The sequence below is a fragment of the Gouania willdenowi genome, chromosome 15, assembly GCF_900634775.1.
Source record: "Gouania willdenowi chromosome 15, fGouWil2.1, whole genome shotgun sequence".
Classification (NCBI taxonomy): Eukaryota; Metazoa; Chordata; class Actinopteri; order Blenniiformes; family Gobiesocidae; genus Gouania; species Gouania willdenowi.
This window is the reverse complement of record NC_041058.1, coordinates 35,693,575-35,765,663: the sequence shown is the minus strand read 5'-3', so window position 1 is coordinate 35,765,663 and position 72,089 is coordinate 35,693,575. Positions and strand designations below refer to the sequence as shown.

The window sequence follows — 72,089 nt, the reverse complement described above, 5'->3', positions numbered from 1 at the left end:
GAGAAGACTCTTGCAGCCGACAAACCTTATCGCACACGCTGCTCTGCGACTTCTCCTCCAACCTCCTCACTTTGAAACTCACTCCATCTGGACTCATCATTGCCAGATTATATGAACCCTTTGCTGTTGTGCATATACCTTTTTATGCATTGGTTGATCTGAGCATTCTAGATCAACAAATAATTGCTTTGGGACCATCGGTATAATGTAAAAAGAATCTGGGTTATACATTCAAGTATCTCAACAGGAACTAGGAGTTAATATCGGAACAAGGGAAAAAGTACCTGGGTTATTCATCAGAACAATGCAAAAAAGGTTCTGGGTTAGACATTCAAGCAACCCTTCCAGTAAGTGGTCACCTCAGGGTCAAAAAGGGATGAAGAATCCATGTTCAAAACCAGCAGAGTCACTATGGCAATCACAAAGTTAGACCCTTAACCCTTAAGTAACTTGATCAAAAGACACCTGCAAGGAGATATTAATTAAATTGCAGTGATAATTTCACTGTAAAATGGAGAATTAATCTGAACTGAAATAGAGTATTTTTACCTTAGACAGCAGATTGTAGCATCAGCTGGCACAAAATAATATTTCAACACTAGCTAGAACAGATTGTAACATCATCCAGCACAATAGAAATATTTAACCTTAGCTGGAATAGATCGCAACATTAGCCGGAAAATAGAATATTTAACCCGAGCTTGATCAGATCACAACATTAACCGGCACAATAGAATATTTAACCCAAGTTGAAACAGATTGTAACATTAGCCGACACTAGGCTTGGGCGGTATCCAAAGTTAGATACCGTTATTCCGCCTCCCTATTTTTCCGCGGTATACTGTATTACCGTGACTACTTAAAAATTATAACGTAAGGTTCAGACAGCAACACCAGTCTTTTGACCACAGGTCCTTAAAGAACCCTAAAAAGTCTTAAATATATATTTTAAATAAAAGACCTTAAAAAGTATTAAATTGTCTAGAATTCAGATCAGATAAATGTGCTTTAGTCACATCACCACGATCATTTCTGGTGAGCACAGAGTGAACGCTCTTCTCATCCCATTCCATCTCACCGTCTGTGGCTCATACACAGCACAACTAAAGGGGTTTTCTCTGGCAAATCACACCATTTACTAGTTCCCCCACAAACAGTACACGTACACACAGCAATGCTGCATCCTTGCGTTAACGGCTGCCTGTCGGAGGTTCAGCGCAGATGTCTGACTGTCCTCTGTTAAACTCCATCAGTTCTGAGCATTGTGAACGGTCAAGGAGGATTTAATGCGCATTTGATACATTGGCGTCACTTTATAGCACACTCATCATAGAGCAGCTTCTTCGTGTCCTGCCACCCGACGTCCGTACCTGGGTTCGAGAGCATGAACCAGAGGATGGCCTAACCGCCGCCAGGTTGGCATTGCAGCACCAGAACGCTCGGCGAGGAGGACCTCCACGCTTCACCAGTTCCGCGCCAAGACCTCCGTACCAGTCTGCACCTCCTAAAGACACCAGAGAGACCAGCCACGACACCCGAGGTACCCCAAGCACTGCTCCGACTCAGCCAGCGACCGGAAAGCCCTTCGTTTGTTATTTACTGTCGGCAGCAGGGACATAAAGCCTCTGTGTGTCCAGTGTGCGGAGACAAGCTCACCGGGGCGTGCTATGCACCTCGTGAGGAGGGCGAACTGTTCAGTACTCAGTGTATAAAGGAGCATACTTTTAAGACTGTGACTGTGAATGGCCAGTAGGTGACCGCACTGTTGGACAGTGGCAGCTTTACCTCGCTGGTGAAGAAAAGTTGTGTGCCTGTAAACTGTGTTGATTGTGTCTGTTGCTGTGGTCGAAAACTTACCGGTTGATTTAGTTCTTGGTACGGACTTACCTGTTCTCTTGGACCTGTTGCAGAACACTGAATGTAAAATTGTATGTGATGATGTGATTGAGATGTCCAGCAAAGTTTCCTGTCCTATAGTTACTAGGGCCCAGGCCAAGGCTGGTGTAGAACCCCTGCCTGACCTAGATAATGAGTTGTGTGAGGGGCGAACAAAGGGACCTAAAAAGTCTAAATGCCAAAAAAGATTCGAGAAGAACTTGTGGACTGGAAATCCTGAACAGGGGGCGGTAGGTACAAAAATATGGGAAGTGCCAGAGAACATAGGTGCATTGCAGAGAGAGGATGAAACTTTGAAGGGCTTACTGGCTAAAGTGGGAGACCGTACCAAGGGGGCTGTGTGGGGAAGGAAATGATTGTGATAGAAGATGTTTTATTTTCTATTTATGATGACTGTAAACGTCTGGTTTGACCTGCCACATGTTGACCAGTAGTTTTGCATCTCGCACATTCGCTTCCGTGGGCTGGCCACCTTGGTCATCATAAAACTTAGCATTAGCTTATGGTTTTACTGGCCTTCAATGTACAGTGACGTGCAGAAGTATTGCAAAACGTGTCCTGTATGTCAAAAACTATGCGTTCCGCGCAAAAATTACTGCGCTCTCCTTCAGCCATTGCCTGTGATCTCTGTTCCTTTTCGCAGAATTGCAATGGACATTGTTGGCCCACTGGTAAGGAGTAGCAGTGGCTACCAATACATCTTGGTACTCTCCGACTCCGCCACCAGGTTTCCAGAAGCTTTCCCACTTTGCATCATCACTGCGCCCACTGTGTTGAGAGCTCTGGTCCAGCTGTTCTCAAGGGTCGGCATTCCAGACGAGATCCTCACTGACCAAGGGACTAACTTCACATCGCGTCTGATGCAGTTGTTCCACCGCCACCTTGGAATCTCCGGCTTGAAAACAACGCCGCACCATCTGCAAACGGATGGTCTTGTGGAGCGCTTCAACCACACCCTCAAGCCCATGTTACAGCGGTTCGTTGATGACACTGGGAAGGACTGGGATCGTTGGCTGCCCTTTGTACTGTTTGCATACAGAGAAGTACCGCAAGCATCAACAGGGTTCTCACCTTTCGAGCTGCTTTACGGGTGGGATGTTCAGGGCCCGTTGGATTTGCTGAGCGAGACCTGGGAGGCTCCCTCCAGCACAGACAATCCAAAGGGGATTATACAGTTCGTCCTGGAAATGCTTAAGCGGTTGGCGTCATATCTGGACCAGGCGGAATTAAATCTTCATGAGGCTCAAAAGACTCAGAAGGCCTGGTATGATCGGCAGGCTCGCCACCGTGAATTCAAAGCAGGTGAGAGAGTCCTGTTGTTACTGCCATCATCTTCCCACAAACTTCTGGCGAAGTGGCAGGGGCCATATACTGTCGTTCGGAAAATGGGTCCGGTAACGTATGAAGTTCTTCACCCAGAGAAGAAGAAACAGAAACAGACCTACCATGTGAACTTGCTGAAGCTGTGGAAGGAACGGTCCACGCTAGGATCTGTTCTCATGGTCCAGCAAGGGAGCTGGGACAAGGAGGAGGAAGAGGAAGAGGATGTGGACACTACTCTGGAGTCTCTGATCCACACTGCTCCTGCGTCACTTGTTCACCTTACCCCTGAGCAAGCAGCCAGTGTTCTCCATGTCTTCCAAGAAGTTCCCTCCTTGTTTGCACCCAAACCTGGGAAGACTACCCTGGGGGAGTACGTGATTCTTCTGATGGACTCAAAACTAATCTGCCAGAGACCGTACCGAGTACCCCAGCAGCTGGTGACGAAGTTGCACGAGGAGGTGAAGGAGATGCTGCATCTGGGCGTGATTGAGCCGTCTATTTCTAAATGGTGCAGTCCAGTTGTCATTGTCTTCAAAAAAGATGGTTCCCTGCAGATTTGCATTGACTTTCGCAAGCCAAACTCCATAAGTGAGTTCGATGCCTACCCCATGCCGAGGATCAATGACCTCCTGGAACGTATCGGCGTGGCACAGTACATCACCACGCTAGACCTCGGCAAGGGATATTGGCAGGTGCCGCTGCAAGAGGCATCCTGTCCGTACACTGCCTTCCGGACCCCAGCAGGACATTTCCAATTCACAGTCATGTCCTTTGGGTTACATGGGGCTCCGGCAACATTCCAGCGTTTGATGGACAAAGTTTTGGTTGGCTGTGAGGAATGCAGTGCAGCCTACCTCGATGACGTCGTTGTCTTCAGCGCAACATGGGAAGAGCATCTGTAGCACCTGTGTAGCACCTACTGGGAAAGATTGCCCAAGCTGGCCTAAAGCTGAACCCGTCCAAGTGTGAGTGGGCCAGAGAAGAGACCAAATACCTGGGATACCAGATGGGACGGGGTGAGGTTCGGCCCCAGGTGGATAAAGTTGAGGCCATCATGAAGTGTCCATGGCCAAGCACCAAAAAGGAGGTCCGGTCGTTCCTTGGCCTCTCTGGCTGGTATTGGCAGTTTGTACTCCAGTACGCCACGATTGCTGCTCCGCTCACCGCCCTCACTATGAAGAACCAGTGAAATCCTGTGAACTGGACAGAGGATTGTGAGCAGGCCTTCAGTACTCTGAGGAGAATCCTGTGTTCCTCTCCAGTTCTGAAGAGCCCGGATTTCAATGAACGATTTCTGGTGCAAGTGGATGCTTCTGATGTGGGCCTGGGAGCAGTGTTGGCTCAGGGAGAACCTGGTGAGGAACGCCCCATTCTGTACCTCAGTCGCAAGCTGCAGCCAAGAGAAACGAGGTATTCAGTTGTTGAAAAAGAAGGGCTCGCTCTGAAATGGGCCTAGGATAGCCTTCGCTACTACCTCCTTGGCCGAGAGTTTGATTTAGAGACTGATCATAGGGCTCTCACGTGGATCGAGTCAATGAAGGACAAGAACAGTCGCCTTACGAGATGGTACCTCGCCCTTCAACCATTCAAGTTTGTAATCCGACACAGAGCAGGAAAGTCAAATGTCGTTGCGGACTATCTTTCAAGGTTGCCCCACAGTGTCAACCTCCCAGAGGGGAAGGATGATGTGACGGTGCGAGCCCGTCCCTAAACGTACAGTACTGGCAAAGCATGGTAAGAGGCAGGCAGCAGTAACACATATGTGCTCCTGGACATAGAATCATGTTTAAGCATTAAATAAATTATATTTAATCCTCATCTCCAACTGTATATAGATGCATTGTATTTTGAATTATTTTTTAATGATGTATTGAAACTCGGGATGTCCCGATCAGGTTTTTTTGCCCCCGAGTTTGAATCGTTTGATTTTGAGAATTAGCCAATACCGAGTCCCAATCCGATACTTCTATAAACATTAAAAAGATAAAGAAGAGCAAAAAAAAAACAGATCCAGGATGTCCCTTATTTATTTTATTCACCTTATTTTAACTTTAACCTAAACAGAACACTTCTGTGACGTAACTTGATCAAGCAATAAATAAATACAAATAACTTTAGATTTTAGTCCAAGATTAAATAATATTGTAAATTAAAATTGTCCTTGAGGTACTGGAAGCTTAAGACTGTACTCTGATCTAGGAGTGTACAATATGCAGTAAGACTATAATTACACCAATTTCTAAACCTGAAGTCAAATTTACTGGGTGTAAAGGCTGGATCATATGCAAACCATCTAAAAATTTCAGCTCTAGTTCTTAGTTGGTATCTGTGACATAAACGTACAGTACCGGCAAAGCATGGTAAGAGGCAGGCAGCAGTCTCTCTCTCGAACCACAATCACACATACACACACATCATAGTTACTTACCTGTTCATCCGCTTCATTTTCCACTCGGTTTCTCCATCCATCCATCCATCCATCCATCACAGTAGTCTTGGGTGCACTCAAGGCCACCATGTAAATCATCCATAGCCATAGTTTCGTAGTTCATAAAGTTTAAACAACTGACAATCTCCCATTTCACCATCCATCTATTAAAACCGAGCTTCGCGCACACTTCCGGGTTTATCCATCACATGCAGGACATCGGCGTCTGACGTCATTGGTGACGTCAGCGCAAATAGTATTTTTCCGTGACAAAACTAATTTAATTAATCTTTCTGAGTGTGTCATGTTGGCAGATACAACGGGGATGGATTATTAATAAATGTGCCGATTTTTACATATATGTTATGGTGGGAATGAATGGGTTTTTAGGTAGAAAACCCTGATTATGTTTTTAATGGACAAGGGGGAGGAGCCAAGGGCTATAGAAGGGAGCCAGTCTCTGCTCTCCCTGTCAGTGTATGTCCTGTCAATGAAGGTAAGCCAGAAGGCCTCTGTTATATTGTTGCATTTGCAGTTGTATATATTGTAAATATTTATTCTCTTTTTCTGTTTATTTGTCTAGCGCTCCTCTTCATCCTGGAGTTCTTTTTTTGTTGTTGTTGCTCACTTTATGGAATAAAAGCACTAAAAACGTATATCCTGGCTATGCCATCATTTATTTAATCAGAACCACATTACAGTATCTCTTAATTACTTCGTTCCATATTAGATTAAATAATATGAAATATAAATGTCTAATATAAAAATAACTAGTGCCTCATCTTAAAATACCCAACAGGCATGTTAACAAATAATAAAATAAAAGTACCACAGTGATGTAAAGTAAGGCCAGTAATGAGCTTTTAGGAACTGCACTCTTCATGTTTAATTTAGTTTCACAGAGTAAAATGTATGTTTTGCTAGATGAAAGGTATGACAACTTAATTTTGTTTGTATTGCAGGTACAGTAAATTATTCGTTATTCTTTCAGTACAAACCAGCACTAACGCAGCACAAACGATTGGGACCATTTTCACAGAGTTTTTGGTGGGGTGGGGGGGCAGCTTCACCTAGGTAAGATGGTCTATTCTCACACACAAACACTGGCATGAACACGCACACAAGCACGCCCTCAAACATCAGTGCACAGTGCGCACATACACTAGCATCAGGCTATTTAGCAAAGAGGCTAACGATACATTTGGTCTCTTCCAAATAGAACAAATGTAGGGAAATTCCTGCTGTGGCATTTTTATGACACCAGAGTATACGGTTTTACTACCCAGGCCTAGCCGACACAATAGAAATATTTAATCCTAGCTGGAACAAATCGCAACATTAGCCAACACAATAACACATTTTTAACGTTAGCTGGAACAGATTACAACATTTGCCGACACAATAGAAATATTTAACATAGCTGAAATAGATCATAACATTAGCCGACACAATAACACGTTTTTAACGTTAGCTGGAACAGATCGCAACATTAGCCGACACAATAACACATTTTTAACGTTAGCTGGAACAGATTACAACATTTGCCGACACAATAGAAATATTTAACATAGCTGAAATAGATCATAACATTAGCCGACACAATAACACGTTTTTAACGTTAGCTGGAACAGATCGCAACATTAGCCGACACAATAACACATTTTTAACGTTAGCTGGAACAAATCGCAACATTAGCCGACACAATAACACATTTTTAACGTTAGCTGGAACAGATCGCAACATTAGCCGACACAATAACACATTTTTAACGTTAGCTGGAACAGATCGCAACATTAGCCGACACGATAGCACATTTTTAACCCTAGCTGTAACAGATCGCAACATTAGCCGACACAATAACACATTTTTAACGTTAGCTGGAACAAATCGCAACATTAGCCGACACAATAACACATTTTTAACGTTAGCTGGAACAGATCGCAACATTAGCCGACACGACAACACATTTTTAACCCTAGCTGTGACAGATCGCAACATTAGCCGACACAAAAACACATTTATATCGTTAGCTGGAACAAATCGCAACATTAGCCGACACGATAACACATTTTTAACCCTAGCTGTAACAGATCGCAACATTAGCCTACACAATAGAAATATTTAACCCTAGCTGTAACAGATCGCAACATTAGCCGACACAATAACACATTTTTAACGTTAGCTGGAACAGATCGCAACATTAGCCGACACGATAGCACATTTTTAACCCTAGCTGTAACAGATCGCAACATTAGCCGACACAATAACACATTTTTAACGTTAGCTGGAACAGATCGCAACATTAGCCGACACAATAACACATTTATATCATTAGCTGGAACAAATCGCAACATTAGCCGACACGATAACACATTTTTAACCCTAGCTGTAACAGATCGCAACATTAGCCTACACAATAGAAATATTTAACCCTAACTGTAACAGATCGCAACATTAGCCGACACAATAACACATTTTTAACGCTAGCTGGAACAGGTCGCAACATTAGCCGACACAATAATACATTTTTAACGTTAGCTGGAACAAATTGCAACATTAGCTGACACAATAACACATTTTTAACGTTAGCTGGAACGGATCGCAACATTAGCCGACACAATGGAAATATTTAACGTTAGCTGGAACAGATCGTTACATTAGCCGACACAATAACACATTTATAACGAGTGTTGTGCTAGTTACTGAAAAAAAGTAACTAGTTACCATTACTAGTTACTTCATTCACAAAGTAACTCAGTTACTATTTTGATTACTTACAACAAAAAGTAATACATTACTGGAAAAAGTAACTTTTGAGTTACTTAGAATTAAAGAATGTATTATTTATTTTGGGTCATTTGTGTCCGTACAGCTTCATATTAGTGCTGTAATAATGTAATAATCCACAGCTGATCAACTGCTATAAAACAACCATAAATGATGTGCATATAAAGCACAAAACAGCTGCTCCAAAATTAAAACAGTAATTTTCAGCCTTAGCACAGTAATGTAAAGTAAGCTGTGTGTATTCCAGGTGTACATTCTGCTGTTGAAAACGCTTATAAAAATAAATGTGGAAAAACTAATTCACAGCATTTTTCTCAGGTACACAATGCTAAACATATCAGGCTAACGAGCTGCTGTTAGCAGTGACTCAGCAGTAGCGACAGGCTTCTTATTTACAACAATATACCGTACAATAGCTTGGCTGATCTGTCTCTGGATAACAGTCACAGTCCATTAAAATCCAGCCGCAGCGTTAGCTTAGCTTCACTGATGCATCTTTTGGAGACGTGCGTATTTCTACTCTGAGAAGCTCGTCCTGCTTTCGTACTGACTCGCCATGATTGGCGCACGTGATGTAAACGGAAACACGCTGACAATGCTTCTTCTTCTACTGTTTTACTGTGTTTGGCATGGCATCCCGCAAAAATATGTAGCGCCACTGTAAACAGGAAGTACACTGCAGCTAGCAAAGTAATGGACAAACGCACCATATTGTCACGGTAACAGCGTTAGTTCTTTAGAAAAATATTGCATTACAGTACAAGTTACTGTCAAAAGTGACGTTAACACTGTTTATAACATTAGCTGGAACAGATCGCAACATTAGCCGACACAATAGAAATATTTAACATAGCTGAAATAAACTTCAGCTATCAAAGTTTTGCAGACGTTAAAATATCTCCCACACAATAATGGCGATACTGTACATGTACAATAGTGTGTTAGAGCCACATTAAAATAAAAAAGACATCTGAGCACCACAAATTTAAAGTAATATTTCGAGATTAAAGTCGTACTAATTTTATGAGAATAAAGTTGTAATTTTATCAGATTAAAGTCGTAATATTTCGAGATTAAAATTGTAATATTTTGAGTATAAAGTCGTAATTTTATGGGAATAAAGTCGTAATTTTATCAGAATAAAGTCGTTATTTTTTTAAGAATAAAATTGTAATATTTTGAGAATAGTCATAATTTTGTGAGAATAAAGTCGTAATTTTATGAGAAAAAAGTTATAATTTTATCAGATTAAACTCACAATATTTTGAGATTAAAATCATAATGTTTTGAAAAAAGTCATAATTTTAACAGATTAAAGTCATTATTTCGAGATTAAAATCGTAATATTTTGAGAATAGTCAAGATTTTATTAGAATAAAGTCATAATTTTATCAGTCGTTATTTTGAGTTTAAAATCATAATATTTCAAGATTAAAATCATAATATTTCAAGATTAAAATCATAATATTTCAAGATTAAAATCATAATATTTCAAGATTAAAATCATAATATTTTTGGTCAATTGGTAATGTTGCAGCGCTCAAAATTCCCAGTTGAAATGAACCCAACCAATGTTGATATCCCTGAAGGCAACCACTTCCTCCACTTCCTCCTCCACAATAAAAGAGGCTATTTGTTCCACATCTGTCTAATTCTTTGGTCTGAACAATCCCAAAATATTACGACTTTAATCGTGCAGTGCCCAGATTTATTTTAATTTTAATGTGGCCCTAATACGCCGTCACAGTTTTTATGTTTAAAACAGTGACTATTCAGAATATTCTTCTTTATTTTATTTCACCAAAGCAAGGCAACAACATGTAGCACGTTTAAGAGTGATTCTGTTACTGCATTAAAACATGAAACAGCACAAAATCAAATAATAAAAAATAGAATAATAACAAAAAGCAATTTAAATCCATTTTAAAATTCTGAAAACAGATCATTTATAATCAAAAGGATTATACATCAGCATTCATGTGTTCCACAACGTCTGCAGTAATCTGAAAACAAAGTAAATATTGTCTATCATTTCCTAATGTTTTTAGGCAATAAAATAATCTTTGTTGTGTGCCGTCGTCAGACAAATGATTATCTATTCTAAGACACGTGTCAAACTCAAGGCCCGTGGGCCAAATCCGGCCCTTTAGAGTTTCTAATTTTGCCCGCAGTAGAAATAAAAAATGACAGAGAAAACATTGAGTTACCAATGGATTCAGTTCAGCACATCTATATACACAAATTAAATGAAACTCCACAGTATTAGCCAGGGCTCATAGTTTTTCCATGCTTACTGTATATTACATGATGGCAGTCATTCATAATTTTTTTAAAGAGCTCTCATTTCTTTCAAACACCTGCAATTTTCATCTTTTTTTCTCTTTAAACATGTAGACTCCTGCACAAACATTAAGTTAATGCTCTTTGTGCAATTACACCAAAACAATCAACAAATTTATTTCACCTACTCTCTTTAAATTAGATTTATATACACAATAAAATAATAAAAATATAAATAGACCCTTTGTTTATCCAAGAGCTCAGACACATTATGTGTTCATACCACAGTTTTGTTCTTTACAATCATCTTTTATTTAAACATTATATATGTCCGGCATTCCTTAATTTCTGTTTCTCATGTTCCTTTTAATCATTCCACAAAATGTCTCCAAATTAAATCAAAATTGGTCATAAAATCAAATATGAGAAATCAAATAAAAAAAATAATAAAAAAGTGAAAATTGTTAAAATCTGTTCTGGGCTATTGTTATCTTTTGGCATCGGTGAGGCCTTCTAATTTGTAACGTTTTTGTTAAGAATGGGGTAGATTTTTTTTCTTCATCCTACTCCTGTTCTTCTTTTCATGGAATGTATTATTGTTGTGTTTGCTGGATTGTTGTACCAATTTATGTTGCATTACCATGAAAAAAGAATAAATAAAATGAAATGAAATGAAAATGAAATATACATCTAATATCTGTTGTCGGTATCTGTCATACATATGTATTTATATGAAGCTCAAACTAGGACTCAATAATGTTTTTCATGTATAATCTATGGCACACTGAGATCAATCTAGTAACTAAAATACGTTGAACACTCCAGCTCTAAGAAGTCTTTTTTTTTTTTGTTTTGTTTTTGTTTTTTTTACCAACTTTACCGAATGTGAGCTCTGACATCAAGTGGCCAAGTCACCTTTTTTTGGAAAATGTAGCATTAAATCCACTTGGTCACCAGTTATAATGATCACCAGTTGAGCTGATACACCAACAGGGGATTTGATCTTTATCTTTGTATTTTAGAGCCGTTCAACGCACTCATATGTTGATTGATTGATTGATTAATTGATTGATTGATTTGAGTTCAACCCAAAACACACTTAGGACCACCCTGTCATTTCTATCATATTTTTTTGCTGCATTTCTTGCTGACAGTTTCTGCAGCTGTAAATAAATAAATAAATAAATAAATAAATAAATAAATAAAAAAGCAGAGCACTTGTATTTATTTCATCGTAGTCAACAGATTCCAGGAACAACATCTGAAATCTAAATATATTCATTTAAATTATTACACAAAGATGGAGGACTTCTGTAAACAATGAGTTACTCATAAGTTCCTCTTTCTTTATAAAGCTGGACATGAACATTAGTCATTGTCTGTTACAGGGCTCACCGACACGGTGCCCTCATGACAGATGTAGTTATTATATTTAGTAAAGTTAAATACTGCTGATAGAGTTTTAGTATTAAATTAACCATCTTTATTTTCACTAAAACATTGTGAGAAATGTTTTTAAGTGTTGCATATGGTTAGTAGTCTGTTAATTATATATATGATAAATAAGATATATTTTTTTTAAATTCAAGGTGGGCTTTCTAGAACATTTAATGAAAATGAAATTGTGGTGGGTTTCTCTTTATCTAAATGTTGATGAAACATTCTCCGTGGACACCTTCTTGATATAAGTATAATATTTTATTAATACAAAGTGAAGATGAGTGTCCAAATTAGACCCTCCATGGTAAGGTCTGAGAGCAGCAAAGCCAAACGCTACTCTGACGAAAAACAGGAAAAAGAACACATGTTCTGACGAGAAACCTGAGACCAACATGGTGTCTGATGTTTACTGTGAACCTAAAGGTGGTAAAAATCCCATTTGTTAAAGTACTGGAGCTGAATTCGGACACTTTTATGACATACAGTTGCGACCAAGGAACTTTCCTGGTTCCCGGGTCAATATAATACTCTCTAGCAACTGTGCTTCTGTGGTGGCTGGGTTTAATTGTTCAAGCATGCAAAACGTCAACACTCAAATTTAGGTAAGAAAAGTATATTGCATTAAATGAATAACATATGAAACAGTCAATACATCTCAAAACCATTGCATAAAGTAGGAGATAAAAGTGTTCCATGTTGAAATTTAACATTTCCTACCTTTTTAAATTACTGCTAGCCTTCCTTTTTATCTTACGCTCTAATTAAAGTAAAACCATGAAAATGTAGGATTTAATAAGTGTTTTTCTAACTGGTAGCTCTTCAGACTATACAGTACCTATGAAGTAGCTCACAGTTTCAGAAAGGTTGGAGACCCCTGGTCTATTAGCACAAGCTCATTAGCTTGTTTGTATAGCAACATCTCAGTGAGTATTGTAAAGAAGTCTAAGATGGACTGAAGGAGACAAAATACTGGTGGATTTAATTAAAACAAGTTGGGATGAACTACGGCCAGACCCACACAGCTTCTCTGCTCCAAACAGCACGTACCACGTTACCACAGTACCACAGTCAAATGAGTAAAAAAAAAAGACTAGCATTGGACATGCAACACTGATGTCGGATTTTATCTAGTTATTTTATCTGGTTATTTTATTTGGTCATTTTATTTGGTTATTTTATCAGGTTATTTTATCTGGTTATTTTATCTGGTCATTTTATCTGGTTATTTTATCTGGTTATTTTATCTGGTTATTTTATCTGGTCATTTTATCTGGTTATTTTATCTGGTTATTTTATCTGGTTATTTTATCTGGTTATTTTATTTGGTTATTTTATCTGGTCATTTTATCTGGTTATTTTAGCTGGTTATTTTAGCTGGTTATTTTATTTGGTTATTTTATTTGGTTATTTTATCTGGTCATTTTATTTGGTTATTTTATCTGGTCATTTTATCTGGTTATTTTATCTGGTCATTTTATCTGGTTATTTTAGCTGGTTATTTTATATGGTTATTTTATCTGGTTATTTTATCTGGTCATTTTATCTGGTCATTTTATCTGGTTATTTTAGCTCGTTATTTTATCTGGTTATTTTAGCTGTTTATCAACATTAATAAAGAGGTAAAATCTCGTTCAGTACAGTAAGGATTGGTTTGAGAACGTACTTCAAATCACAACAATATCAAAGCTCAAGATTGAAGTTTATATAACTTTATTAGGATTCACAGAGCACGGTACAGAACGAGTGCTAAAGCGCTCTTTTATTTATACCAGTTTTCAGTCATTTAGAACTATTAGTGAGTCAGCATGCAATTCTAATTCTAATCCATTTAACACGATCAACATTTATGAGAAAGAACCCAGTCACTCAAACCAATGATTCGGTACCACCAACTGTCGCAATATTCGACTCACAAATAAATGACAAAAACTCCCGGCGGCCCCCTGGTGCCTTATGCGGCTTGGGGTGTGGTCGTCCTCCCTGGGCGGGCTGCTCCTGGTGCTGCATCCGTTCCGGGTCCTTCCGGCCTGGGGTCGGGCCCCTGCTGGCTCTGGGCTCGCCGGCGGGTGTCCGCTGGCTGCCTGTTCGGCGCGGCTCTGGTCGTCTGCTGGGCGTGGGCTTCGGTTCCTCCGCTGGGGCCTCGGGCAGGGAGTTCTCTGGGCCCTCCCCTCGGGGGGTTGGGCGCGGGGGTGGGGTGGGGGGGTGGGGGGGCCGATGGGGTGGGGGGTCTGGGGGTTGGGGGTGGGATCGGTGGCGTGGTGCGCTGGGTCCTTGGCTCCTTGGGGCTTTCTCGGGTGTGTATGAGGGGGGCGATGGCTGCCTCTCGGCTTGGGATCTTGGGGGCGTTCGGGGGGCTGCTTGGCCGTGGGGTGGTCGCCGGGGGCCCTTAGGCTGCCTGCTCTTGCTGCTGGCCTGACTGCTTCTTCGGGCCCGGGGGCGGCTCATGGGTTTTGCAGTGGCGGTTCTTGGAAATACATTTGTCATGGATGCACTGGCCTTGGGCTGTGGGATAACACTCATACTGGGCTCAACCATAGACACGTTGTTCCCAAATACCTGTTTTATGGAATTTCCACTCACTTCTTCCTCTGTTCACAGCCACCACCATTATTCCTAAGCTGCACACTGGTCACCAAACACAACAATAAGCACAATATACACAACCACAATTTCACATCGCATCACTTAAAACCTAACAACTATTCCCCACCCATTCTATATCCTATCTTGTATCCCTCTTCCCTGTTAACTTCCCCACCCCCCTCCAACCCCTCACCTTGGTGTAACACTGCCCTCTCTTTTTTACATCCTCCCTTTAATAAAGTATTTCTTACCCTTCCCTAGGGAGGGCTGGTGATGGTCACAATTATGCAATGAAATAAATAAATTTATTTAATTGCAATAATAAAATATGCATTGCTGTTAAAAGATTGCACTTCTTGTAGTGTTAACCTTCGACAGCATGTGCAGACAAGGTAAAAAAAATAAAAAATAAAAAAAAAATGACAAAAACAACTTTAATGGAAATTGCCAAAAAAAGGGGGGTCCCTAATCAAATTGTGCGAGGCATAATCGTAATCTACATTGAATTACCTTTTAAACAATATATCACACAACTATGTTCCCATAAATATTTGGAAATTACTGTAAATGGGGGGGGGGGGGGGAGGCATATTTAAAAAAGGGCTCCGAGTGTCTAATCATATTCATTCATAGAGTATTCATACCAAACTGCATTCCGATCTAACATGAACTAACGGAGGAGTGATCATTTGAAAAATGGGGCCCCCTGGCGCCCCCGTGAGTAATGAACCCCATTCATATATTGGTACGTGCCAATGATTCGGTACCACCAACCGTTGTAATATTTGACTCGCAAATAAATGAACAATCAACGTTCTTTTTTTTTTCTTTTTTTTTTTGGGGCCCCAAATCAAAAATCTGTCTCCAAGCAATAATGCGTACACATCCATAGAATATAGCTACTAAATTTCAGCTTGATTCGTTCACAAATAACAGAGGAGTAGTGATTTTAACTAGTGTACACAACAAGAAGAAGAACAAAAAGTGAGGGCGTTTAGAGTCCAGTAGCCCCGCCCTAAAAATACCATCATGAAGATCCTCCTGGATGATCAAACCTCCATGAGGTTCAGAGAGGGTTTAGAACAAGAAGGAGCCACTGGGAGAAACTTAGAATGTAGGAAGTTAAGGTAAAGTTTCCATCATAAGTTTTACATTAGATTGTTATATTGTGCAATGAAGGTGACTGACCAGTCATGTTTTAACTCTTTGCTATAAAGAGAGAAATTAATATTAAAACCTTATGGGCAATATTGTATTTATATTTAGTAAATTGTGTAGGAGGAGGTCGGTCCAAGTGTTGTCTTTTCTGTAAATGTACTGGTGAGACACAGCTAACCTGTAACCATGGTGATTTAGCCTCTATAGCTAACCTGTAACCATGGTGATTTAGCCTCTACAGCTAACCTGTCACCATGGTGATTTTTCCTCTACAGCTAACCTGTAACCGTGGTGATTTTGCCTGTACAGCTAACCTGTAACCATGGTGATTTAGCTTCAACATCTAACCTGTAACCATGGTGATATAGCTTCAACATCTAACCTGTAACCATGGTGATTTAGCCTATACAGCTAACCTGTCACCATGGTGATTTAGCCTCAATAGCTAACCTGTAATCATGGTGATTTAGCCTCTACGGCTAACCTGTAACCATGGTGATTTAGCTTCAACAGCTAACCTGTAATCATGTTGATTTAGCCTCTATAGCTATCCTGTAATCATGGTGATTTAGCCTCTATAGCTAACCTGTAACCATGGTGATTTAGCTTCAACATCTAACATGTAATCATGGTGATTTAGCCTCAACAGCTAACCTGTAACCATGGTGATTTAGCTTCAACATCTAACCTGTAATCATGTTGATTTAGCCTCTACAGCTATCCTGTAATCATGGTGATTTAGCCTCTACGGCTAACCAGTAACCATGGTGATTTAGCTTCAACAGCTAACCTGTAATCATGTTGATTTAGCCTCTATAGCTAACCTGTAACCATGGTGATTTAGCCTTTACAGCTAACCTGTAACCATGGTGATTTAGCCTCTACAGCTAACCTGTCACCATGGTGATTTAGCCTCTATAGCTAACCTGTAACCATGGTGATTTAGCCTCTACAGCTAACCTGCAACCATGGTGATTTAGCCTCTACGGCTAACCAGTAACCATGGTGATTTAGCTTCAACAGCTAACCTGTAATCATGTTGATTTAGCCTCTATAGCTAACCTGTAACCATGGTGATTTAGCCTTTACAGCTAACCTGTAACCATGGTGATTTAGCCTCTACAGCTAACCTGTCACCATGGTGATTTAGCCTCTATAGCTAACCTGTCACCATGGTGATTTAGCCTCTATAGCTAACCTGTAACCATGGTGATTTAGCTTCAACATCTAACCTGTAATCATGTTGATTTAGCCTCTACAGCTAACCTGTAATCATGTTGATTTAGCCTCTACAGCTAACCTGTAATCATGGTGATTTAGCCTCTACGGCTAACCTGTAACCATGGTGATTTAGCTTCAACAGCTAACCTGTAATCATGTTGATTTAGCCTCTATAGCTAACCTGTAACCATGGTGATTTAGCCTTTACAGCTAACCTGTAACCATGGTGATTTAGCCTCTACAGCTAACCTGTCACCATGGTGATTTAGCCTCTATAGCTAACCTGTAACCATGGTGATTTAGCCTCTACAGCTCACCTGTAACCATGGTGATTTAGCTTCAACATCTAACCTGTAATCATGTTGATTTAGCCTTTACAGCTAACCTGTAATCATGGTGATTTAGCCTCTATGGCTAACCTGTAACCATGGTGATTTAGCTTCAACAGCTAACCTGTAATCATGTTGATTTAGCCTCTATAGCTAACCTGTAACCATGGTGATTTAGCTTCAACATCTAACATGTAATCATGGTGATTTAGCTTCAACAGCTCACCTGTAATCATGGTGATTTAGCCTCTACAGCTAACCTGTAACTATGGTGATTTAGCTTCAACATCTAACCTGTAATCATGTTGATTTAGCCTCTACAGCTAACCTGTAATCATGGTGATTTAGCCTCTACGGCTAACCTGTAACCATGGTGATTTAGCTTCAACAGCTAACCTGTAATCATGTTGATTTAGCCTCTATAGCTAACCTGTAACCATGGTGATTTAGCCTCAACAGCTAACCTGTAACCATGGTGATTTAGCTTCAACAGCTAACCAGAAACCATGGTGATTTAGCTTCAACAGCTAACCTGTAATCATGTTGATTTAGCCTCTATAGCTAACCTGTAACCATGGTGATTTAGCTTCAACAGCTAACCTGTAACCATGGTGATTTAGCTTCAACAGCTAACCTGTAATCATGGCAAGATGGCGCCGCGGATGGCTGCTGTGGTGTGTTGGTACGCACTTTTTTGTCTTGTTTTTGTCGTAAAATCCGCAACTGGCTTCTCTTATTCAAGAGAAGAGCTCTTGAACGTCAGGGCAATAATCCCCAAAGATTTATTTCCCACTTTCATCGCTTCCTCTGTGGATTTACTGGACATTTTACTCAAAGGTTTGCTCACCTTTGCTCACGCAGTGAAGCGCCGGAGGAGAGGAAAAAGAGCTGGTGCGCTTGTGCGCCTCCGCCAGCGGGGCCGACGCACACCGTTACCGGGGATATTCCTTTCTAACGTGCGCTCACTGTGCAACAAAGTGGACGAACTCCAGCTGCTGTTGGGTAGAAACAGAGACTTCTCCTCATCTTCTGTTCTGTGCTTCACGGAAACGTGGCTGTGTGGAGCGGTACCGGACTCTGCGCTGCAGTTGGCCGGCTTCCAACTTCACAGAGCGGACCGAGACGCGGAGCTCACCGGGAAGAAGAAAGGTGGAGGAATCTGCTTTTATGTGAACAGTAACTGGTGTAACTACGTGACAGTGATCCTCCAGCACTGCTCTCCTCACCTGGAATCCTTTATTATCAACAGCAAACCCTTCTATTCTCCCCGTGAGTTCACTTCATTCATCCTGGTTGGTGTGTACATCCCACCGTCAGCTGATGTGTGTGAGGCACAGCGCACACTCGCCGACCAGATCCTGTGCATGGAGCGGACCTACCCGGACTCTTTTATCATTGTGCTTGGTGACTTTAATAAAGGTAACCTCTCATACCAGCTCGCCAAATATAGACAATTAATTAAATGTCCGACCAGAGAGGAGAAGACACTGGATCACTGTTACACCACACTAAGCTTATCACGCCGTTTCCCGTGCTGCACTGGGCCTATCGGACCATGTGATGGTCCACCTGATTCCTTCATACAGACAGAGGCTGAAGCTCTGTAAACCTGTGGTGAAGGAATCTAAACAGTGGACCAGTGAAGCAGTGGAGAAACTCCAGGAGTGTTTGGACTGGACTGACTGGGATGTTTTCAGGTCTGCGAACAGTTCCCTGGATGAGTTTACAGACGCTGTGACGTCCTACATCAGCTTCTGTGAGGACAGCTGCATTTCATCAAAGACCAGGGTGAGTTATAACAATGACAAACCCCCGTAAGGCTTGTGGACCGGACTCTCCTTCCACCTTAAAGCACTGTGCTGATCAGCTGTCTCCAGTGTTCACAGACATTTTTAACACCACTGGAGACATGCACCGTACCAGCCTGTTTTAAGGCCTCCACCATCGTTCCTGTCCCTAAAAAGCTGAGGATCACAGGACTTAATGACTACAGACCCATCGCTCTGACATCTGTGGTCATGAAGTCCTTTGAACGCCTCATGCTCTCCCACATCAAGGACATCACCGACCCCTACCTGGACCCCCTGCAGTTTGCCTATAGATCCAACAGGTCTGTAGACGATGCTGTAAACCTGGCTCTCCACTTCATCCTCCAGCACCTGGACTCCCCAGGCTCCTACGCCAGGATCCTGTTTGTGGACTTCAGCTCTGCTTTCAACACTATAATCCCAGCTCTCCTTCAGGACAAGCTTTCCCAGCTGAACGTGCCAGACTCCACCTGCAAGTGGATCACAGACTTCCTGTCTGACAGGAAGCAGCACGTGAAGCTGGGAAAAACCATCTCTGCTCCAGGACCATCAGCACTGGATCTCCTCAGGGCTGTGTTCTTTCTCCTCTGCTCTTCTCCCTGTACACCAACAGCTGCACCTCCTCTCACCAGTCGGTCAAACTCCTGAAGTTTGCAGACGACACGACCATCATCGTCTCATCTCTGATGGAGACGAGTCTGACTACAGGTGGAGACAGACCGGCTGGTGTCCTGGTGCAGCCAGAACAACCTGGAGCTCAATGCTTTAAAGACAGTGGAGATGATAGCAGACTTCAGGAAGAACCCAGCCCCCCTCACCCCCCTCACCCTGGGAGACTTTACAGTGACCTCTGTGGAGTACTTCTGCTTCCTGGGGACCATCATCACTCAGGACCTCAACTTATCAAAAAAGCTCAGCAGAGGATGTACTTTCTGCGGCAGCTGAAGAAGTTCAGTCTGCCAACAAAGATGATGGTGAACTTCTACAACTCCATCATCCAGTCCATCCTCTGCTCCTCCATCACCATCTGGTACGCTGCAGCTACTGCCAAGGACAAGGCCAGACTACAGCGTATCATCCACTCTGCAGAGAAGGTCATCGGCTGCAATCTGCCCTCCCTCCAGGACCTGTACGCCTCCAGGATTTTGAGGCGTGCAGGAAAGATTGTGGCCCTTCCCACCCCGGTCATAAACTGTTTCAATCTCTCCCTTCTGGAAGGAGGTTTAGGTCCATCAGGACCAGAACCTCCAGACACAAAAACAGCTTCTTTCACCATCCACATGAACACACCCCAAGTCACCCACTGAACCCCCCCCACCCGATCACCACCTCCATGATGACATTATCTGCTGCACTGTATATATATATATATATATATATATATATATATATTTAGATTTATCCTATTTATCCTTTATTCTCTATCTATCCTTTATTTATCCCTCATCCTTTATATTTATCATTATTATTATTATTATTATTGTTGCTGGGTTGTTCTTTGTTTTTTATTTTTGTTGTTGTTTGTTTTGTGCACCAACTACCAAGACAAATTCCTTGTACTGTCCTTAAAACTGTACATGGCCATTAAAAACATTTCTGATTCTGATGTTGATTTAGCCTCTATAGCTAACCTGTAACCATGGTGATTTAGCCTCAACAGCTGTGCGTGCGCTTTGTTTACCTGCTGAATCTCACCAATATGGTGACTTCTGGGTTAATGACGCACTGTCAAAACCCTCTATAAGTGGCAGATAGCAGTCCCAACAGGATTTCAAATTTCTTTGATTTTGTGACCAATTTCTATTTAATTTGGGGAAATTTTGGAAAATAATTTGAGGAAAATTTAAGGATTTTGGAAAAATTGAGTGTACTTGCAACAATTTGAAATTCAAAATGACTGTCATCATATGATAAAGCCAATGAAAAACTGTGAGCCCTTGAAAAAAATGTGCAGCTTCATTGAATTTGTGTATTTGGATAAACTAAGATATCGACAACTGAATTTGTCGGTGATTTACACAACGAGTCCTGTTTTAGCTGTTTTGTTTTGTTTCTACTTTCTTCTGCTGGCCGAATTTAGAGCTTTAAAGGGCCAGATTTGACCCCTGGGCCTTAAGTTTGACAAATGTAATCTAGAGACTCCAGTCAACATAACCACTGCACCACCGTGCAAGTATTTAGGAAACAGGTGTGATAGATCAGCTTTGAATCAATAATCAAACAACACAGAGACTCACAACATTCTGTTCAGATTAAATCATTCATTTAAAAATATACATTTTGTATGTAAATTTGGAAAGAAACATACAAAAATGTGGCACAATATGTGTATATGTACTTCTACTATTTTCAACAGTACCATGTGTTTAATTTTAAGAGCTGAATAAACAGCCAAAATATGTTATCTCTGAAAGTCATAATTATGAAAAAGAAAGTCATAATTTTGAGAAGGAAAGTCATAATTTTGAGAAAGAAAGTCATAATATGAGAAAAATGTTTTTATATAAAGTTGCACAGAAATATGACAGAATCATTTTACAACAGAGACATATTTATGTACTTCTACTATTATCTACACTATGTACCATGTGTTGAATTCTATGAACTGAATAAACAGCCTAAAATGTGTGTTTGAATTAACTGTTATTCAAAGTGTAATAGAGAATGGAAACAGTCAGTGTCAGTAGTCAGTTTGTATCTCATAATTATGACTTTGCTAACTCTAATGATGACTTTAGTGGTGGAAACAGGCTGCAATAGGTTCTACATATTCAGTGAGTCAGTGTTCAATAAATGTTATTTATCTATTCAAATATTTAATTGTAACACATTTTGATTGAACTAAATAAAGCTGATAATAAAATAAAATACATTTCGACTGATGCGCGCTCCCGTTTTTCGCGTTCTTGTTCGCTCCTGACCTGACATCCGCTTCCGGTGTGTCACGTGACTAGCTGTGCTGTCATTCTATGTTATTGAGCAGCTGTTAGCACGCAGTGAGCAACGTTAGCCCAAAGCTTTCTGTCCTCTTTACTGCACAATGGCAACTCTGGTGGCCAACAGGGCGATGGATGTGAACGGACTGGCGGCCGCAGCGAGGACCCACACCCAGGCTGTGACCAGGAATTACATCTCACAGCCCCGCCTCAGTACGTACTTCAACATCCATACTCACTGTTTCATGGCTATAGGGATGGTCCGAGTGCACAGAGGTTGTGTTTGTCTTTAAATAGCTTGTAATGACATGAAACGTGTGCCAATACACTTGGTTTTAAGCTAGCGGACAGAGGACACGTCCTATCTGCTCAGAAGATAAAACAACCATCTGCATCTGTGATGGAGGTGTTTATAATGTGCAGATTATTATAGTCTGTGTGTGTTTATCAGCTGTTCGGGCCTAATGCCTTAAATTTTCTACGCTGCTAAGCTAACATGCTAACTCGTTTCGGGAACAATCCGCTCTGTGTTGGTAGGAATATCAGCTCTTTTAAAATGAAACATGTTGATATAAAGATGTAAAGGCTGTGTGTGGTCGGTATATCCGTGAGCTTGTGTTTGTATTACAAAATACACACACTGTGCGAGCTTTAACAGGGTGTTAGCCTAGCTAGCCCCGCAGTCAGCTGACCGAACAGTCATGTGACTTTACTCTAAACGTCTGTCACACGGTAACAAAGTGGAAGCTCAGGTTTTTCTGGACTGGTTCAGCACCTGTGTTTATGTCACATATTTACGTTTTTATAGATTTGATAAAATTTAGAGTGATTAACTACCGGGAGCTGTGACAGATGGACACGGTCACATGACGTGGGGATGATCACATGATTGAAACCTGTGTTGAAACTTGCTCCCGTCGTTTTTAATACAGTCTAAATATAAATACCAACTATTATTAGTGTCCTATTAATCACCTTTAAAAATTCTTGTCTGATAGATCAGGCTCTGGTACAGAAACAGTAAATTTAATTACAGGGGGCGGGGCCACAAACGTGATTCTGATCTGAGGGTCACATGGTCAACATTCATGTCAGGATTTAGAACAGCGTTTTTCAACCTTGGGGTCTTCTGGAAGTTGAATGGGTTTGCCTGAAATGTGATTATAATAATAACACTGACATTTTTAAGTTATTATTCTTTTTCAAATTAAAACAACTCTCAATAATAAACAATGTGGTTGAAACGGACTCTGCTATTGGCTCCTTGGTAAAAGGGACTCATTGATGTTGATGTTTTCTAAATCGGAATTAGTTATTCCAAATTAAGTTATTCAGAATTAAAGTAAGAGTTCTGCCTTGTGTTTACATTGAAAACAGGTTTATTCTGCTTTATTTAATTCATTAGTGAAAATCTGATGCTTCAGGCATTGATGAAGCCTGTTCCGTTTGTCCATGTCCGTGTGTCCATGTGAATGTCCATGATTATTCTTTTGTCCATCCACTCTTTTCAATATATCATGTCTTCTAAGGCTCTTATTAAATAGCCTGGCGGCCATCTTGGATTATGTCATCACCAGCAAGTAAAGCATGCTCACTAGAATTATCTTAAAGCGAAATGAAGTGTTTACAAGAAGGAAGAATTATTTCATTCGGAATTAAAATCAGAATAAACCAACCACTTAATTAAGAATTAAATTTAATTCGGAATTAAATTAGCATTACGAATTAAGTGTTTACATGGTTAGTTTAAAGAGAATTGAACTTTTTCTCTGAATTAAAAAGGACTTAAAGCTTTAATGACCATGTAAACATGGCCATTATAGCCATTGAACTAAATGCATTGTTAAAAAAAAAAAGGGAAAGTGTTCCAGAAAACGTGAACCTTTTTCAGTAATTGTCGCCGTGTTTTTGACAATGTGCATGGAGCCATAAAACATGAAGATCTTCTATTTTTTGGTGGTTTTCTGAAAGCCAACTCTGGACTAAAAGCCTCTGTAAACTAGAGTGACAGGACTTAATGGAGCTGAGAAATGATTTACTCTGTGATCAACATCTTACCATCAGCCTCTGAAAATCACCAGGGTTTTTATTTGTATCAGTGTAAGATGCCATTTCTTTTTCCAACATATTAACACTGTCGTTTCTTTCTGATGATGATGATGATGCAGCAATTTAAGGCAATTATTCCGCGCAGTAATTGTTGGGAGCACTACAGGTGTCTTATTTAAAGTAGCAGAGTAGAATATAAGGCCCCGATAGGACAGATATGAAGAATTTAAAGCAAACATAGGAGGCAACTGGCTTCCCCGGGGGCCACATGCGGCCCTCAATCTAATTTTATGCGGCCCCCAAAGTAAATGTACAAAATAACAGAACAAAGAGAGCAAGAATACATTAAAAAATACAAATACTTACAACAGAAAGACACAAATAATACTCCAAAAATGTAAATAAACATCACAAATACACAATCATTTACAGGACAAATACACAAAAGGACTACAGTTTTCTATTTTGGTGATATAAAAAATTACAAACCAGCTATCCAGAAGTGTTGGCGGCGGGCGGAATCTACTAATACTTTCTTTCTGGCCGCCTTATACTTTTAAACATGTTCATAAATGATTCCTTACCCCTTTAGCACCAACAAATATCTGTAATACTACGTGAATATCTGTAAAAGTCATGTTTTTCTATTAGCTCTGTCTGCTAGCATAGCATCTCTTCTTCACTGCAAGATATCTGCATGCCAACCGACCACTGGGTTACCAGCGCCTTCTGCTGGTCCAAACAAATATCTGACCTAATTACAGTGAAATGACTGTTTGTTTTTTTAAGTCCAATTGTTAAGGCACAAAATACATTTTCAGTTGCACTCTTAAAAATAACTATTATGCAGTTTTGCATTGTTTACTATAGAACCACAATTTAAATTAATAGGCTTCTTCTTCATTTGTATTATTCCTTTATTTATTTCATTCAAGATTTATTTTTAGTTAAATTGCATTGTTTTGAATAGTTTATCAAGGGATTCTTTTGACAATGAAAAATAAAAGGAAAACAGTATAGTTTTTTATAGTTTTTTCCCCCCAAAAAATAAAGGAATATTTTTCAGTCATCATTTTTCTATAGTCCCATTTTGTGAAATAAATTGTGAGAGAATCGTATTGTGAACCCAATATCGTGAATCGAATCGTATCGGGAGTTGAGTGAATCGTTACGTCCCTAATAAATATATATATATATATATATATACATACATACATACAGTTGGGCAAAAAAGTATTTAGTCAGCCACCAATTGTGCAAGTTCTCCCACTTAAAATGATGACAGAGGTCTGTAATTTATATTTATATCATAGGTACACTTCAACTGTGAGAGACAGAATGTGAAAAAAAAATCCAGGAATTCACATTGTAGGATTTTTAAAGAATTTATTTGTAAATTATGGTGGAAAATAAGTATTTGGTCAATAACAAAAATTCAACTCAATACTTTGTAATATAACCTTTGTTGGCAATAACAGAGGTCAAACGATTACTATAGGTCTTTACCAGGTTTGCACACACAGTAGCTGGTATTTTGGCCCATTTCTCCATGCAGATCTTCTCGAGAGCAGTGATGTTTTGGGGCTGTCGCCGAGCAACACGGACTTTCAACTCCCTCCACAGATTTTCTATGGGGTTGAGGTCTGGAGACTGGCTAGGCCACTCCAGGACTTTCAAATGCTTCTTACGGAGCCACTCCTTCATTGCCCGGGCGGTGTGTTTGGGATCATTGTCATGCTGGAAGACCCAGCCACGTTTCATCTTCAAAGCTCTCACTGATGGGAGGAGGTTTTGGCTCAAAATCTCACGATACATGGCCCCATTCATTCTTTCCTTAACACGGATCAGTCGTCCTGTTCCCTTAGCAGAAAAACAGCCCCAAAGCATGATGTTTCCACCCCCATGCTTCACAGTAGGTATGGTGTTCTTGGGATGCAACTCAGTATTCTTCTTCCTCCAAACACGACGAGTTGAGTTTATACCAAAAAGTTCTATTTTGGTTTCATCTGACCACATGACATTCTCCCAATCCTCTGCTGTATCATCCACGTGCTCTCTGGCAAACTTCAGATGGGCCTGAACATGCACTGGCTTAAGCAGGGGGACACGTCTGGCACTGCAGGATTTGATTCCCTGTCGGCGTAGTGTGTTACTGATGGTAACCTTTGTTACTTTGGTCCCAGCTCTCTGCAGGTCATTCACCAGGTCCCCCCGTGTGGTTCTGGGATTTTTGCTCACCGTTCTCATGATCATTTTGACCCCACGGGATGAGATCTTGCGTGGAGCCCCAGATCGAGGGAGATTATCAGTGGTCTTGTATGTCTTCCATTTTGTGATAATTGCTCCCACAGTTGATTTTTTCACACCAAGCTGCTTGCCTATTGTAGATTCACTCTTCCCAGTCTGGTGCAGGTCTACAATTCTTTTCCTGGTGTCCTTCGACAGCTCTTTGGTCTTGGCCATAGTGGAGTTTGGAGTCTGACTGTTTGAGGTTGTGGACAGGTGTGTTTTATACTGATAACCAGTTCAAACAGGTTCCATTAATACAGGTAATGAGTGGAGGACAGAAGAGCTTCTTAAAGAAGAAGTTACAGGTCTGTGAGAGCCAGAGATCTTGTTTGAAGTGACCAAATACTTATTTTCCACCATAATTTACAAATAAATTCTTTAAAATTCCTACATTGTGAATTCCTGGATTTTTTTTTCACATTCTGTCTCTCACAGTTGAAGTGTACCTATGATGAAAATTACAGACCTCTGTCATCATTTTAAGTGGGAGAACTTGCACAATTGGTGGCTGACTAAATACTTTTTTGCCCCACTGTATATTTGTTTTAGCTTATTTGGTTTTAGCTTATTTGGTTTTAAATACTTGTTTTACGAGTTGCTGCTTTCGTTACTTCTCAGAACAGCATAAAAAGCCCAGTTAGGTGGAGTGTGTCCTAACTAGGGCTAAGGGTAAACAATTATTTTTAAAATTATTATTCTGGTGATTATTTTATTGAATATTCGACTATTCAAATGACTAATTACCTCTTACGGCTCCTCTGCTGGCGGACACCGCGGGTACCCGGCTCCGCTGGCGGACACCGAGGGTACCCGGCTCCGCTGGCGGACACCGCGGGTACCAGGCTCCGCTGGCGGACACAGCGGGTACCAGGCTCCGCTGACGGACACCGCGGGTACCAGGCTCCGCTGGCGGACACCGCGGGTACCAGGCTCCGCTGGCGGACACCGCGGGTACCAGGCTCCGCTGGCGGACACCGCGGGTACCAGGCTCCGCTGGCGGACACCGCGGGTACCAGGCTCCGCTGGCGGACACCGCGGGTACCAGGCCCCGCTGCCTCACAGGCCATTGGGTGTAGCCGCCGGAGCAATCCAAAGCTACGTAGTAGGTCCAGAGTTGTCACATCTACCGGACTACAACGGTTTGATTTACTTAAATCTAAGATTGCCTGGCGGTGGTATACTATTTTAGAGTAATTACGCTGCAGGTTCAGAGAAATTATTAGAACTGACTGAGTTATCTGCTGTTTAATATCCTTTGCTAACACTAGCCTCTGCAGCCGTCCGAATATGTCAATATACCGAGGCTGGCAAACTTACCGAGTTCATTTTATTTACAGTCCGGTTTATTGATTATCGGCCCAGGCCTAGCGATAGTAACGTTCCTTACTTCTGTTCTCTGGCGTCACGAGTAACAATGAGATGCCTCCGCTTCAAATGCTCCCACATGGAAGTTGTGCTGGTGTGATACGCCAGCTCCATCATGCAAAGACTGCAATTAACGATACCTTGACGCTTATGGCTGCGTTTAAAGTATTTCCACACCTTTGATGTAAGGGGGCGGGTTGTGTTTTGGTGACATGTAAAGCTTGGGAGGGCAGGCTTCTGAGCCAGAGAGGTGGTTTGAGAATGAGTTTTGTACTCCATGCAGGTTTGTTTTGGCCACTCACGTGCGTAGGCGTGGCGACTTCCGGATTTGACATCGACAATTTTTTAGAATCAAGTAGTCAACGCGTCGCTACAGGCCTAGTCCTAACTCTAAACAAGTCACACTACAGAACTCACTCACACGTGCTGTCCCTTACAGGTGAAAAAGCCAAAAGTGGCACATATTGATGAGCTGTTGTTTATAAATGTGTCTGTGTGGCATTTTGCATCAGCAAATTTAATCGTGAATTGTCTTTCTGGTCAGATTTTAGTTGAATTAAAATAATCGAGATTTATTATAAGAATAAATATTGAGATATGAGTTTTGGTCCATATCGCCCAGTCCTGATGCTCATTTAAGTTAAATGGACCAGAAATATTTTATTCCCATGATTTTATGTTTTGGTATTGATCATTCAACATAAGGCAGGGAATACACTTCTGATTATGGGATTTATTCAGTTCTACATATTTATTAACTCACTCAGTGCCATTAAGGAGATAACTCGTCAAAATACCCCCAGCCCGTGAGCCAGATAGCAAAATAATAGATCACATGTAGGAGGTAGCAATGCACCTTTGGATGAGAGATCAACCATGCTCAGCAGAGCTAAGAGGGAGAGAGGAAAGGAGTTTATGAGACAGAAAATGGCGCTACGTACGATAGTTGACGTTCCCAGCAGCGCACACTCGACCAGAGCACGTGTGGAACTCATGGATAGTGTGGCGATGGTGAGATAAAACCATAAAAAAACGGGGAACGCAGTGACACTCTGGAAGAGGAAGTTACGTGTGTACAGACTGACGGGAGAGAAACTTGGAGGAATGCCAAAGTAAAAAATTCATTCAACTCTGACCCTATAGATAAATAATACTTTTGCCATCAAAAGCCCGGTTTGTGTTATTTTTTTTTTGTTATTTTATATAAGGAAACCATGTTCAGATGTTAGTTGTCACTAAAGCAAAAAAAAAAAATAGGTTGAAAGTCACTGACAGGGTTTTTTAGAAAAAGGCTTTTTTCTCAGCTTTTTGCTCTGAAACAAAAATTTTGTGTAAAACTTGCTCTATTCAACAGCTGATTTATTTTTATGAGATTAGAGGCTTCAATCTTTCAGAATCTGGTGTCAGATTTCAGATAGTCATAGTAGAAAATTTTCTGTGGGTCTTTAAAATCAGTCAAAATGCTCAAAAACGGCTGAAACTGAGGCGGTAGAAAATCTGAGAATGGCTGGAACTGAATGAGTTAATACAGCACTTATTTATCATGGTTGCAATGAATATCCTATGCTATTAATATCATTATATAATTAATATCTGAGTATCTCTTTCCCTTTTTAAGATGCCCTTGGATGGTATTTAAATTTATACTTTGATTTTGTAAATGCAGGAAACAGTCAGGATTATCATGTGACAGGAATCTATTTGAAAGATTAAAAAACACATCTACCAGCTTTGCATTAACAACACTAGTATGTTCAACAAACTGTTTCAACTATTCACAATTCCCTTTTCAGAATTTACACACGCCTACGTTATGTTACACTCCTCTGTTTTGTTTTTTGTTTGCTCCCCTTTCCCTGTTTAGATACTTTACTGGTTATTAAACCTCCTGAAATTTTACTAAACATGATAAATATGGGTAATAATACTTTTAGAGAGTTTAGGAAAACGGGATGGTTAGGCTGAAATCTTTTAAGTTGACGTGGCGAGGACGACGTTAACCACAATGCTAACCCCCAGCTGCCTGTTTAACAGGAAAAATCCCACCTGAATGTGTGATATGATCCCAAAACATTATTTATGAATCCCTTAATTTCCTCCAACCAGAAAATCATCCTCACAGTTTGAATGAAATCCTTCAGAGCGTGTGATTGTAGATGTTTCTGCTGTGACGTGTCACCAGATAAACTGATCACCAGTTCAGCTAATACACCATCAGCTGAACTTGTCTTTATACCAGAGCCGTGTCACATTTGAATGCAGAACCAACACATTAAAAACACACAGATGAGGCTCTGCATAAATTTACAGTCACATGATGACGTGATTTCTAGAGTGTAACACATAATGAAAGAACAGGATTCTGGGAAAATTAGACTTATTTGTCTGTCACACCTTCTAGACGTTCAGTCACCTGCTTTTTGGTAAATAATAGTGTTTAAATGTGTAATATTGTCCCAAAACTTGCATGCGAGGTGATTCCATGTTAAATAGTTGGGTTGCGTTTTCTATTTCAGAACATGAATTCAGTTGTTTTGGGTTCGTTTCTTGCGAGGATGTCATATCGGAGGCCCTTCTAAATGTAATGCTAAAGCTTAGATCTTTTATATTTGCTTGAAAGTGTTTTGTTGTAAAAAGCAGAAGTGACTAAAGTACTAGTCTTCAGTACTCAAGTAAAACTTTAGACAGTTGAATAAAAAATGACTCTGGTAAAAGTATTGAAGTTGCTCCCTTACTTGAGTAAAAGTTAAAAAAAAGTATATGCTACTAAGTGTACTTAAATAAAAAGTAAAACAAATGTCCCTTCAATAATAAGACTAAGATAATAATAATAAGATGGGTTTTTAAACCAGCAAATTCCATATTATATTTTTTAAGAACTTGTAGAAAACTGGTAGATGGAAAAAAATTTAATCTGTTAACCTTGAACTCCTGGAGAATTTAGCACTCAATATAGATAAAATGTGTAAATAAAAATAAAAGGTGCAAATGCTCAATTTACCCCAGAGCAGCTTTGAGTTTAACATTTTTAAAAACTTGAAAATATTAACCATAAAACTAAGAAAACTACCAACATTTTGAGTCTTTTTACGCTGTGGCGTCATATTCAGTAAGGAGTAAAAGTAAGAAGTCAAAAAAATCAATACTCAAGTAAAGTACAGATACCAGAAAAAACTACTTAAGTACAGTAACAAAGTATTTGTTCTTGGTTACTTGTCACCTCTGCTAAAAAGGTTTGGGGATCACTGGTCTGTGAGATGGAAATGTGTTCTCGACCCTTTGGATTGACAGAGCTCTGAGCAGTAAAATGCTACTCTAGATTCAGAGCAAAGAAACAAAGATTCCTCATCAGACCAAGTCTTTTCTTTCTACATCTTTTGTCTCTGACATGTCAGAAGTGACAGAAGCTAGTAGGCCATTCAATGACTGCTCTTTGTTTTAGGGATGCATTCTGTCATTTAGTGCAGGGACAAGACAAAAGGCAGAGCCCTCTAATTCTGTGATGAGATTTGTTTTATTATTCCTCATATTCATGCATTCTGCCTCATAGTGATGATCAGTGTGGCAGGGTACAGTGCACTGTCCAACTCATTCTAACGTACATTTATTTATACATCAGATAAACACTCCCCATTCTCTCTATCAAAGAACATTTGAACATAAGCAGAGATCTCTTTGTTTCACTGTGTGAACAAAAGCCTTCAGCACTCTTTCTTTTTCATTTCTACTTCCACATCACTGAGACATTTTAGAGAAGTCTAACATTAATAGAGCTTCACATTTTCCGTTTCAAAATTTCCCAGTTCTCCTTCCAGGGTTTACCCATTACTGCATCACATTACACGTTTCATCATCTTTCCCAGTTTAAATGACTTCCACATACCCGTTACAAAAAATGTTTTTCTAAGCTTCTACATGACCTACATGGCAAATTTTTGTTCAGATTGAAGTAGGACCCTTAGTGGTTACAGATGATGTGACATTTTGGAAATAAATGATACTGAGTGACAATAAATCATGTTTTAAATACAGAAATCTGTAGTCCGGCCAAAAAACCTAGAGATTTACATCAAGTATAAAGCCAATTGTCATTAGCGAAGGCTATAAAAGCAGAAACAATTGAACTAATGTATGGACATCAACTGCAGCAAGTTTGGTGATAATAATAAACATTAGGTCAAAGATGCACATGTTTTTGTTCAAAAAAGTTCAGGCTGAAGCTCACTTAGCCACAACTGTGCCAAATTTTCCATAAGCTTGTAAACAAGTGTGTAACTGTAATATGTCAATCAAATTGATTCCAATCATTGTTAGTCTTATGTTTGACCACTAGGTGTTTCAATTTCGCTTGAAATAAACACATTTTTTTTAAATCCAGGTTTCTGCTGTGTCATGCGTAATGCCATTTTTTGTTCCACTCTTTGATACTGTTACGCATGGCTGTTATTCAGCAATGCTTTGAACAATCAGAATGATTGACAGTGTTGGAAAGCTCACAGCCTGTAGAAATCGGTGATATTAGGGTGTACTCACACTGGCAACTGGGGCCATTCCAAGCTCACAGCAGGAATCCCCCCCTCCCTGTCCCTTTTCTGACACGGTAGAACGGACGTGATCACCAGCTCAACTTGGTTCCCACAGAGAAATGCATCATCACGTTAATTTATGACACGTATGGCGTTATGTCACCATAAAGCAACTCTGGGTTTGTTGTTGACAGTACATTCTGTTAATTTCATATTTTCTGTTGCGTAGGGTAACTATAAGTCAAGATTTACCCAGACACATCCTCTTTTCACGGACTGGGTTTCCCAGGGCCCCTGAACGCATCACGTTAATTTAAATGACCGTAACTCTGCTCATATTTGTTCTATCGGAGAAATTCCACCAGTTTATGAAAGATAATAAGTTGCTCTTTACAGCCAGTGTCGGTACATTGTGATAATTTTACTCACACGTAACGGAAACATTAAAGATGCCGCTTTGTTTTGACGAAATCGACACAAGGAACAGAGAGAACCAAGTGAGTGAGAAAGAAAGAGATTAAAACAGACCAAATAACGGTGGATTTATTAAAAATGAAAGACTCTCTGATGATAAAAACCACCATGAATGGAGGTTCAAATGGATTTGAAAACAAAGGAGGAAACTGAGCCTATAAAGGTAAGATAAGTTTAATTTCTGGATCAATAAATGTCGTTCTGATTTTGTGGAGCTAGTCTTTGTGTACATTAATATAAGTGTAAATAGATGCTTTTAATGTGTGAGACAATTTAGGACAGAGTATTTGTGTGTTTGTTTAAACTCTGTATGTGTCTGTGTCCATCTGAGCATATTTATCTCCATCACTTTCAGTTTTCCTTTTGATGAACATGACATTATGTAACTCTTCTTTTATTTCTTCTTCTTTAAGTCCATGCAGAGTGGCCACGCCCCTCCCTGGACATTAAAACCATGAGCTGATCCTAGTTTCCATCATCAGGTTTAGACCCATCACTTCTACAGACAACAGACAGAATGGGATGCACTTATTTATTGAAATGTATATTAAATGATTATTTAATTTTCTGTAATTTTATTTTTGTTTTTAATTGTTTCAATAATTTAGAGACTTAAGGAACAGATTGTTATAATGCATAATAAAGGTGATTTACTTGAGTCATCACTAATTTCAGAATGTTTTTAAGTCTTTGTATAAAAATACTTTAACAGGACAACAATGATGTGCAGAGCTGCAGTAATGTTGGCTTCATACAATAATAATAATAATAATAACCACTGCACACACCACCAGAGAAGCTTCCAGTGAATAATTTACAAATAAAAAAAAAGTTCACTGATGACATTGAGATCTCAATGTCACCATCAGTGAACTTTTTTTTTTTTTTTTTTTTTTTTTTTTTTTAAATTATTCACTGGAAGCTTAGATATTGTGTGACAAAGATATCAAAGTTTGTTGTTTTGAGAAGAGTCATATTTATGATTAAAAGTTATGATTGTATTATATTCTAAAGTTTATAATTATCTGGCTCGTCTTCCTTTCTTTCTGTTCACAGCATAACCTTATATTTAGTTCTACAAAATGTGTTTACAGCTAATTTTACTGATTATTGTTACACATCATCCTGTATGTCTATTATATACAGTATAAATGTGTAGATTTAACTGTTGGAGAAATAATTTCATTAAATACAAAGCAAACGACATGCAAACAGAAAAACAAAGGTAGAAATAGTTTATTTAAATTATGAAATTAGTGAGTTGTTAAAGTGCTGAGGTGCAGCGGAGGGTCTTCTTCTGCAGAGACGTGATGATGAGGGGTCCGAGTAAAACCCATAATTCCATGGTAATTTTGAGGGTATAAACATACATATAAACACATTACTGGTACATTAACCCATATAAACCAAAAAATATAGAAATGGGACATTTTACGGCTGAAATGTGTAACATATTACTGGTATTTTGAGAACAGGACACATGTAGATTTCTGAGCAATTCATTATAGTTGTGCAGGACTAACAGGAACTCCACATACTGATAATTGGTATTATCACATGTGCACTAACACGACACGACCTAAGAAGAGAAATAAAATAAGATTAAAAATAAATAAATAGTTGCTACAATTTACAGTCTTGTTCCAGGTTCTGCTGTCATAATATTCCCATCCTTGTACTTCCAGTGTTTAAATGTTTTGTTTTTAAGGTTCATGTTACATTTTGCAAAAGGTTGCACTTTATTTCTGGCTTATTGATTTTTGTTTGGAAAATTATTACCCTTTCTTTCAGACATTTCATTTATTTGGGCTTGTATTGGTGATGTTCTGTTTTTGGTTACATTTAGATGAATAAATTAATACACTACACTTTGCTCCCCAAGACACTGTGTTTGTTTTCATTCTACAGAGTTTGTGAGTATGTGTCCCAGAACACTGAAACACCATATATATATATATATTTATATTTATATTATTTATACATTAGCAGCAGTACAATGTCCAATTTCCATTTTTTTCTGGGTTATATAATAGCCAACCACATGTGTCCTGTCCACAAAATACCAGTAATATGGTACACATTTGCAGTAGTAAAATGTCCATTTCCATATTTTCTGGTTTATATGGGTTAATATACCAGTAATATGTGTTTATATGTATATTTATACCCTCGGAAATACCCGGACCTGATGATGAGCTGCTACACTCCGTTACTGTCCCGCTGTCGGCTGAACAAAGAGAAGTCCTGACGGTCATGTTATCCTCTTCCTCCATGAGTTCTCTGTGGTGTTGTTCATATATATCAGGAAACGCCAACTCTGAACTTTTCATCAGCTAACGAGCACTTCTGACACCGCTATCATTGCGGAATGCGGATGTTTATGTGCCGTAAAGCGTCGCGCGGTACCAACGTCATCGCATTTTGCGCGCGGGTCGAGTTGTGCGTGCGCATGCGCGGCCAACCGTGCCAGTCTGGCACACTGTTTGGACCACCTCTTCCAGCAGGACCATCGGTCCGTTAACCCCCCTGTGGTGCAGTTCACACCGACGCAGGCCAGACAATGGTGTCAGGGCCAAAATTGTTAGTTAATGTTTATTAACATATTTACTCATAGACCTTATTCTTTTTAAGGCTTTAAGTTGAGACTTTTCATTTCTGCTGTCTCATGTTTTCTGCCCTCTTCTCAAGGTCAGCTTCCCAAAACACATCTTATCCCTCAGACACAGAGGCATCACACACTGACATGCCTACACACACTCACATAGTCACACATACACACCCAATACACATCCATTCATACACACAAACACCATACACGCACACACCTCCAACACTCACGACAATCAGGAGATACCAGAGAACTGGTTGTTTTGACCCAAAGAAGAAACTGTCTCTTTTCACCCTCTTCTATCACCTCCACCCTGTCCTCTTTATCTCCTGGGGGGAGGAGGGAGGGGGACTCAGGGGGAATATACGTGAGGAGTTAGAACTGTGCCACTCGATCATCGGACGTCCGCCCGGGCGGTCACTAATTTTGTCCATCTTTGTACTCTTTTTTACTTAGTTTTATAATAAACCTTTTTTATAAAATCATCAATGCCTCGCCTGGACTCCATCACTCAACCAGAGCAATAAATCATGTCTCCAAATGAGGTCAACCGCAAATTTGCCGTGACAATGGCCCCCCATGGTTTCACACATGCACAGAGCTGGTTAGGAACGGCCCTGGTTGCCAGTGTGAGTACACCCTTAAACGCTAAGGGGGTGGGCTTTGGCCCTGGCCTATCAGATCTGGATAAAAGAGGGACCGGCCATGCGCTCATTGGGCGTATTTCTTGACTGTGAAATGACTGGTTATTTATAATGATGGTCTCTAGTTGTGTTTCCATTAAAACTGGTAATGGAAACACCCACATTATTTGAAAAACAAACCTCAATATCGCAAAAACGTTTTTACTCTTTAATAAGGAGGAATTTCAGATGTTTCAATATTGAAATGTGTCGCAAAAGCACCACGTAAACACTTTTTCCGCAAATACGCATCACAGGATGTGACGTCGCTGGTCACATGACCACTTCTCTCCGAGTAAACATGACGCGGTACGTGTAGACAGAAATGGAGGCCGGGACATTTCTCAGCATTAGACTTAAAAAATGATTACTGCCACATTAGTAATACGGAGTGTTATAAGGAGGTTTGGTGCGTCCGTCTTCCTGTGCCGAAGTCTCAAGGGATGAGATCTCATGGGAGTTGCGAGGCTCCAGGTCAAAACAACGTGCAATGGAAAGACGTTCAAAGCACAATTATACTTTGTCAAAATTTAGAAATATCGCTTTTAGTTTGCAAAAATTCTGTAATGGAAACCCAGCTTTTATCTGATGACACAATTTAGATTTATCAAAATACAGAGTTTTATGCACATTAGAGCAACTTTTGATAATAAACAACAAAGGTAAGACACCATTTGTCATCACTGTGTATTTTCTGATTTTTGTGGCATTGTTTTGGCACGTAACATACCCGACCTGTATATCAGTGGATTCAGCTCAGCCTGTAGTTTCATGTAGTCACTTATTATAGAGATCTGTGTTTATTATGTGACTCACAACAGTGGAAAAAGGCAGAGTTGTTGACTTTTCCCTTTTTGAACATAATGTCCTGGTGTGTGTGCTGTGGTCTTTGATTCTGAATGTGGGTTAGCTACAGTTATAACTTCTATAGTTTCTTAGGATTACAAAGAGTTATAGAATGTTTTATTTCATTCATTTTTTAAAACATTTAGACCCGTGAGAATCATGGAAGCTGCCCCCACCGGTGGGTTCACTGGGGTTGAAGAGGTTAATAGTCAACTGCTGTTACTTGTTAAACATTTTATATACATTAGATGACTGACGCAAACTAGACGGTTCTGCTGAAATCATGTGAGATTACGCTAGCTATGTCCTTCAGCCTCCCATTTCACGGGACAAATCTGATGGAAATGTGTGATGCACAATAGTATCGCACAGTTATCGGTTTTTAAATTCAGTATCAGTATCGTCCTTTCCACTGATATATAGAGCCGATTAATATATTGGTCGAACAACACAACACCTCTCACAGGAAGTTGTGTAATTTACGATCTAAAAGTACAAATATTCTCTGAATTCACTTATTTACAAACGCTTTGATTCTTTCCTCCTATGTAGCTGTGACAGAGTGTGAAGAATAACATTTTTGTAGGCTTGGGCGATATCCAAATTTTGATGGTATACAGTATTACCGTGACTAATTAAAAAATATGATGTAAGGCTCGGGGTGCGTTCACACCAAACATGTGTGCGTGCGCACATACGGAGCCGAGTGACAGCGGAGAGGACTGAGCGTCACTTTTACGGTTTAAATGATCAACTTGCGGAGTTACTAAAGGATGAGTACACTTCTACAATTAGAATCTTCTCTCCGCTGCATTCTTAAACTCAAACCGAACCTGAACCTCTCTTACGGTATGTTTTCTGAACAGTCTTAGTGAATTTTTTCTCAATATAGACTAGTGACAAATGTTTGGACTTTGTCTTATGTTATTGGAGATTTTATGGTGTTTTATAGACATGAATATACGTATCACTGTAGATCAGAGGTGCCCAATCCTGGTCCTCTATGGCCCCTATCCAGCATGTTTTAGATCAGCGGTCTGCAACCTTTATTCTGAAAGGAGCCAATGTGCCTCATCTCACCGTGATTAAAGTCCTTCCGGAGCCGAAAAAAAATACCTTCTCATTGAAGACTATACAGTGTATAAAATTCTATGCAGTTAAATCGAATAATGTTATGTAAAGAAGATTTTTTTTTGGCAATGAATTTGAAGAGCTACAAAAAATTACTTCAACACATGCTAATTGCTCATTTCTTGCCACATATCAAGCATGCATATTAAACAATTAAAATCTTTATTTTCTTTCAGAATAGTCTTTTAGTTGGTTTAGTTACCAGGGATTTAAAACAAAGTTAACCACAGGCGCAATAAGGAAAGTTAATGGTCTGTAGATGTTGCAGGAGTTGAAGTAGGAAGGTGGCTGAGTTATTGCACAATGTGATTTATTTTTAGATTGACGAATTATTGTCTCAATTTCATTTGGTGTCAATGTCATTCATTTTTTAAAGCTATAGGGAGCCATTGCAAAGAGTCAAGGAGCCACATGGGGCTCCAGAGCCGCAGGGTGCAGACCCCTGTTTTAGATGTTTCCCTCTTCCAACACACCTAATTGAAATGACCAGGATCGTTGTCAGGCTTCTGCAGAGCTTGATGATGAGTTCATCATTTGAATCAGGTGTGTTGGAAAGGGGAAACATCTAAAACATGCTGGATAGGGGCTCTTGAGGATCAGGATTGGGGACCCCTGCTGTAGATATTGTCCCGATCAGCTGCTGCTGCCGTCAGCTCCTCCCAGCCCCAAGCTCACACAGAGGGTGATCTCTGCTGACTGCCACTCTGAGCGAACCATCACTCTACACTTCCAGACCATAGAATTATTTCACCTTGAATAAGCTTCTCTTGGTTTAAACGCATCTGTGCTCACACTCTCTCTGACACGTGCGTGTGGTGGACCCTGTGCAGTCACGGGAAAAAGTGCATTGCATTTATTAATTTTATGACGGTATTGAAATTGATACCGTTGCTAATTTTATGACCCTGCGGTATACAGTGTTACCGCCCAAACCTAATAGTTTAATTCCACTACAGGAACTAGATGAGTTCTGCAGTAAGATGTGGGAAGGAAAGAAAATATCCGTATTGAAATAGCTTATTGACCAAATGAGTTGTAAAATATCAGAGTTTGGCAAAAAATCGAGTATTGTGTATCCCAGAGGAATATTTATGAAACCTTTAATTTGATCTGGTTGCTCACTTGGGAACTATTGTGATTGTTGGTGAATGTCACACATGCATGTTTATTAACAGATGGCTGCACAGTATGACCATGCTGTAACACCTTTGACCTTTTCTCTCATAAGGACAGCACATGTGAGTAGGGCTGCAGTTAATGACACTTTTACTAATCAAATAATCAAGGTTTAATCAGTTAATATATAGGGAAATCACTACGGATCAACCCAAATGAAAATGCTTGGCTGAAACATTGGAATAAATTATGCTAATTATTAGTTCCATTGCATTTATGGCTCTTCTAACCACTCAAACATTGCAATTGTATAAATTCATATGAATGCTTCAAAGAATAAATAAATCAAAACATCCTGTTTTGGTGAATAAAAGGCGCTTTTGTGCCATTATCAGTTGTACATTTTCAATGCATCACTAGAAGTCACATGTTTAGCAGTTTTTATGTAGATTTTGGTTATGTCACTGTTGTAAACACAGCTACATGCTCTTTGCTCTTCAAAGACAGTAGCAACCGATCACTGAAAAATCCTACTACAACAGTGACACTAAGAGTGCTTTCGCACATATAGGACCATGTGACCATGTGAACAGTATAAGGCAAGGCAAGGCAAATCTATTTGTATAGCGAATTTCATACACAAGGCAGCTCAATGTGCTTTACATGATAAAACATTCAATTGTTTAAAATCAATAACAACAGTTAAAATCATCAGTAAAATCAATTCAGATCATCAACATGACCATAAATCTCTCTGTCATACACAGTAGAGAAAAAAGTTCCTTTAACTTTGATTTAAAAATGTTCACATTAGATACTGACTTCAGCTCTGCTGCAGTTTGTTCCACTTCTTTGCAGCATAACAACTAAACACAGCATCACCATGTTTACTGTGAGCTCTGGGCTCCACTATCTGACCTGTGTCCATAGATCTCAGAGACCTGCTGGGTTCATACCTGACTAACATCTCACTGATGTATTCTGGACCAAACCCATTCACACATTTATAACCAGCAGCAGAACTTTACAGTCTATTCTGAGGCTGACTGGGAGCCAGTGTAAAGACTTTAAAACTGGACTAATGTGGGAGTAATGAGGAAGAGAGACAAGTAAAATAAATGAATGATGTGGGAGTATTATGGAAGGGAGTGTGGAAATGTGTGTTTGTGTGTGTGCTGACAAAGTGGCTCTGAGGATGGATGGATGGCTAGATGGATGAATGGATATTTGTGTGTGTGTGCTGCCTGATGGAGCGATGAGTGGCGCCGCGATGACAGTGTGTGTCTGAATTTAAAGCAATTTAAGCATAAATACATAAAGCTCGCCGATGACACGCAACACATAGGGCGGTCGGGGGGCATTTTAAAAAAAATGATGCTATATAGTGGCTTTTTGTGTATTATATTAGTGTAATTGTGGCTTTTCTGTCTACTTTGTAGCACTTTTCTTAGCGTGATGTATTTTCTCATCTAGTTTTTGTTTGCATGATGCATCTACAAGTTCAAATCTGGTATCCATGGTAATGATGACAAAGAATTGAGTATCATCATCAGTTTACCTCTTTCCACTGTAAAATGTACCAACTTATAGTATAGCAGTAGTATGGGTGCTTGGTCTCTTAATAGTCCTCTGTAGAATACTGTTCATAATATATCTAACATATACCCTTCCATTTGTGATTTTTGTAACCCAGTACCCTGTATGCAGGACTTTTAATTCATGATGATATTGATCATGAATGTTTTAAAAAAAAAAACAAAAAAACAACAAAAACACATAGAGAAGAATTAAAAACCCCTTAAAAATCAACTTTTTTCAAATTTGGTCTGTAAATTATTCTTACCAGTGACTCTTTTCTTTGTTGAAACTTTCTTAAAGATAATGTTTATCAAATTTAGTTGAATTCAGTAATGTTGTGAATGTTAAGATTTACTATATTATTAGGGAAATGTTTAGAGAGAGTGATTGTTTTCCTTCAGTTGCAGTCACCAGATATTAGTTTGGACCAGCAGCGGGCGCTGGTAACCCAGTGTTTGGTTGGGATGCAGCTATTCTGCGCAGTGAAGAAGACATGCTATGCTAGCAGACAGAGCTAATAGAAAAACCTGACTTTTACAGATGTTCACGTAATATTACAAATATTATTTTGTTGCTAAAGAGGTAAAGAATCATTTATGAACATAAAGAGTAGAAGGCGGCCAGAAAGAGAGTAGTAGGTGATTCCACCCACCGCCTACGTTTCTGGACATCCTTGGTGGATTACCGGTACATGAATTGTATAATTATATAGATGTATTGAATATCAATGATTAGTGTGTGTGTATATATATATATATATATATATATATGTAAATAGGTGTGTTATAAGATTATAAATATAGTATTAGATATTACAAGGGGTAGAATCATATATAAGTATATACTTCTTTTCAAACATTTATAGGCTTCACGAGCAGGATTTTGTTCCATTGTTCTCTGCTTTGTTTGATTTTTTTTTTCTTTTTTTCCTTTCTTTTGATCATTATTATCATAATTTTTTAATTGTGAGATACACTGCTGTTGTGTTCATGTTCGAATCAATAAATTAATTTAATATAATTGATTCTGGCACACTCACTGAATCTCTTTAACATGCATCCAAATGGACAAACTTACAGTAAATGTATTTATGTTTTTGACCCATATTTAAATCTGTGCTTTTATTCAGATAAGGCGTGTTTTGCTAAAGGTAATGATCAACTTGTCCTGTTGACTGGTTAGTCTTTACCACGTCTGCTGTTTCTAATGGGTTCTCTTGTTGAGCTGCAGCTGCTTTGACTGAGTTGTGATGAAATGCTAACACTACAGTGAACACACCACACACTGCTGTGTGTAAAGATCCCACACTTTTACTCGCTGTCTTTTTCTCCTCAGTATTCTTTGATGGTTTCTCTACGGCTCCATGTTTGTACAGGTAACCAAGGCAACGCTTCAATAGCAGCAGTAAGGAAGGTTAGCACAGAGCGCTCAACAGTGATTAAACATCCACTCAGATAACTGGAACCATTTTATAAACTGGTTTAATCGGTTTATAATCAGTAAATCAGTTATCCCTGTGTGTAAGTGAACTGTGGGGGGAGGAGCCTAGACAGACTTTACGACATAGTCTCTCTTTTTATGCTACTGCTTTAGAAGCTGGTGGAAGAGATTACCGTAGTATTTTTATTTCATAATAAGCCTTAAACTGAAGCTGTATCAACATAAATATGAATTTATTTTATTTCACGTGGTAGAAAATCTAAATACTTTTATCTCAACGTCCAACGCACTTTGGGCTCAAAAAATTCTGAAATGTTATCCTCGATTATCCAATATTCACATTGTAAATGTTTAATTTGATCTGATGAGTACTTTATGAGATATGGATAATATAGTGAGGGGGGGATGTCATTGTTCCATGTTCATCTTCCAATATATCAGGAAGTCCATCACATAGGAAAGGTAAATGTGGTATAGTAATAAGCTCCACCTACTCTCTCAGAATAATTATGGACATTTCATTGAACTGGTTTCTGATGCGTATCTGATGCAGCATTTAATACTGTTATGAAAAGGATGATGGCGATATAAAATAATGTACAATATTTTGAAGAAAAAACACATCCCAAAAAAGAGAAAATGTAGAACATGAGAAATGTGTTCATAATAAATGTTTTTTTCTGATGCCATGTTTTTTAAAAATATTTTTTATGTTACTAGTGAAAAACTAATAAATAATAACACACATGACCTCTTGTAAAGGATTTTCAATATTGAAGAGTTGTTAAATAACTGATAATTGGAGTCCAAAAATAAAAATGAAAGAAAAATAGTTTCATATTCCAATAAAGAGTAATATTTATACTATAAAATAAAACAGATCAGATTTTTTTCTTACATTCCCACATGCAGTTATGGACCAATGAAAATAGTAAAAATAATAGTATATTTTATCATATTTCCAGAGCGTGTGAGTCTAGAACCAACACACATCTGTGACTAATCATTAGTGATGTGAACAGTCTATGTTCATAGCTCTAAGCTGATCACATTACAGGGAGCTGAGACATATGCTAAGTAGTTTACTGAAGACCCAAACATGTTCCAGACCCAAACACACACTGACTATTTAGAGGAGCTGACATGTCCACCAGATAGGATGTATAGCAGATCTATTTCTATATTCTGAGAGAGTGGGTGGAGCTTATTACTATACCATATTTACCTTTATATGTGATGGAGTTACAGACATATTGGAAGATGAATTTTTTTGTGACCGAGGTGCGTGGGCCATTTGGTGAACTGACATGGAATGACCCATATATCGATACATCACCCAGCTCTAATATCATGCCAACTTTTTCTCTACAGTCACAGATGACAGTGATTTGTTTTCCCTAGTTTTAGGTGTGGCTTACATTACTAATATCAGATACACCTAAAGAAGACATCATAGAGTGTAGAACATTACTAGAACACATTAAAGCTGATTTTCTGGAATAGTTTCCAGAGTTCTTCCCTCTCTCGTCAACAGTACAAAGCTTTAGTAAATCTTTCTGAAACCACATTGACATCAGCGATGCTGGCGACTGAACACAGATGTTCTTCAGTATTGGGAAAAGTTTCCGAGGAAGTAGAGCTTCTGATTTTATGTTCCAAAATTTCCCTAATTCTGTTTCAGTTCATCCATTACTGTGTCATCTCTGTGTTAGCGTACACATTTCCTTTTCCTTTTGGTTAGTTTTAATAATACATCCACTGTGTAGGATCATTAGCTGGAACTGCACAGCAGGATTATCCCAATCCTGGGTTTGGACCCAACTTGAATGTTTAAAATGGTAAATAGATTGATTTATATAGTGTCTCGTAACGATTGAGGGAGCAACAATATCAGCTGACTTACATATATATAGTTTATATATATATATATATATATATATATAGTGTTTTAGAGAAAAACAATGATTGAATTGTTGTTTTCTTATTTTACATACTGTAAATTACCAGTTTCCTTTCAGTGGTTTTATGTGTCTTCTGCAGTAGATTTGAACTCTGCTCTCAGTTCACTGAGGCTCTGGGAATCCCTTGAAGTACAGACTATAGATCATTGTATAGCTGCAAAGCACAGCAACCTTTACTTTGTAGCGCTCATTTATTGTTCCACTGACGCTGCGCCCCAATCTACCCCCCCCCCCACCGTCTTTCAGCGTGGAAATTGAATTGTGTTGGAATGCTCTGTGCCTCTTTTCTCTGGCACTTGAATGGGCTCTTTAGTATTTCACACCAAGGTGTCCTTCAGGGTGCGAGGTCAGGCTACCAAAACAACTTCTAGTGGCGGATTAGGACCAATTAACATCTTTGTGTACAAAGGGCCGTGGCAGCTGAACAGGCTGCGGGGTGACCCACACTGAAGCGGGGGGACCGCCGCACTTGAGCTGAAGCAGCAGAAGGGGAGGAGAAAGTTTTGCGAACCTAATGGGAAATGTTGCTACTTCACACCTCGTCAACGTATAGCCCTTTGAGCAGTCGTTACCTTGTCCAATAACACACAACAGTTGGCTTTTTCTACACATCACCTTTTATCCATGCCAGCGTTTCCTTGAACTCACTTTTTTTCTGTTTCCATAAGAATAGTCCAGAATGTGAAGCCCAGGGTTAGAACCTGACACTGAACCTACAGAAACACCACAACCTTCAGACTTCACATAAACAACTCTTATCAAAACTTCATCTTATCTCTTATATACGTCTTTGGAGGAGTGGTTGCTGGTTTAAACCTGCAGTGGGGCCCTTGAGCTCGACCCTTAACCCTCGCTGCTTCCCTGTGGCTGCTCCTCAGAGAAATGGTTCAAAGCATAAAAATCATGTGTGTTTATTAAGGGCGACCGTGGCTCAGGTGGTAGTGGGTCGTCTTCTGATCGAGAGGTTGGGGGTTCGATCCCAGTACCTGACTATGTGTCGAAGTGTCCTTGGGCAAGACACTGAACCCTAAGTTGCTCCCAGTGGTCGACTAGTGCCTTGCATGGCAGTCCTGTCCCACTGGTGTGTGAATGTGAGAGTGATTGGGTGAATGAGCTGATATGTAAAGAGCTTTGGGACTGCTTCAGTGTGGTTATAAAGCGCTATATAAATCAAGTCCCAATTTTTTTACGCTTATTCATGTGTGTGTGTCATATGTGTGGTGTTTAGTCGAAGGCATCAACCAATATAATTGATCGACAACATTTTTCTTTTTATTCAACGCATTGTTTTAATATTCAATTCTATTTATTTTGACCTCAGTAAAAATCCCATAGAAATGTGTGGTATGATCCCAAAGCATAATTTCATAATTATAATAACCTCTAACAAGAAAATCACCTTCACATTTAGCAAGAAATCCTCATAATAATCTGAACCGACACTAAAAACACAGTGGTCTGCAACCTTTCACCAGGTGAAAAGGAGCCTTTTTGCCTCTTCTCACCTGGGTTGAAGTCCTTCTGGAGCCAAAAAAATAAAAATCTTCTTAATGTTTTTTTTTAGTTGATGTATTTGTAGGGCTACAAAAAATAACTTGAACTAGATAACACATGATTATGTCTGTTAACACGTACTAATTGCTCATTTCTTGCAACAAATGAGGCATGCATATTAAGCCGGCACATTGGCAGTTAATTAAATATTTTCGCACTATTCTTCCAGAATAGTGTTTTTGTTGGTTTCGTTATTTTACCAGATATTTAAAACTTAAGGTTAGCCACATGTGGAAGGAAAGTTGATGGTCTGTAGATGTTTTAGGGGGTGAAGCAATTTATTTTTAGGTTGACCAAATTGTTATATCATGATTTTATTTGGCGTCAGTGCCATGTATCATTAATACCCTCTGTAAGAAGCAACAGTTCATAACTTTTATGTATTTTTAAAGCTATAGGGAGCCATTGCAAAAGAGTCAAAGAGCCATACGAGGCTCCAGAGCCGCAGGTTGCAGACCCCTGCTTTAGATGAATCTCTGTATTCAGATGGATTTTGAACAAGATTATGTTGTTTGTCACATGTAACATTTAATAAACCGTCCTGTGAGAAATAGCGAATAACCTGGACGTCAGACATTTGTTATGTTACTGATACTGCAGCACAAACGTCCATTTGTTGACATTTTCATTTCATTTTAATTATGAAATCAATAATCACACAATTGTCAACCACAATAATAAATGGGCGTTATTGTTTTTAGTAGTGCTGGGAGATGTGATGTCGAGATTCAAAACATATCAAGTTTTCTATTTGGGAGATATAGAAAATTACAGTATCACCTATATCGATATATGTACTTTTCATATCTTTTTAGGAGTGAGTGCTTTTGCTACTTCTCAGAAATTCAACTGACTGTGTTTCAAGCTTTTCTGAGTGTGTCCTAACCCAGACCTTCCCCTAAACAAGCCACACTACAGAACTCACTCACACGTGCTGTCTTTTACAGCAGAAAAAGACAAGTGACACATGTTGTTCAGCTGTTTGTTAATAAATGTGTCTGTGTTAGTGTTGTGTTCAAGACCACACTATCCGAGACCAAGACTTGCCCGAGAAGAGAATGCACCGAGACCAAGACAAGACCAAGACTTTCGGGAGCCGAGACCGAGTCAAGACCAAGACCATAAACATTATTTTTTTTTCAATTTAATAAAATCTATAAATAAATAAAATTATGGCAAGGTTAAATACTGTAACATTCTCTCTTTAATTTTAGTTTATTTAAATACATTTGACGGACAAAAAAAGGTGCCTGCAAAAAATGAACTAAAATATTAAAACTACTACTGTTACTGATAAATTCACAATTATTCTACATATTTGAAAACAAGATTTTTATGTCAGCTGAATGTACAGCAAGTGCTTAAAAGTATTTCTGCCAAGAAATAATGATTCTTGATTCTGATTCTTTGAGTTGAGCAGGTTTAACAGGTCACAGATTTTACAAGATCATTTTTTAGTTTGAAAAAGCCTTTACACAGGTTATTTTTATTAATTCACTGAGTTGATATAGTTTAATTTGGTTGCTGTAATATAACTAGAATATTCAATTAACAAAGGTTTCCAACTGTAACTGTAAAAGTGAAACTGGACGCGCTAAACCAAGATGGCGGCGGCCCGGACTACAGCCGACATTATGTAATAAAGCCTTAAAAGACATGGCTATAATGAAAAGAGTGGATGACTGACTTATTAAACACACACAGACTTATTAAACACACACAGACCTCAGTAAACACGGTAAACGGAACAGGCTTCACCGCTCGACTGGCACTAGGACCCAGAAGCAGAGTAAGTGCGTCCCCTATCCAGCCTTCACAGGCTGTAATATCATCAGTTTATAATTTTACCAGTTATTAGAGCTACTGTCTTTACCAGGGAGATAATATTTATTACTGGTGATTGTTTTCTGGAGTTTTACTGGGATTTTTACCGGTGATTAGTTCATATCTCCCTTGCGCTCTGCGGTCCAAACTGACACCGTAGCCACACACGTATGAGTGTCACACACGTCACTCAGTCACATTAAGGAAGGTTGTGGTCATTATAACAGGGTGGATTAAATAATGAATAAAGGATTGTTTTATCCCGTTCTTCTCTTTGTTATTATCACATTATAAAAAAGTTTAAAAATAGCAGGAATTAGTGCTGGTCTCCAACGGTCTTGACGGAAAATCCCGAGTCCGAGACAAGACCGAGTCAAAATGCTTCAGAGTCCGAGACGAGACCAAGACTTTTAAAATTTGGTCTCGAGACCAAAACACTAGTCTGTGTGGCATTTTGCATCAGCAAATTAATCCCAGAATTGTCTTTCTGGTCAGACTTTATTGTATTTGGCAATTTTCAATTTCCAATATTTATTGTACAAGTTCGATGTTTACATTTATGAAAAGTTCATCTCAAGTGGAGTATTTTATTTCATTAAACAAAAATGTGTGTAAAAAATAAAGTAAGATACAATTAAAATGTAGATATAAGTTATACTGTGAGGAAACAAAATATATACTAATAAAAATAAAACTATAATTAAACAAAAATGTCAAAAATAGAAATGTAATTTAGAATGAGTACTTGTACTGACATGAATAATTAAAAATGAGCACTCAGTGCACCATAATAAACGATCCCCCAAACATTTCCCCACAAAAAGCTCCCTTTTCTCACAGTGACAGCGTTTCAACCTGGTTCTGTCCATTTCTACGTTCAACGGTAGATTCTGTTTTCATTGGTCGATTACGTGATTCTGTTAGCGTGAATTTTATAGGACCCTAGTGTAGCTGTTGTTAGCGCACTCAACTGAGCATGTGTCCTGTAACCATCTCTGATTGGTCAGCAGCCCAGGAAGGTGATTCTCAGCATTTCTGATTGGTGAACATATATATCACTGAAATGATGAAGACGGAAGAAAAAACCTCAGCATCTGAGCTTACGTTATCACTGTAGTGAAAACCTTCATATTGATGTGATTAATGTTAATCATTCAGCCTTACTGTAAACTGTCCATATATTTTTTTTTGGCTAAAAATACAGATTTTTCCCTTAGCAAATTCTTTTATTTTCATTTGCCAATACGTATTTGCCTTGTGAATACAGGTCTTGCGTAGTCTAAATTAAAATTATGGAGACTTATATAATATATCGTTGTTTTGAGGAGAAAAATATAGAGATATGAGTTTTGGTCTATATTGCCCAGCCCTAGTAGTCAACTTAAAGCGTTCAATGTCCATTTGCCATTAAATGTTGTTTAGTCGTTTGTTTATGTCCATAATTAATTTGATGATTCCCTGAGTACTGTCCTATATCCTGGGATTTATTTCACTCACACTATATAATAAAAAGTTACTGAATCCATTTTAAATCAATGAATCGTTTCATATCAAATCATTATATTTTAATTAATATCATCCATGAATCCAATCAACAGCAATAAATTGTGATTAGAATCGAATCGTTGTTCAAATGAATTCTGATAAAGTCTCCTGATGCTTCTGACAGACAAACATCTCCTCCACTCATGAGATGCTGCACAAGGTCTGTTCATAGAAATATGGCATTTAGTGGAATAATGTTTGCAACATAACTGAGATTCAAGCTGTGTGAGTGCGTGTGTGCGTGTGCGCTTGTGTTGTGCCCTTGATCCTATTGTCGTACTTTAACCATATTTTATTGTGTGTCAGCTGTCCCCCCCCCCCTCCTAACACACACACACACACACACAGCTGTAACAGTGTAAGGCTGTAGTTGGCCTCCTAACCAAAGCCTAATTAGTGGAGTACAGCATTCAGTAAATGTTAGCAGCGTTCTCATTGGCTCATGCTTTCATAGAAGTGGTCACATTGACAGTTTGCTCATAGAGGGACATCAGTGTGGGATGAAAGGACTGCTGCCAACTATAGCCCTTTAGCACATGTTAGCGGGCTAGCACTGGTGTGCAGGAGGAGGACTCCCTGATGGGAGAGTGTTTTCATCCTCATTAGAACCACAGAGCAGACCTTTGACTTTCACTGCTTTATTAGTGTTTGGTGTGGAGAAATGTCTGAGTGTGTATCCATGACAAATTATCACACAGTACTCTGATTATTGCTGGAAATATATATATATTAGGGCAGGGGTGTCAAACACATTACAGTAGAAATAAATAAAATAATTTAAATAATAACAATACAAATATAATACAGATATATACAATGTGAGTAATGAGTTCAATTGAATTTGTGTATTTAATTTCTACAACTGAATTAGTTGATAAATTACACAATGATTTGTATTAGAGCTGGGCGGTTTACCAGTTCATACCAAATACCGGTTTATATTTTTGTTATGATTACTTCTTAATGTACTGGTGTATTTGATTACACAACTTTTGGAACGCTACGCTGCATTTTAGACCAGACCCTTTTCAACGTTGCACTTCTAAATAGGAAGGTAAACAAAAGTGGGAGACAGTCACCCCAGTGGTATCTGTCATTGTGTCCTTGGGCAAGGCACTTCACCCACATTGCCTAGTATGAATGTAGTGCGTGAGTGATTGATGGTGGTGGTGGGAGGGGCTGATGGTGCACTATGGCAGCCTCACTTCTGTCAGTCTGCCCCAGGGCAGCTGTGGCTATAACAGTAGCTTACCACCACTAAGCGTGCCGTGAAAGAATAGTCCCTTAATTCTGTAAAGCTACTTTGAGTGTCCAAAAAAGCAGTAGCACTCTGGTGTTAGTTACGGTGTAAATCATACGTTTAAATGGGTCAGAGACACAATTAAAAGCTCTGAAGCTGCATGTGAGCATGTGTCTGCGTGCGCATGCCTCTGCTACAGGAGAACAACACTCACAGACAGCTTAGCATGTCGGCAGTTTGGCAGTAATACACAGAAAAGAAAGCAAAGGATCGCAATTTGTAATTCCTATAAAGCGTAAATAAGTCGTGGTGGATCTGCAAACAAAACTCTATTTTATTCACCATAACAAACCACCACACCACTGAGTATGCAGCATTTAAGCTAGATATCAAGCTAATGTAAAGCCAAGCTAGAGCGACAAAGAGCCATTGGGCTGCTGTTGCAAACTTCTATTACTACTAGAGTGGAATTATTCTACAATATTTACTCATCATGACAGTCCAATAAGCATCCTAAGTCACTCTACTGCAGTAATTCCTCTCAACCAGTAGAAAATTCCGTCATGTACCATGAAACTGTTAGAATTTTTAAAAATACCGTCGTATACATTTTTGGTCATACCGCCCAGCCCTAATTCGTGTTATCTCCATAATTTTTTACTTTCTCCTGTGGACCACATTGGATTTTCTAGAGTGTGTCACGTGTATTAGGGCCTCTGTTTTTCATGATTATGTAAAACAGTTCAAGTCTTGAAATGGAATAATGGATCTGAACCAGTTCTTTTCTTTATTTAAAATTAGGTCCCAACCTGACACTGAAATGCCTCACATGCATGTTGTTTAGGGACAATATCACACATTATCTTTCACCAGAAAACTGGTGATTGAAAGTCTAAAATAGAGCTGCAAACAGACAAATATGTCCAATATTGGCCAAGGTTACATGATGTTTTTTCATTTGGAATGAGTTATTCTGAATTAAAGTGTTCTGCTTTGTGTTTACATTTTATTCAATTCTGCTTTAGGTGTGGGGGTTGGGAAGGCTCTGATTGGACAGGGGGAGAACCTGACGTATCATGTCTATTGAGAAACACACAACAAACCTTTTATTGTCGGCTATAACACAGAACACCATAAGAACTGTTTTCACTTTTATTTTGATTGGTGTTTTGAAGCATCAGCTCAACAATAACACATGGTTTCAGTTTGGACCTCAGAGCGGGAGGGGGATATGAACTAATCACCAGTAAATAAATCCCAGTAAACCTCTGGAAAACAATCACCAGGAATAAATAGTTGCTCCCTGGTAAAGATAGTAGCTCTAACAACTGGTAAAACCGAAGCTAAGCCGAAACATAACAAATACTTTTTCCCCCATAACTTGGCTCAGACTGGTACCATTGAACAACATTTTCTTTGTGTGTAATATTGATCTTTGCTCAAGGTCATATTTAAGGTCAAGGTCAGTCTTCTGTTTTTCCTGCATTATTACTTTCAATTTAATATGTAAAAAAACAAACTTGTCAATAAAGCCAGATATAGGTTGTCATTTTTGCCATTTTTTTTCAATTGCCATATACGTATTTGTCTTGTGAATACAGGTCTTTGCTAGTTGTTATTATTGAATAATGTGTTGGGATCATATCACACATTTCTATGGGATTTTTCCTGTTAAACATGTGGCTAAGGGGTTAGCATTGTAGCTGACAGACATTGTAAAGCTTTGGCGTTTCCCTACTGTGTTGTTTCAGTGTATCGTGCTGCACTTATTCTGACTAAATGTTTTAAGTACTCACATTTGATGACCCTTCATCTAGTCTTTGTACTTTGGTTGAGTATGATTTGAATTTCCTTTTTTTTTGTTACCTGACATTTGCCTGCCTTTGACATTTGGAGCTGAAAGTGCAGAGAAGCTGTTTAAGTCTCACTGTGAAAGGTCAGCTTCTTATTATTAATAGTGGTGGCTGCTCAGCTGCTGATGGAGGCTTTAACCTACTCAAGGAAATGGGAGAATTGACTGTATAACATGTTGTTTACCTGTCACATGGTGCAGATGATAAAATAGTGTGTGATGTCCTGCTCTTCCAGCTTACTCCACGGTGTCGGGGGTTAATGGTCCGCTGGTAATCCTGGATAACGTCAAGGTAAGTTTATCCTAAAGTCTTTCATCCTGTTCTTAATATATGAATGATGATAATGTTAATATTAATGATATGCATTCCTGTGTCCCAGAGGTTGAACATGTTTTCATACGTTTCCCTTTGATCTAGTTCCCCAGATATGCTGAGATTGTTCACCTGACGCTGCCTGATGGAACCAAGAGGAGTGGGCAGGTTCTGGAGGTGATCGGGTCCAAAGCTGTGGTTCAGGTGAGGGATCGTTCAAGTACAGAGGCAGGATTCTATTGATTTAAGGATTGGGTCAGGGTTCTCACCAGGACTTTTTCACAGCATAGGGGGAACGCGTGGTATGCAAGCGAGCACCATTGGCGTGGAACATTTTTAATTTTTTTAACTCTCCTTGAGAGCCACATTTAGTGAAGTAAAGCTAAAGTGTGTTTTTATGTTTTGTTTTTTAATCTTTGTTCTAGCCTTACTTTAAAGCTAAAAGTTAGTTGTTGAGTTGGTGATGATGAATGTAGTTAGTTACTCATGCTTGGTGTGTATGTATATGTTTTTATACTGTATATATATATATGTATATGTGTGTACATATACTGTATGTATATATATATATATATTATTATATATAATAGTGACAATAAATAACATTTTATTCAAAGACTGAAAAGGCCGCTCATCTTTGCACTCTAATGGTCTTGAGTAGATCTTATTGATTCAGAACTATTTTGGAAAAGTTTGGAAAATTATTGTGAAGAAAGTGTGGAAACAATGAAGCAGGTAGAAAAAGATTAGATAGATCAGAAATACTGGAGTTCTGGACGTCACTGGAAACAACAGCAGTGTTTGGATCAATAACTCTAAAGACAATAGTTCATGAGAGAAAATACACAGGACTCAAGGCAGGGTTGGGGTCAGTTACTGTATACTTGTAATTGCGTAATTGATAATTAATTACAATTATGGCATAATTGTAATTGTAAAAAACCTTAAAAAATGGTGTGAAAAAAAGCATAATATGTCTCCTTTAAAACCTATATTTTCATTGATTAGGAAGCCTAACGAGGTAACCAACAGATAGGAAAGAAATCACATGATAGATATTAGTCTGTTCGTGTATTTTACAGCTGGTTTAGGACCCGTTAGCATTAAAGATGCTAACACAAAATGAAGGTTAACTTTTATTAGGATATTTATTTCCGGCTCAGTAATTGTGACTAATTGTAATTGAACTTTAATAATTGAGATTGTAATTGCAATTGTTTTTCTGAGAATAAAAAACTATTGTTACTTGATTGTAATTGTAAAAAATGCTGGTCACTGTAATCTTAATTTCATTGTAATTGACTCCAACCCTGGCTGTAATAGTCCAGATTAGACTTTCTAAACATCTGATGAAGCAACTTTGTCCTTGAACAACGTGAAACTAAATCAATCTTTATCAGAACGATTGGAAGAATAAAGAGTTGTGATGGCGTGGAACGTCTCATAATTCAAAGCTCAGCAAATCTTCAATAAAACACGGTGAACGCAGAGCGATGATCCACTGAGGATGATTCCATACGCGTCTCCATACACTACCAGCTATACCGTATATTACAGACACAGTTAAGCCTCCTGCCGATACGATACCACTCACTCCTGTTCACGATGCCATGATTTCAGTACGATTTGATATTTGGTTCGATCCGATTCATGATGTAATTCAAAACAATTCAACAATAAAATTCATTTACAGCCTAAATCTGGTGTGTAATATTACAATTATTCTGTCCCCTCTGTTTCCCTGTATTTCATACAAATAAATCCAACTTCAAAAGAAGATGCAGTTTAATATGGAACAGACGGAGGATTTAAAAAAATAGAAATAAATCCTATTAAACACTAAATCAGGGGTCACCAACCCTCAGCAGCTCTAATCACCAATGAGCTCCATCTAAAATCATGTGATTTACTTTCTAGGATTCAAACTCATAAAGTACTTAGTAAAGTTAAATACTGCTGCATGTGATACACTTTTAGCATTCAATGAACCATCTTTAAATGTATATTTTCACTGAAACATTGTGTCAAATGTAGGGATGTAACGATTAATCGTAAGGCAGTTAAAAATCGATTCATAGGTATCAAGGTTCACATCGATGCTGTGAAAATTGAATCGCGTTACTTTTTTTAATCCAGAAGTCATGGCGGCGGGCGAAATCTGCTAATACTTTCTTTCTGGCCGCCTTCTACTCTTAAACATATTCATAAATGATTCCTTAGCCCTTTAGCACCAAAAGAATATCTGTAATTGTACGTGAATATCTGTAAAAGTCACGTTTTTCTATTAACTCTGTCTGCTAGCATAGCATCTCTTCTTCACTGCACTTAGCTGCATCCCAACTGACCACTGGGTTACCAGAGCCCTCTGCTGGTTCAAACAAATATTTGACGCAAATACAGTGCAGACTGTTTTTTTTTTTTTTTTAAGGTCCAATTGTTAAGTCACAAAATACATTTTCAGTTGCACTTTTAAAAAGGAAAAGAACTGTTATGCAGTTTTGCATTGTTTACTATAGAACCAGAATTTAAATGAATAGGCTTCTTCATTTGTATTATTCCTTTATTTATTTCATTTAAGATTTATTTTTAGTTAAATTGCATTGTTTGAATAGTTCATCAAGGGATTCTTTTGACAATGAAAAATAAAAGGAAAATAGTACAGTATTTTCTAGTTTTTCCCCCAAAAAATAAAGGAATATTTTTCAGTCATTTAAGTACAGTCCCATTTTGTAAAATGAATCGTGAGAGAATCGTATCGTGAACCCAGTATTGTGAATCGAATCGTATCGGGAGTTGAGTGAATCGTTACATCCCTAGTCAAATGTTTTTCAAATGCTGCGGATTTGGTGTATGTGTTGTGGTATGTTATATATAATAATGACATAAATAAAATGGTGGATTTTACACATTCGATGTGTTATACTAATAGTTAAAAGTTTGTAGCTCGTAAAATAGCAACATGGGGATTTTCTATGAAATGTAGAAAATGAAACGATTGAATAAATGAGGAGAAATAAAGTGTCGCATGTTGAAGCGTAAACATTTCCTACCTTTTTAAGTTACCGCTAGCCTTCTTTATTATCTTATTCTCTAAATAAGGTAAAACAGTGAAAAGGTAGTAATTTAAGAAGCTTTTTTCCTTTGGATTATACAATAACTAGGAAGTCACTCATGGTTTCAGAAAGGTTGGTGACCCCTGCACTAAATCATAAACAAAGATTATTAGTTTTTATTTTCATTCTCAGCTATGAACCAACAGTCCTTCTCAGCTCATTTCACTAATATCGCTCTGTCTTTACAAAACACTCATAAAACTGAACTATTTCCCAGCATCAGGGTTGGGGGTCATTTACATTTTTCAATTATACTTATGTCTTCAATTATAGTTTTTTCTGTCACTAAACCATTAGATTTATATTTATTTATTTTTTAAATGGTAAAATGATTGTAATTCAGTTCAGATAATTTACTTCTCTTCACAATTAAATTATGATTATGACAGTAACATATTTGTCCAATTATAACTGTCATAATTGTAATTAATTATCAATTATGCGATTACAATTAAAATCTGACGCCAACCCTGCCCAGCATCAGCAATGTGTCCAATTACAGTTTTAGTCCCTGAAATGAGGAGACTTGTGAGTTCCTGAACATTTCAGAAGATGTTTTTGTTCAACTCCTTGAATTGAACCTGAAAGTTCTTCAGTTGGATCACAGTTTAATTTTATTATGCAATATCGTAACATACAGAGACCAAATCAGGTAGTTTAAGGAAAACTGTTTGAATATGTGCATTAAACCTGATGGGACACATGCAATGTTTTGTTCCTCTAACATGTTATGTCATAACTGCATTATAATGGTAATAATATTTAATAAATGTTTATTTAGTTGAGTCACTGAAATGAAACACATGTAAACAGTTTTTTTGTTAATAATGATGTTATGTTGGTTCAGGTCTTTGAAGGAACATCAGGCATCGATGCTAAAAAGACGGCGTGTGAGTTCACTGGTGACATCCTGCGTACTCCAGTATCAGAGGACATGTTGGGTAAGATCCACTGATCAAAGTCAAACCTCTGGAATGAGTTTCCTTTCATTATATCTGAGCAGATGTTTCCAGTGCTGCTCAGTAAATGGTTAAACCTGTTTTAATGTGAATGATGGAGAGTCTCCATCAATGGGATAATCTCACTGCAGCTCAAGGTTACACAGCTTTTAAAAGATGCTGAAAGCACATCTGCTTTTGTTTCTCAAGTATCATCAATTCATAGTTTCTACTGAACGTCACTTGTACTCGTTACATTAAGACTAAGAGCCATTAGAGACACTCTTTGATTGCTTCTCAAGAGTAAAACTAACAGATCAGACATGTTTGCCAGGGTCATTTTATGAATTTGATTCTATTGCTGTTTGTTGTGTGTCACATTGAATGAACTTTTACATGAAATAAAAAGGTGTTTTAATGGAGAAAACCTTCCTGTTTCAGGGCGTGTGTTCAATGGTTCAGGAAAACCCATCGACCGCGGGCCCATCGTTCTGGCTGAAGACTACTTGGACATTATGGGTAAAACTTTTCTCTTCTTATCTAACTTTTATTTAACAGCAGAAAACATTTTTAAATAATCTTTGAAATCCATTCTCCCAAAACCTTAACACCCAAGCCACATTTTTACAGAACAAGCTCACAGTTTGGTCTCAGATTACAGCACTAGCATCGTTTGTAGCAAAAAGAACAGAATGAAATGAAACGGGAAGTTTTATAGGTGCGTTTAACAATGGTTAACACCTTCTATTCTGATAGACCAAGATTCCAAGAGTACATTCCTCTCTTAATAAGTGCCAACCGGAGATTATCAAGGTGTTTAATCTGTTAAGTTTGTCTGAAGTCTCATTTATTGTTAATGCAAATACAAATTAAAAAAAGTCAACTCAGAAGATGTGGTCTGATGAGATGAATGAGAGGAAAGTATCTCAGGAGCTAAACATGTTGAAAGGAAAAGATTGGATGGATAAAAATCTGAGATTTTGATGTTAAGTGAAGACTTGGAACAGTGGGAACCATCCTAGAGATGACCAGCCACAACTCCTCCAAGAGCTCCCAGAAGAACCTTAAAGCAGAACTAAGTAACTTTCACTTATTGCTCCCCCTAAAGGTTTCTTTTGGTTGTGTCACTGTCGTAAACACTCCACACCCCCGAGGCAGCAGCTCCTCCCTCCGCTACAGTGAGACGGGCAGCAGGAGGCTTCCTAAATATACCTGGGCAAAATTAAAGCAGTTAATCTTGAATAAGCGTACACATTCTGTGTGAACTCATCCTTTAGTAACTCAGTAAGTTGATCATTTATACTGTAAAAACTGAGCTGTTTATGATAAGTGATCAGCCAATTGTCTCCCCTCATACTGCCACACACACACACACGCACGCGCACACACACACGTACGTCCCCTGGTAATGATGTCACTAGAATGATGAAGTGACCAAAAAGCACCACTGTGTTCCAGCGACTCATCACAGGCGATTGAAGTGACTACAATGGCTACAGTCGCATTTGGTGTGAACCCACCTTTAGTGTGTATTGGGCTGTTGTAAAGCAGTACGTGTTGTCGTGAGACCTAGAACAGAGCTGTGAGACTGGTACCAGGTCGGAGGCAGGGAAAGTTGCTAATGCTGTTTTCTATACAGACACAGTAGGGGGATGAAAGACCCCCAATCACCCCCTAAACGCTTGTATTACTCTATGACTATGAGAAGGATTTATTAAGGTGAAGAAGTTACTTAGTTCTGCTTTAACACTGGAAGACATTCTGCCTCTGCTTGTTATCCTTTAGTCAGGGGTAACTGGCCCTCCACAGTAAAGTCAACCGGGAAGCAGCAGAAATGTAACACCAACGTAAACATCCTTGTTTGGCCCAAAAGCATCTCAGAAATGATTATGTGGACTGTGGAAATAAAATCAGAGCTTTATCGAGGACATGTGTTGTGTCACTCATTTCATTGTAGAAGCTCTTATCAATATTCCATCATGTGGATAGGTAAGTCACAGTCCCAAGACTCATCTAGAATCTGTCTGAATATCTGCAATCAACCTATTCAATCTAGATTTTTGAAAATAAATCAGTTTGTCACCTTAGAATCAAGATACTTTTTTTTAGCAGGAAGAGGATCTGAAACCCACCTGCAGGACCACCTCTGATAGAAAACACTTTATAGAGGTCTAGAGTTTATGTTTGGGAGACTTTGACCTAATGCTGTATGCATGAAAACCCCACTAAGGGTTGAATTACTAATATTTGAGCATTTTAAGTGTTTAGCAGACATTTATAACATGTTGTAGAATGTGAGAGACAGTGAAATCGGACATTTTTAGAAGTATTTCCATTGTTTGTTTGATCCAGGGCAGCCCATCAACCCTCAGTGTCGTATCTACCCTGAGGAGATGATCCAGACTGGAATCTCAGCCATCGATGGTATGAACAGCATTGCCAGAGGACAGAAGATCCCAATCTTTTCTGCTGCAGGATTGCCCCACAATGAGGTGAGACCATCGGAGCAGAGAGAAAGATGCTTAGCAGCTCAGCAGGGGGCGTATGTTTTACACATTTGCCCTAAAAAGAGTCTTTCTATCCTCAGGGTTTGTGTGTCTTCAACAGTCTGTGATTAACTGTCTAACTTCAGCCATCAGAGCGTGTCAACGTACTGTTTAAGGAAGAGTAAAGGTCCCTTGGGAGAGCTCTTCCTCTCCGCTTCATTATCCACTACCAAACCTCAGAGTTGCAACTGTCACCCTTTGTGGTCTCAGATTTGAGTATTTTTTATCTTTTTTCTGTAACAAGAGGTTTACATTGACATCTTTAACTTTTCCTGGTTTTTTTAGAGCAACCAAAAGCAACACAAGTTGTCATTTAGACTGAAAAGCTGTTAAGTGATCTATAAATCAGGCTGAATGTTTCACTCCAATAGAAAACAATGGGATGTTTACAGGCAGTGGGGCCGTGTGACATCATTAATCACATGATTTCAAGATGGAGGAACACAGGCTCTAAAACTGTAAAGTAGTCCTGTTTTTAAAAGGAAATGATTATATGAATTTGGTGCATAATAATGTATTTTGTTAGACATAGATTTACTAATAAGGACATTTAGAAGAGTTTAGGACACATTTGTAAAACCAATGGAGGTGGGGTCTCCAGCTATCTACCACTTCTTAATGAAGTGTTTTGACACTTAAAAGCATTAAATGATGCCATTACAAACATTTCTCATCTAAGTAGAAAACAATGACTCGAGGGTTAAAAGGATACAAAAACCTAATAATGTGAAGAGCTCCAACTGTGGTGAGATGACATCACTGTTCACTGTTGGCTGATGATGGTGATGAATAGGATCAGGTTAATAGTTAACAGTCACAGTTAATGAAAGTTCTCCTTTTCAACACGTTGCCCAACCCCTGATTACCCGTTGGCCCTGTGGGGGGTGAGTGAGGTCAACCATCACGTCTATGCTTTCATTAAACACATGTGACAGAGGTCAGAGGTCAGCCATGTGCTGCTGCTGCTTTCTTGTGTTGCCCAGGTGTGCTGCTTTCAGGGTCCACGGAGAGGTCGGGCCCACGTGTAAATACGGCAACTTTCTGAAGTAAAGGAGAAGAAAAAACTGCAGCTTTCTTTTTAAAAAAAGAAAGAAATAGAAAAACAGCAACTCTTGGTAAAAGAGAAAAACTAACAACTTTCTGAATAAAAGAAAAACTGAAACTTTCTGAAAAAAGATTCATAAAAAAAAAACTCCAACTCAGGAAAAAAAAGTCAAAACAGCAACTTAAAAAAAAGAGAAACAGCAACTATTGAAAAAAAAAAAAGCATCTTTTTCAGGAAATCATTGAACGTTCTCGTTAATTCCACAAAGACATACAGTCTTATTTTATCATTTATTAACATAATCTCTGGATAGAATGAATAAATCCTACTGTATGAAATAATCATGTTATATATTTCAGGGTGTGGTATATATATCTAAAGTCGTTTCTTTTTCCCGTCACAAACTGGAGGATGTCAGTCAGGTGAAACTGTTTTTGAACAGAGAGCCAGAGGTTAGGAAAGCATTCTGTGACATATTGAGCCTAATTATAATAATCCTTTATCACTAGTTTTACCAATGAACGGAGTCCAAAGCATTAGAACATTAAAACACATTAAAACCTCATTACTTCATCCAATAATTCCCCTGATGGACAATTTACCTCACTCTCACTCAGGTTATATATATTTATGTATCTTTTTCCTGGTTTTGCTCCTTCTACTGTTAAACTGTCTTGGCTGATTGTTTTTTTTTTTTTTTACTCTGACTCTGAGACATACTCAATAATTTTATTGTACCTGTTCTTTTAACTTGTACGTATTGCAATAAACTATTGTATTTTAAACAGATGTACATGTGAAACTGTTCATCCACGTTTTAAGGAGTAATTACTTATTGAACTTTATTTTTCCTCTAGATCGCTGCACAGATCTGCCGTCAGGCTGGCCTGGTGCAGAAATCCAAGACGTGATGGACTACAGCGCTGACAACTTTGCTATAGTATTTGCAGCCATGGGGGTAAGCAGACTAACACTTAATATTAGCCTTTCAAACTCAATCTGTGGCTTTAATCCCCTTCTTAACTGTGAAGTGACACCCTGTCCTACCCCCCCCGCGGCCCCGTGATCCGTCTTTTATTCACCAGGTGATTTAACCTTTGAGTCCCTCTTGTTACTTCTGCACCTCTGAGCTCATCCCAAGTTACTTATTCTACAACTATCAAGTTCTACTGCTCCTCAGCCACACACACACACCTACACACACACACACAGACACGGACACAGACAGACACACACACCTACACACGCACACACAGACATGGACACACACACACACACACACACACACCTCCCAACACTTTGTTAATCCTACTCATTTCTACTGATGGCACCTTGTTGTTAGACCCTCGTTTTTTATTTATGTGGCCCCCAAAGTAAATGAACAAAATGACTCCCACAAAGGAAACAAAAATCCATTAAATTATGCACAATTACAATGGAAAATATGCAAAATGCCAATAAAAACGAATAGAACAGTAGAAATGACAGAAATAATATAAAATGACCGAAAAATACATGGAATGCAAACTAAAATACTCAAAAAGGCTCCAATAATGTTCAAAACCGCAACAAAAACCATATAAATGTGTAGCACAGAGCGTAAAAAATATGCTCAATGACATTTAACCGAAGATAAATAGTTCAGTGTACGACAGATCAAAGCATGTTGTGATTTAGATTAGCAACTTAATTGATCCGCAGCACAGGAAAAATACGTAGATTATGTTTTAAAAAGAGAATGTGTGTTTTCAACAGCTATTCTTGAAAAAAGTGGGTCGCAATTTAATGGCCGTGAAAAAATGTGTGTCCCAGGGTAAGACTAGTTGAGAACCCCTGATTTTGCGCATCTAGAACCCATGTGTCAAAACTCAAGGCCCGGAGCCCACTTCGGCCTTGGGGCTTTTAATGTGTCCCAAGGAAAAAAGTAAATATGAAATTAAAAAGTAATAAGTCGTTGATATTCCAGTCCCTCCAAATACACAAATTCAATGACACTCCTCAATATTTGCATTGGCCTTCAGTTTCCTAATGCTTTTATCACATGATGCCAGTCATTCTTAACCACTAATTGCTGAAAGAACTATTATATATTTATTTATTTATCAAAAGTCTAGTTTTCCTCAAATTATTCCACAACATTTTTCTAATTAAAATAAAAACTGGTCAAGTTTTTAGAAATGTAATTGAATCAGTTTTTTTTAAATTAACCAAAATAAATTTAATTTAATTTAGTTTAAATGAAATTTAGGAAACTTAAAGTGATTATCCTGCAGGGACTGGACATGTTACTATTTCTTTTGATATTGTAGATATAAATATATATATTATTTATTTATTCGTTATTTGATATGGACATAAAACTGCATTGGACAAACCAGATACATCGTTTTCAGTGTTATAGCAAAACTGCTCATTTGCAACACCTGTCCATAGGAGGAGGACTATACTATTGTATATTTTCCCGACTAAAACCCAGCTCCCTGGAGATCAAACTGGTTTGTATTCGGCCCTGATCTGGAATGTGAAAATTCTCCAAAACACCTCACAACCCACCATCTTTAATGTTAATGTGGATAAATTACTGTAGTGGATTGTGGGTATAATAAAATAAACAAGTCTTTAATGACTAATAATTTAATGCAACCTTTTGCGGGAAAACCAAACGTTTTAGATCTAGCAGTTATTTACAGCTCACAGGAGATTTGATCAAGTACTCTTTAGATGTTTCAGACTCTACAATCCCTGGTATTAATGATCTCGTCCACAACAACAACTTTATCCCAGATGTTCTGTAGATCTGATGAGATGTTTAAAACGCTCTGAGCAGGTGAGCCTGATTAATGCTGACTCATGGTTTTCACAGAGTGATGCAGCGCTACATGAGAAACAGAGTTTTTACAGACACGTTAAAGTTAAGCGGGCACTGGGTGGCTCTGGTTTAGGAGTCAGTGATGATTTGTGTAGTTTTTGGTCAGGTTAGACGGTGTTTAGCGAGACTCGCTTGCAGCGCATAGACGCGTGGTGTCCTGTAACCATTTCTGATTGGCCAGCAGCCTGGAAGGCGACTCTCGGCGATTGTAATTGGTGAACATATATATCACTGAAATTATGAAGACGAAATAAAAAACCTCAGTATCTGAGGTCACGTTAATCGCAGTAGTGGAAACCTTAATATCGATGTGATTAATGTTAATTGTTCAGCATTAGATGTGACATTTATTTAAAGAAGTATTCCAATAATCCTGTTGTTTCATGTGTCTCAGGTCAACATGGAAACTGCTCGTTTCTTCAAGTCTGACTTTGAGGAGAACGGTTCTATGGACAACGTCTGTCTTTTCCTCAACCTGGCCAACGACCCCACGTAGATGATCACAAATATCAGTAGTAAATGTTCAACGAGTAACGAGGAGAGCAGGGGATATATAAAGATTCAAGATATAGGGGCGAACCGTGGCTCAGGTGGTAGAGGGTCGTCTTCTGATCGAGAGGTTGGGGGTTCGATCCCAGTACCTGACTGTGTCGAAGTGTCCTTGGGCAAGACACTGAACCCTAAGTTGCTCCCAGTGGTTGACTAGTGCCTTGCAATGTCAGTCCTGTCCCACTGGTGTGTGAATGTGAGAGTGATTGGGTGAATGAGCTGATATGTAAAAGCGCTTTGAGACTGCTTCAGTGGTGATAAAGCTCTATATAAAATCAAGTCCATTACCATTTACCATATCAGTTTTCTTTTCTGGCCTATATTGATATGTATCATTTCTATAGCTCAATTTTATTGAAATACTTGTTTAATAAGTTTCTGTTTTTGCTACTAGAACAGCAAAGCACAGTCACATGGTTTTCTGATTGTGTGCTAACCCAGACCTAACCCTAAACAAGCTGCACTACAGAACTCACTCACACGTGCTGTCCTTTATAGGAGAAAAAATGGCAATTATTGATCAGCTTTTTGTTAATGTGTGTCTGGTATTTTGTATTAGCAAATTTAACCCAGAATTTTCTTTCTGGTAAAAACTTTTTTGAATTAGAAAATATCAAAATGTATATCGTGTATCGTCATTTGAGAGAAAAACTATTGAGATGAGTTTGGTCCATATCGCCCAGCCCAAGTAACGAGGTGGTTGTTTTGTGTTTGTCAGCATTGAACGCATCATCACACCTCGCCTGGCTCTGACTACAAGCTGAGTACCTGGCCTACCAGTGTGAGAAACACGTCCTCGTCATCCTCACCGACATGAGCTCCTACGCTGAGGCTCTGAGAGAGGTACAGCTTTATTATGAACTCCTTTATTAGCTACCTGGCCTACCAGTGTGAGAAACACCTCTTTGATAGTCCTCATTTGTTCTGATAATCTTTCTCGTTTGGTGTGATAGTCCTCCTCGTTTGGTCTGATTGTCTTTCTAGTTTGGTGTGATGGTCCTCCTGGTTTGGTCTGATTGTCTTTCTAGTTTGGTGTGATAGTCCTCCTGGTTGGTCAGATGGGTCCTCCTGGTTTGGTCAGATGGTCCTCCTTGTTTGGTCTGATAGTCCTCCTGGTTTGGTCCAGATGGTCCTCCTCGTTTGGTCTGATAGTCCTCCTGGTTTGGTCAGATGGTCCTGCTCGTTTGGTCTGATGGTCCTCCTGGTTTTGTTCTGATGGTCCTCCTGGTTTGGTCTGATGGTCCTCCTGGTTTTGTCATATGGTCCTCCTGGTTTGGTCTGATAGTCCTCCTGGTTTGGTCAGAATGTTCCTCCTCGTTTGGTCAGATGGTCCTCCTTGTTTGGTCTGATAGTCCTCCTGGTTTGGTCAGATGGTACCTCCTCGTTGGTCTGATAGTCCTCCTGGTTTGGTCAGATGGTTCCTCCTCGTTTGTTCTGATGGGTCCTCCTGGTTTGTCATATGGTCCTCCTCGTTTGGTCTGATAGTCCTCGTGGTTTGTCATATGGTCCCTCCTGGATTGGTCTGATAGTCCTCCTGGTTTGGTCAGATGTTCCTCCTCGTTTGGTCTGATGGTTCCTCCTGGTTTGGTCAGATGGTCCTCCTTGTTTGGTCTGATGGTCCTCCTCGTTTGGTTGGTGTGAACACAAACCAAGTCTAGAGCGGATCAAACAGGAGATTCTAGAGTGATTGTTTCTGTGGGTCTCACAGTGATTAGGTTCACTGTGAACACGAGCGCTCTCAGAGCGGATCAAACACAAGAAGTATTAGAGATGATGTAGAGCGCACGGCATTGTGGGTGATCAGGCGAACTGGTGAGGGCCCAAACCAGAGCTTTACAACCAGGAAAAGCAGGACAACTTGTTGCTGCTTCATTGTTGAATGTTGGTAAAGAACAAACAAAGAAGGAAGAAGTTTGTGAGAACTCTACAGCTCTGGCTTTGACCCATAGATTAGAACCTCTACTCCAGTAACCGTTTACAGTAACTGGTTAGCTCATGGGACTAGTTACAGTAACTGGTTAGCTCATGGAACTAGTTACAGTAACTGGTTAGCTCATGGAACTAGTTACAGTAACTGGTTAGCTCATGGAACTGGTTACAGTAACTGGTTAGCTCATGGAACTGGTTACAGTAACTGGTTAGCTCATGGAAGTGGTTACAGTAACTGGTTAGCTCATGGAACTAGTTACAGTAACTATTACAGTAACTGGTTAGCTCATGGATCAGAAGTTGTTTTTTGAACTCAAACCCAGACAAACTAAGGAGATGAAATAATCAGCTGTTCTCCCAGACCCAGTCACCACTAAACCATTCACACCCAGTCACCACTAAACCATTCACACCCAGTCACCACTAAACCATTGAGACCCAGTCACCACTAACCCATTCACACCCAGTCACCACTAAACCATTGAGACCCAGTCACCACTAAACCATTCAGACCCAGTCACCACTAAACCAGACTTCTTCCTTCTCCCTTTGATCTACTCCAACGGTGCTCATGTTCACAGTGAACCTAATCACTCTAGACTTTGATTGTAAACTCTGAGACCCACAGAAACAATCACTCTAGAATTCTCCTGTTTGATCCGCTCTAGACTTGGTTTACGTGTTTGAATCCTTGAGCGTTTTTAAATCCATTGATGTGAAAGTAGCCTGAGTGTCCCTGCCTTCTGAACCTAAACCTGTGGCTTGGACATGAAGTGGAACACCTTCACCACAGCACTGCAGCACCATGTGATCAGACTCTTCACCAAGGTCGTCACGTCTGGGTTCTGTCCTTCAGCAGCGTGGCCTTCTGTCCTTACACTAGTTTAAACGCACAATGTGAGCGTTATGAATAGATTAACATATTTCCGATCACGGAGTCATTAAAAGTTAGTGCAGCATTAGCTCAAAGGTGATAGACTCACTGAAGTCTTAACTCCTCGCTGAAACGGAGGATAATGTGTCCTTCAATGTGATAAATACCTGGACTCTATTCTAGTTTGCTTTGCTATAGAAAGCGCCGCTCCCTCCCCCAGCGCTCCTATTCTCCTGAGGTGAGGAGTCAGGCCCTTTCAGCTTATGCCTTTGTGTTTTCCTAATACTCCTTTGATATCTCAATATGTTAAGAGCACAGGAGAGGTTTGTATTGGATGCTGCACGTGGGCTTTTGCCTTTCTTTCCTTTGCTGTTCATACCTTGGCACATGCAGAGCTGCACCAATAGTCAGAGAAGACTGAGGAAACAATACAAAGCACCAGGATGTCAACGATTAACTTCTGCTCCCATTCATACTGTATGTGTTCACGTGTGTCGTCTTTACATCGGCATGTGAATTCAAGGCTGTACGGGATGTATTTCTTCTTCGCTTTGAATTCTATTGATGTTCTTAACATGAGTTGGATCTTGGTCATTTGTAGAAGCTCCATAAACCAAATGGCAGCTTTTAGAAGTGGCTGTTTGCTCTTCGGATGGGATTGATTGCACCACTTGATTCTCCAGGTGTTAGAAAGAAAAATGTTATTTTTGTATTCTTTCATTTGCGTAGATGTGTGTATGTAAAAGTGTCACAGAAACACTGTAGAAATGGCTGTGCCTTTTATTTTACCTTTGAGGCAACTTCTTAGTAACATATGTATTTATAACCTTTATTCAAACAGTCCAATGGAGACAACAAGGTCTCATTTACAACTGAAACCGGATAATGACCAATGCACCTTGTGCATGTTAGGACATCCTAACAAAATACGATATGACGGAAATACACGTCATCAATATGTGCTGCTTGGGATACAAGAGTAAGTTGAAAGCTGTTATGTTCTGTTTATTTTTAAAGGTTAAGATATATTAATGTTTCATTTAACTATGTATTCATTAATCAAACATTATGTTGATCTATCTTTACTTTAAAAAAATAAAAGGAAAGGACGGCTTTTCCACATACATCATCATGTGTACTCCTGCCGGTTCCCTCAAAATAAAACGCCATGTCATGTTTTACAGCCTGATTTTTAATTTGAAGCTTGAGGCAGTTTTATTTGTTGGCGTTTGGTTCGACAAGTGAGGCCATTTCATCAGACCGAGGTTTTGCTGAGTCATGAGACAGTTTGGTCTGACCAATGACAGAGGTTTTCCTGATACCTCACTCTGAGACCTGAGGATGTCCTAACATGTACACTGTTCCATGATGAACAGTGTGACATGAGGTGGGTTGATTTAGGCCACGCCTCATTGATAGATCAGCCCATCCATCTTTAAGTCTTTTACTTTTATTCTTATTTATTTGCTCTGTCTTTTTTATTTTAATGTGTGCTATCATCTAATGTGTTTCATATTGTTGTTGTGTATCTTCTGGGCAGGTTGTCATTGCACATGATGGTTTGTTCCCAATGGTTTATCTGGGTATTGAAACCCTGTGACGTGTTCTCTCTAATAGTGAGGATTATTGAGGACCTGTTGGTACGCTGAAGGATCTTTAACGCTGTTTTTTTCCAGGTGTCTGCGGCCCGTGAAGAAGTGCCTGGTCGTCGAGGCTTCCCTGGTTACATGTACACTGATCTGGCAACCATTTATGAACGCGCTGGCAGAGTGGAGGGCAGAAATGGCTCCATCACCCAGATTCCCATTCTAACCATGCCTAATGATGGTGAGAGCAGCAGAAACATCTGCAGAACATCTGCACTGTTTAAACACACTATAGACACATTGTGTGCTTTACACGTCTTCATTGTTAGATGAGTGCATTTGTATGTCTAGAATCAGTTATTATTCCATAGTATTAACCCTGCAGTTACCATAGTAACGTCATGGATAAAAGCAGCTCGGAGAAGTCAAAGGAACGTATGTTTACTAAGATGGTATGTTCAATAATCTAAAGCCTTTCTTTAGTCAGTGCAGAGTGGGAATAATAATCATGTGCTACTATAGATATTAGAGGGTTTTCTTTGATAAAACTGTTTAACCTTTAGTTGAAATATCTTCTGACATTGTAAGTAACAAAGTAACTATATTAATGTCCTCCATTTGAATAATGCAACGAATTTCACAATCAAACTCAAAGTGTCCAGATATCTTTAAAAACGTACATAGTTATTATATTATAATCGGAGTCCTGTGTTTAGACCCAAAACAGAAACGTGTGAACTAATGTACGGATGACACGGTAAAGATTAAACTCTGAAAGTTTTGAAACGGGAAATGTGAGGCTTTATTTAAATGGTGTTGCATGGTTGGGGGCGTGGCCTGAAGCAGCGATGAATTCCCTTTGATGTTGAGCTGAAGCTGTGTTTGTGTCTCACAGATATCACTCATCCTATTCCTGATCTGACTGGATACATCACAGAGGGTCAGGTCTACGTGGACAGGCAGCTGCACAACAGACAGGTACCAACCATGGAACATAGTCCATGTGTTTTAAAGGCCTCTTTGTGCAGGAATTCACTGCTTATGGATCAGTCACAGAGAGCTCTTCTTCTTCTGTAGATCTACCCTCCCATCAATGTGTTACCGTCACTGTCACGTCTGATGAAGTCAGCCATCGGTGAGGGGATGACCAGGAAGGACCACGCTGACGTCTCCAACCAGCTGGTAAACATCTGTTACAAACGAAGATAGTTTTGGTAGCGTGCGTCTCTGTGTGTCTCTGTGTGTCTCTGTGTGTCTCTGAATGTGTCTCTTTGTGTTTTCGTGTGCAGTACGCCTGCTACGCCATAGGGAAGGACGTCCAGGCCATGAAGGCCGTGGTGGAGAGGAGGCTCTGACCTCTGATGATCTGCTCTACCTGGAGTTCCTGCAGAAGTTTGAGAGAACTTTATAGCTCAGGGTGAGTCTGTGGAACATGACGAGTGCTTTCATCACAACTTTACCATTTTAAAGAAGCAGCTGCTCCGTCTGGTGCTCTGACCTTCATCACATTCAAACAGAGGTGGCAAAAGTTCTAGTCTTCAGAACTCAAGTACAAGTATAGACTCTGGTAAAAGTAGTGAAGTTGTTCCCTTACTTGAGTAAAAGTGGAAAAGGACATACGACTAATGTACTTCAGTAAAAAAGTAAAACAAATTTTCCTTCAATAATAAGACATGGTTTTTAAACCAGAAAAATAATTCTTTTGTTTTTTAAAGAAAACTGGTACATATTTAATCTGAGAATTTAACACTCAATATAATAAAATGTGTTGAGAAAAAAAAATGCAAATGCTCAATTAAATTCAGAGCAGCTTTGAGTTTAACATTTTAAAAACTTGAAAATATTAACCATAAAACTAAGGGACCTGTCTAAGAAAAAAAATTCAAATATTTGTTTAAAAAACTGAGTTTACTGAGTTAAAGCAAAGTCGTCAAAAATAATTACACTCATAAAGTACAGAAAACAGAAAAACTTCTTGTAGAGAAACTAAACCCCTGCTTTCTCCTGACATGCCACTAGGAGGGAAATAAATACAAATCTTGATTATGGGCGGGGCTCCTAGAGATGTTAAGCCACGCCACTCTATATCATAAAATCTCCAATGACCAATTTATGCTATGCTAACTAGCTGCTCATTACTCACTATTATCTCAGTCCAACCTACTCACCACAGATTGTAGAGCCCACAGGTGATAGTTTTTATAAAAGGGGCGGGGCTAACAGTGCTTGTTAGTGATGCAAGATGGTACCAAAAGTCACGATCTTGTTTTCAGCCAATAGAAAAATCAGTTGTAATATCCTGGTTTCAACCCGTAGAGGGCAGTCACTCTGACATTTTACGATCTATTAACAGCACTACTTCATACCTAAATACAGTACAGTATATATGTATTCAGTTACTCTTTAAGACTGGGGAATTTAGGGAATATTCAAAAATATAAACTTTTCATTGAATTATTTATTGTAATTGGAGTCATTTTAAATCACTGTATCTGAATGAAGTAAAAACACTTCTATGATTGTCTAAAGTTAAAAACACATACAAAATTACAGAAATGTACATTAGACAACATAAATACTCAAAATGACTCAAAAACACACGACAACAAGAACAAAAAAACCAACACCAAAATGAGAGAAAAACAAACACAAAAATATTCTTCAAAATCACGAAATGACAACAAAAAACACAAATTGGCTCATGACACACAAAACAACAAAATACAACTGAAATAAAAGAAGAAAATATGCTAAATGACTTCAAAAACCCATAATACAACCTTAAAAACACACAAGACAACATAAAGCTCAAAATTAGAAAAAAACTAAACAAAACAATAAATTACACAGACTTATTGTTTTTCCCTGTATTAATGCTCACATTGGTCATTATTCTTAATGCTGACATTAATGTTGATCAGAAAATCACTTTTGTGGCCCTGCTGTGATAATAGTTGCCCACCTCTGGTCTACAGGACCTTCACATCCCACAATGCAATGCACCAAACTTTACCAACAATGTCAATAAGAGAAGAGTTTACAGTGGAGATGTTAATGATTTTTGACTTATTGATCTATGAGGATCACATTATGTTCATCTGATTATTTTCTCCAGAAGTTTTAACAGTTTAATGAACTCTGGGTTTGATTTGAAGCCTGATCACTGTGTGTGTGTCTGTGTGTGTCTGTGTGTGTCTGTGTGTGTCTGTGTGTGTGTATCTGTCTGTCCCTTAGGTCCCTACGACACAGGACGGTCTATGAGACCCTGGACATCGGTTTGGCACGCTGCTGAGGATCTTCCCTAAGGAGATGTTGAAGAGGATTCCTCAGAGCACGCTGGCTGAGTTCTACCCCCGAGAGTCCGCCGCAACGCCACTGAGACGCCCGTGCTCTGACTCCGCCCACCTCTGCTCCATGGCCCCACCCTTTCTGTTCTAAGTCGTACTGTAGTGTGTTAAGTGTTTGTGTTGTAATATTATGATGTTTGTGGACTGAAGCGTTTTGCTAAGCTAATGCTAATTTATTGGTTGGTGTTTTTTGTTTCGCTGTGTGGTTTTTAGCTAAAATATCAGTTTATCCTCCATAACAGTGTTAATTAAGTCTTAACTTCTTCATACACAGGGTTTCTATTGTTGATGATTCCCAAAGCTGGAAGTGGCTCCTCCTTCTTCTCTTCCTCGTCTATCACATCCTAAATCTGTGGATACTTGGTATTTTTGCAAAAGTAAAAAATTAATCTATGAAAGTATATGAGAACATTCCGTCATGTGTGCAGAAAATAATCTTGTTTGAAGTTGTTGATGAATAAATTATGATAATGAGACTGATTTCTCTCGTTTTGATTGAATCCAATGATTTTGTTGAATTAAACACTTTAATTAGTCACAGTTTATTAGTGAGGATGTAGAACATTATTGTAATCCATATACTTTGTTATAGTTTAGAGATAGGGTAGGTGATTTTCAAAAGCTAGCATGATTTTAAATGTAGCCTCCCCAATGGCTCCGCCTTTCCCCCTTTCGCCCCTCCCCTCTGTGCTCCATCTCACTCACATGCA

General features: G+C 39.0%; 1 protein-coding gene across 1 annotated transcript; it reads left to right on the top strand.

Moving 5' to 3' along the window:
* The first annotated feature begins 22,179 nt into the window (after positions 1–22,179).
* Positions 22,180–71,859, top strand: atp6v1ba (ATPase, H+ transporting, lysosomal, V1 subunit B, member a). The gene is given in 20 exon segments (XM_028469265.1): positions 22,180–22,402; positions 52,507–52,562; positions 52,689–52,787; positions 56,544–56,637; positions 57,076–57,153; positions 58,987–59,126; positions 61,083–61,122; positions 61,125–61,183; positions 63,489–63,586; positions 64,362–64,401; positions 64,403–64,486; positions 68,123–68,273; positions 68,928–69,010; positions 69,110–69,214; positions 69,322–69,367; positions 69,370–69,429; positions 69,432–69,449; positions 71,267–71,275; positions 71,278–71,309; positions 71,312–71,859. Coding segments are annotated over 20 exon segments (1,560 nt in total). The 5' UTR covers positions 22,180–22,293; the 3' UTR covers positions 71,471–71,859.
* Positions 71,860–72,089: the final 230 nt, after the last annotated feature.